The sequence below is a fragment of the Hemiscyllium ocellatum genome, chromosome 46 (genome assembly GCF_020745735.1).
Source record: "Hemiscyllium ocellatum isolate sHemOce1 chromosome 46, sHemOce1.pat.X.cur, whole genome shotgun sequence".
Taxonomy (NCBI): Eukaryota; Metazoa; Chordata; class Chondrichthyes; order Orectolobiformes; family Hemiscylliidae; genus Hemiscyllium; species Hemiscyllium ocellatum.
The window spans coordinates 6453652-6516792 of record NC_083446.1 but is presented as its reverse complement, the minus strand read 5'-3'; the positions used below and the strand labels follow the sequence as shown (position 1 = coordinate 6516792).

Sequence of the window (63141 nt, the reverse complement as noted above, 5' to 3'; positions counted from 1 at the left end):
GATCTGTTTCCATTCTGTATGACCCAATGACGCTGTAAAGTCAGAAATGGGGGTGTTCGCCAATGATTGTAATATTCAGCACCATTTGTAACTCCTCAGATACTGAAGTAGTACATGTTCAACTGCAACGTGATCTGGTTAATATCCAGACTTGGGCTAACAAATGGCAAGTAACAATTGTACCGCACAAATGCCAGGCAATGACAATCTCCAAAAGGAGACAATCTCATTCCCAACCCCTTGACATTCAATGGTGTTACCATCACTGAACTCACTGGACTAGCCACATCAACACAGTATCTCCAAGAGCAGGTCAGAGGCTGCATTGAGTAACTCACTTCCTGTCTCCCCAAAGCCTGTCCATCACCCACAGGGCATGAGTCAGAAGTGTGATGGAATATTCCTCATTTGCTCTGGATGGGGGCAGCTCCAACAGCGTTCAAGAAGCTTGACACCATCCAAGGGAAAGCAGTCTGCTTCATTGGCATCCACTCTCTCCACCACTGACACTCAACAGCCGTGTGTACTAGCGAGAAGATATACTACAGAAATTCACCAAAAATCCTTAGATCTGCACCTTCCAAGCCTTGGATCACTTCCATCTAGAAAGACAGGGGTAGCAGATACATGCACTCAGCTGCAAGTTCCTCTCCGAGCCACTCATCATCCTGACCATCACCATTCCTTCTCTGTTGCTGGGTCAAAATCTCAGAACTCCCTCCTCCAAAACCGACAGCACGTGGATCACAGCAGTTTAAGAAGGCAGCTCACCAGCACCTTCTCAAGGGCAATAGGTTCGGAGAATAAATGTTGGCGCAGCCAGTGATGCTAGGCATCCCATGTATGAAAAGAAAATGATAGTAGTCTGAGGATAAATCATGCATCAAGGATGGATATACTTCATGGATTAGTTTATTTAAAATAGTAAAAAGCATTTTAAGTTACGAAGCAGATATTGCAGCAAACCAAATGGTTAGCACTGCTGTCTCACAGCACCAGCGTCCCAGGTTCGATTCCAGCCTCGGGCGACTGTATGGAGTTTGCACATTCTCCCTGTGTCTGTGTGGGTTTCATCCGGGTGCTCCAGTTTCCTCCCACAATCCAAAGATGTGCAGGTCAGGGTGATTCGGCCGTACTAAATTGCCCGTAGTGTTAGGTGCATTACTCAGAGGGGAATGGGTCAGGGTGGGTTACTCTTCAGAGGGTCGGTGTGGACTGTTTCCGCACTATAGGGAATCTAATCGAAAATAAAATCTAATCTAACTGCGTTCTCTGCAGCATGCAGACACACAGCCAGGCATAGTCACAACACTGTGTACACGCAACACATGGAGTCCTGAAATTCTCTTAAATTGAAGATATACATACTACATTGTGCACTGGCTTAAGTCCCTAGGCTGAATGTTATATCACACATTGTACACCAAGGGCCAACTGGTTAAGGTGTGTGAGTTGTACAGACTGTTATCCAGAGTTCCTCTCTGCTCTGTGCTGATTCACAGTCCTCATCGAATCAGGACAAACAGGAGGAGACCATTTGGCCATAGAACATAGAACACTACAGCGCAGTAAAGGCCCTTTGGCCCTCGATGTTGTGCTGACCTGTGAAACCACTCTGAAACCCATTTAACCTATACTATTCCACTCTCATGCATAGGCCTATCCAATGACCATTTAAATACCCTTAACGTTGGCAAGTCTACTACTGTTGCAGACAGAGCCCCTACTACTATCTGAGTAAAGAAACTATCTCCGACATCTGTCCTATATCTATCACCCCTCAATTTAAAGCTATGTCTCCTCATGCTAGCCATCACCATCTGAGGATAAAGGCTCTCACTGTCCACCCTATCAAACCCTCTGATTATCTTATGTGTCTCAATTAAGTCACCTCTCAATCTTCTCTCTAACAAAAACAGATTCAAGTCCCTCTTAAGACCTTCCCTCCAGACCAGATAACATCCTAATAAATCTCCTCTGCACCCTTTCCAAAGCTCCCACATCCTTCCAAAATGTGGTGACCAGAACTGTACGCAATACTCCATATGCGGCTGCACCAGAGTTTTGTACAGCTGCAGCATTACCTCATGGTTCCGAAACTCAATCCCTCTACTAATAAAAGCTAACACATCGAATGCCTTCTTAACAACCCTATCAACCTGGGTGGCAATTTTCAAAGATCTATGTACATGGACACCGAGGTCTCTCTGCTCATCTACACTATCAAGAATCTTACCATTAGCCCTCTTTATTCCTGTAACCTTTCCAAAGTGAATCACCTCCCTCTTTTCTGCATTAAACTCCATTTGCCACCTCTCAGCTCAGCTCTGCAGCTTATCTATGTCCCTCTGTAACCTACTACATTCTTTGGCACTATCCACAACTCTACCGAGTCTATGCTGGTTCTCTGTTGTTAAAAAAAATCTTTTTTTTTCAGTCCAGTCAAAGACTGTGGGCTCTCTCACACCACGCACAGCTGGGCACATAAATCAGGCTGACAGCCCCAGTGCAGAAGGAACACTGCCCTACCTCAGCTAATTTCAGCCGAGTCAAACAAATTCCTCTTGGCAGATGCACAACATCCTTAAGTGCTGTTTTGTAGACATGGAACAAGGAGTTTTGCCCAGTGTCCCTTCATCCTTCGCAACTAACCTCCACTTAAAAAAATCACTGGTCTTTATTGCTTTCCTGAATGTGGATGCCTTACTGAGTGCAGACTAGTGGCTGTGTTTACAGCAGTAACTACAAAGCACTTTGGGACGCTCTGAGATTATGCAAGGGGCTATAGGAACGCAAATTGTTACTCAATCCTTATCTTCAAGGATAAACCTAGAGACTAAATGCCAGCTTATCCTTGGAATGTATCTGAATTCAGCTGGAGCATGACGCCCATAAATTTACCCTTTCCACTGGGTACAATCGAAAGAGATGAGGTTTTATTTTGATTTTTGTTAGACTGCACTGGTTAGGCATTACAAAGCCAGAACGTTCTAACTCAAAAGCAAGGATTTTGTTATTGGATTGGAAAGGATTTGCAGAAATAGTAATTATTATTTTATTTTTAAAAACTGCTTTTCGAAGGAAAATAATTACAAATGCATTGCAGTCATTTTCCTTCTGTTCACCCCACCCCCGGCTTTGTTCAGACACCACACCCCCTGGCTCCGATGGATATCTGATCACTGCAAGTAAAATTAGAATGTGATTCACTCTTGTGTGTCATACACCCAGGCCGAGCCTGAGACAGCAGCCTCAGAAACTCTCAGAGCTATGCATCTGCCAGGTCCCCTGCACCTTCTGTGCCTGTTGTGGTGCATTTTACAGCCTGTGCATTCTGGAGCAGAGGATCGCCTGAACGATGGTAAGGATGGTATCCGGGCTGACCACTTTCTTCTCTGGGTCTGACCTAAGGGGAGTTTTGTTTTAAGGTTTCTGGACAATGCAGAGGTTAATAGCTTTGCTTGTATCCTTGTTTAACCCTTTTCAGTGCTGACTAACTATTGTAGGAATGTGTGTTGTTAGTTCCACTTGCTTGACTCTAACTTAGAAGGTTGCAGGTTCATGTCCTTTGCTCCAAGGACTCAAAGACAAGATCTAGACTGACTCTCCCAATGTAATACCCCTCAAGGGCTGCTGCAGTATTAAATTTGCCAAACATAAACCAATGCTCCATCCACTCTCTTGAAGGGTGGTTGAAAAGCTGTTTAGCACACTGCTCAGACCTTTGAGCGTAGGAGTTAGGAAGTCATGCTGAGGTTGTGCAGGATGTCGGGGAGGCATCTTCTGGAGGAGAAAGTGAGGACTGCAGATGCTGGAGTATCAGAGCTGAAAATGTGTTGCTGGAAAAGCGCAGCAGGTCAGGCAGCATCCAAGGAACAGGAGATTCGACGTTTCGGGCATAAGCCCTTCTTCAGGAATGAGAAGGGCTTATGCCCGAAACGTCAACTCTCCTGCTCCTTGGATGCTGCCTGACCTGCTGCGCTTTTCCAACAACACATTTTCAGAGGCATCTTCTGGAGTACTGTACGCAGTTCTGATCGCCCTATTATGGGAAGGATATTCTTAAACTGGAGAGGGTTCAGAAGAGATTTACCAGGACGTTACCAGAAATAGAGAGTATGAGGGGAGGCTGGATAGGCTGGGACCTTTTTCAGTGGAGTGTTAGGGAGGTTCGGGGTGACCTTATAGACGTTTATAAAATGTCGAGGGGCATAGATAAGGTGAATAGCGAAGATCTTTTACATGGGGTGGGGAATTTCAAGACTAGAGGACATATTTTTAAGGTGTGAGGAGAAAGATTTTAAAAGGACTTGAGGAGCAACGTTTTTACCCAGCAAGTGGTCTGTGTATGAAATGAACTTCCAGAGGATGTGGGTACAATTATGACATTCAAAAGACATTTGGATGAGTACATCGATAAGAAAGATTTGAAGAGATAAAGGCTAGTGCAACCAGATGGGACTAGTTTAGTTTGGGACTATTTGAGGAAGGGTCACTCAACCCAAAACATTAACTCTGATTTCTCTCCACAGATGCTGCCAGACCTGCTGAGCTTTTCCAGAAATTTCAGTTTTGTTTTTGGTTTACAGCATCCACAGTTCTTTTGGCTTTTAGTTTGGGATTATGGTGGGCATGGACTGGATGGATTGAAGGATCTGTTTCCATGCTGTGTGACTCTAAGTGCACAGCCATTACTTTGGAAAAGATCTGGGGAGTTTACCAACCCCTCCTTGTCATGGCTAAATTGAATTCCTCAAGTAGCATCTAAAAGATTATCTAGTGATAGCCCGCTTATAGGAGCTTCCATGAGAAAATTCTAACATTTATAACAGTGACTATACCTTAGATTTAGTTGCCTTAAAGCATTTAATGACTTTGTTGGGGGGAGGGGGGTTCCAGCTCCTGGTGATGACATAGCACTCCCCACTGGACAGTAAATGTGCAATGAGTGAGAGCAGGAGTAAGCAATAGGTACCAATGAATGCCCTAAAGTCAAACAATCAACCAACATTCAACACACATACCTGAAGCTCACCAACCTGTGAGACATGGTAGCCGTCCGTCTCTACCCTAAGAGATGTTGGAAAGTAGCAAGCGAGACTTTTGTAGGCCTCAATAATGTTGCCTTGCTTCAGACCAAATTAGTTTAACTCTCATCACTTGCAGACAGATAGCCACACCTTTCATTCATTTGATATAGCGTATCGATGGATATATATAAATATCCTCTTACACCCTCTGAAGCAGTGACACATGGATGAGCCAACAGATAGGAAGGGTAATCTTTTGCATTTCATGCAATGGAATAGGACACCTACAGTGTGAAAACAGGCTGTTCGGCCCATTGAGTCCACTCAAAGACCATCCCACACCTTTATCTTACCCCAAGCATTTCCCATGGCTAACCCAGCTAGTCTGCACATCCCTGGGCACTATGGGGCAATTTAGCATGGCCATTCCACCCTAACCTGCACATCCCTGGGCACTATGGGCAATTTAGCACGGCCAATCCACCCTAACCTGCACATCCCTGGGCACTATGGGACAATTTAGCACGGCCAATCCACCCTAACCTGCACATCCCTGGGCACTATGGGACAATTTAGCACTGCCAATCCCCCCTAACCTGCACACCATTGGACTTACACTTTGGATTATGCTTACAGGAACTTTTCTTCTCTTGCAGTGGTCCTGTTTGACTCTTGGCACAGCAATAAATTGTTGAAACGTAATACCAAGGTAAGCAACGATCCTCTTGCTCCATTGTTCTGTCCCTGCTTTGAACAATTTTTCATCATATTCACCACAAAAAATAATTATCACAACTTACATCTCCCTCCTCTGGAATAATAATTAGATGCAGGGTAAATGAGAAGGGGAAGACAGCCAACGTTTTCAGGACAGGGACAGGATGGCGTAAGATACAGAGTAAAACTCTCTGTACACTGTCAACGTCAAATACCCCTGGGACAAGGACAGCATGGGGTTAGATACAGAGTAAAGCTCCCTTTACACTGTTCCCATCAAATACTCCCAGGACAGGGGCAGTACGGGAATAGGTACAGAGTAAATCTCTCTGTAGATGGCCCCATCAAACACTCTCAGGACAGGGATAGCAAGGGGTTAGATAAAGAGTAAAGCTTCCTCTACACTGTCCCCCCATCAAACACTCCCAGGACAGGGACAGCACGGGGTTAGATACAGATTAAAGCTCCCTCTACACTGTCCCCCCATCAAACACTCCCCAGGACAGGGACAGCACTGGGTTAGATACAGAGTAAAGCTCCCTCTACACTGTCCCCCATCAAATACTCACAGGCCAGGGACAGTACAGTTTTAGATACAGAGTAAAGCTCCCCCTACACTGTCCCCCATCAAACACTCCAGGACAGGGACAGCACGGGGTTAGATACAGAGTAAAGCTCCCTCTACACTGTCCCCCATCAAACACTCCCAGGACGGGGACAGTACAGGGTTATACACAGAGTAAAGCTCCCTTTATGTGATCATAAGAATGTGTGCTCATCTCTTCCTTGGACCTCTATGAATGTGACTGTTTATTCTAGTCGCTGTCCTGTATTTTGCACCCACAGTGGTCACATGGCAGTTTTACCCTGGAGATTAATTCGCCCCACCTGGTGTACCAATGCTGCCCGATGGACCCTGAACTCCAGATGACATCACAGGTTTTGTGGACCGGTCCAGTCTCTGCCGGGGATGCTCGCCACCTCTTTCTGGACCTGACCTTTACCCTCTTGAGCTGCCAATTCCCGGGCGACTGTAGGGAGGACTTCAGTGTGTACTTCTTTCAGTCAGACAACGATTACGCCAGACCCAGAATCCAGGAATCCGTCAGGATCCGTATCAAGGGCGAGAAGCACTTTCCCCCAGAATACCTGGATGGGCCCATCGACTGGGAGAAGCTGAGAAGGACACTCAACACCGTCACAGGGGAGAGCCTGGGTCCCGTGAGTCGCTCAGTCTTCCAGCTGGGCTTTGATTATATTGGCCCCTGCCTCCTCCTCAGCTCCTTCAGGGTGTACTACAAGAAATGCCCAACGAGCCTTCACAACCTGGCCGTGTTTCCTGAAACTACACACAGTGGCGAGCTGATCCCTGGCCAATGTGTGGAGAACTCGGTACAAGTGGGGCCACTGCAGCGTCGTTGTGGCACGGACGGTGTCTGGGGACCCTCTGCTGGTCACTGCATCTGCAGAGAGGGTCACCAAGCTAAAGACGATGTCTGTGAAGGTAAAGGCTATCTTACTCATTGGTTCCGACACCACCCTGGAGTACTAGGAGAACGTGAGGAACTGCAGATACTGGGGATCAGAGTTGAGAGTGTGGTGCTGGAAAAGCACAGCCGGTCAGGCAGCATCCAAGGAACAGGAGAATCAACTCTTTGGGCATAATCGCTTCATGAAGGGCTTATGCCCGAAACATCGATTCTCCTGCTCCTCGGATGCTGCCTGACCGGCTGTGCATTTCCAGCACCACACTCACCACCTAGTAGTACATACGTACAGAAACATAGAGTCATACAGCATGGAAACAGACCTTTCAGTCCAACCAATCCGTGCCAACCATAATCCCAAAGTAAACTAGTCCCACCTGCCTGGTCCTGGCCATTATCCCTCCAAACCCCTTCCTGTTCATGTACTTATCCAGGCGCCTTTTGAAAATTGTAACTGTATTCACATCCACCACTTCCATAGGAAGTTCATTCCACACACGGACCACCCTCTGTGTAAAAAGGTTGCCCCTCAGGTCTTTTTAAAATCTCTCTCACCTTAAAAATGTGCCCCGGTCTTGAAATTCTGCTATCTTTGGGAATGGACAACTACCATTTACTCTATCTGTACCCTTCATTATTTTACAAACTTCTTTAATGTCACCTCTCAACCTCCTATGTTCCAGTGAAAAAAAGTCCCAGTGTTTCTTTATAATTCAAACCTTCCGTACCTTTAGATTTGATAATAGATGCTATTGTTAAACTGCCAGACCATTGAATAAATCTTAGCAACTGTGGGAGAGGGAATACATTTCAACAAACACCCCCTCACCCCAAATTCCCAAACTTTTCCCTGTGGCATTGACCCCATTTTGAGCATCGAGGCTTGGTAATGATCATAACCATTTCTTTTCGTTCCCTCGTGGGATGTGGATGTCACTCGCTGGGCCCAGCATTCATTGCCCAGCCCTTGAGAAGGTGGTGATGAGCTGCCATCTTGAACAATTACCATCTTGTCCATTCGGTGTACAGACGCCCACAATGACGTTGCAGGTGTTCCAGGATCATGGCCTCAGAGTGTGGAGAGCTGTGAACATTGTACGGGAAGGGTTCCTGGTTTGCCGAGAGGTTACAGACAAAAAAACCGCAGATGCTGGAATCCAAAATAGACAGGCAAGAGGCTGGAAGAACACAGCAAGGCAGGCAGCATCAGGAGGGACAGGCAGGAGGCTGGGGGAACACAGCAAGGCAGGCAGCATCAGGAGGGACAGGCAGGAGGCTGGGAGAACACTCTCAGGCGATTGTCTGCGTGGAGTTTGCACATTCTCCCCGTGTTTGCATGGGGTTTCCTCCCACAGTCTAAAGATGTGCAGGTTATAGAACATAGAAAAATACAGCGCAGTATAGGCCCTTCGGCCCTCAATGTTGCGCCGATCCAAGCCCACCAAACCTACACTAGCCCACTTTCCTCCATATGCCTATCCAATGCCCGTTTAAATGCCCATAAAGAGGGAGAGTCCACCACTGTTACTGGCAGGGCATTCCATGAACTCACGACTCACTGAGTAAAGAATCTACCCCTAACATCAGTCCTATACCTACCACCCCTTAATTTAAAGCTATGCCCCCTCTTAATATCTGACTCCTCGTAATAGATGGTGAATTGGCTGTGCTAAATTTCCCCATTGTGTCCAGGGATGTTGCAGGCTAGGTGGATTAGCCATGGGGAAATGCAGGGCTGCAGCAATGGGGTGGGTGTTTTTCAGAGGATTGGTGTGGACTTGATGGGCCAAATGGCCTTCTTCCACACTTATAGGGATTCTACGATTATCGTCTTTGGTATTGTTGGCGTCTTGCGTTGCCCTGAATGGCTGTCCCTTTTCTCTCCAGGACAGCGCTGACAATACTCCCAAGAGTAACTTCATGAGCGATTATAAGAAATTCCCATAAATCTGAGGGTCCCACCAGTGACCGGAGGCAATTGTCTCAGAACCCCATCACACACCAGACCAGCAATGATCCTCTGTGCAAGGCATAGTCAGAGTGAATTGAGATGGTTTGCTTTTGAAGCAATTTGTTTCGGAACAATTTGAATTATGGCTTCACATCCCTGGAAATTCGGTGACAAATTAATTCCTGTCCGCAGAAGTGGGAGAGGCAATAGAGTGACGCAGTGGCAAAGTCTGTGGTTAGCGGCAGATTGCTGGCTAATCAACCAGCTCTGTGACTGGGGTTTTAAAAAATATTTAAACAGCATGAAACCCAGCTGAAATAACTCTCACTGCAAGGAACTTAACCAACGCAGGATGGGCTATGCATACACAAGTCTGAAACCACAGAATAGAACCCAAATGGAGCTAGTGTGAAACAGCATCCTCCCTTACGCAGAGGCCATTATCTTTCCACTTGAAGCTTAACCCCCGCAAGATTATTTTTGGCTGTCCACACGGAGTCATAGAGTTTTGCAATGGGGAAACAGACCCTTTTGTCCAACTTGTCCATGCCAAACAGATATCCTAAACTTATCTCGTGCCATTTATCGGTATTTGACCCATATCCCTCGAACCCTTCCCTTTTCACGTACCCATCCAGATGCCTATTAAATGTTATAAGGTCCATCACTTCCTCTGGCAGGTCATTCCATACACACACCACCCACTACATGAAAAGGTTGGCCCTCAGGTCCCTATTTAACCTTTCCACTCTCACCTTAAACCTATGCCCTGTAATTTGGGACTTCCTTATCTTGGGAAAAGATCTTGGCTATTCATCCTATCCATGATTGTATAAACCTGTATAAGGTCACCCCTCAACCTCTGGCAGTGATTTTATAAACCTCTATAACCACAGCTACTGATTCTCCATGGAAAACAGCCCCAGCCTATTCAGAACCTCCCTATAGCTCAAACCCTCCAACTTGTAAATCTTTTCTGAACCCTTCTAAGTTTAACAACATCTTTCCTATCATAGGGAGCCCAGTATTGAATGCAATATTCTAAAACAGGCCTAACCAATTTTTGTACAGCTGCAATATGACATTCCAAGTCCTATGCTCAGTGTTCTGACCAATGAAGGCAAACATGCCAAATGCCTTCTTCACTACCCTGTCTACCTGTGATTCCACTTTAAGGGAACTGTGCAGATCTGCCCCTAGGTCTCTTTCTACGGCAACTCTCCTCAAGGCCCTACCATTACATGTACAAGTTCTGCTCTGATTTGCCGTACCAAAATGTAACACCTCACACTTATCTAAATTAAACTCCATCTGCCACTCCTCAGCCCATTGGCCCATCTGATCAAGGTTCCGTTGTACTCTGAGGTAACCTTCATCACACTCCTGAGGGAGGGTTTATGCCCGAAATATCGATCCTCCTGCTCCTCGGATGCTGCATGACCTGATGTGCTCTTCCAGCTCCAAACATTTCAACTCTGATCTCCAGCATCTGCCGTCCACACTTTCTCTCAGTCACTGTCCACCACGCCACCAATTCTGGTGTCATCTGCAAACTTGCTAAGCGCACCTACTGTATTCACATCCGAAACATTTGCATAGACGACAAATGCAATGTCCCCAGCACCAATCCGTGCAGCACGCCGCTGTGCACAGGCTCCCAGTTCAGATCTGCAACAGTTCCAGAACAAAGGGCTCAGTTCACATTTTCTCATGCTTTGAAGATGGAAAGTTTGGGTAGTTAGACACCGCTCTCTCACATTAACAGAGGCCTTGAGGTGGAATTCTCTGCTGACTGTCAATGGCCAGTGTGTGGGATGCAGTTGCTTGGGAAATCCAGTTTCAGTAATCCCACACAGAAAAACCACAGGCTTGGAGTTGGAAATGGAATATTTGTCATACAGAATAGATGTCGGGACATTGGCATTGTGGATGGATATTTAATCTGCAAGGTGTCCCTGTCCTGGGAGCGTTGACAGCAACAGTGTAGAGAGAGCTTTACTCTGTATCTAACCCCCGTGCTGTCCCTGTCCTGGGAGTGTTTGATGGGGGACAGTGTAGAGAGAGCTTTACTCTGTATCTAACCCCCGTGCTGTCCCTGTCCTGGAAATGTTTGATGAGGGACAGTGTAGAGGGAGCTTTGCTCTGTATCTAACCCCCGTGCTGTCCCTGTCCTGGGAGTGTTTGATGGGGGACAGTGTAGAGAGAGCTTTACTCTGTATCTAACCCCATGCTGTCCCTGTCCTGGAAGTGTTTGATGAGGGACAGTGTAGAGGGAGCTTTGCTCTGTATCTAACCCCATGATGTTCCTGTCCTGGGAGTGTTTGATGAGGGACAGTGTAGAGGGAGCTTTACTCTGTATCTAACCCCATGCTGTCCCTGTCCTGGGAGTGTTTGATGAGGGACAGTGTAGAGGGAGCTTTACTCTGTATCTAACCCCATGCTGTCCTTGTCTTGGGAGTGTTTGATGGGGGACAGTGTAGAGGGAGCTTTACTCTGTATCTAACCCCGTGCTGTTCCTGTCCTGGGAGTGTTTGATGGGGGACAGTGTAGAGGGAGCTTTACTCTCTATCTAACCCCATGCTGTCGCTGTCCTGGGAGTGTTTGATTGGGGACAGTGTAGAGAGAGCTTTACCCTGTATCTAACCCCATGCTGTCCCTCTCCTTGGGAGTGTTTGATGGGGGACAGTGTAGAGGGAGCTTTACTCTGTATCTAACCCCGTGCTGTTCCTGTCCTGGGAGTGTTTGATGGGGACAGTGTAGAAGGAGCTTTACTCTGTATCTAACCCCGTGCTGTCCCTGTCCTGGGCAGTGTTTGATGAGGGACAGTGTAGAGGGAGCTTTACTTTGTATCTAACCCCATGCTGTCCCTGTCCTGGGGAGTGTTTGATGGGGGACAGTGTATAGAGAGCTTTATCCTGTATCTAACCCCATGCTGTCCCTGTCCTGGGAGTGTTTGATGGGGGACAGTATAGAGGGAGCTTTACTCAGTATCTAATCCCATACTGTCCCTGTCCTGGGAGTGTTTGATGGGGGACAGTATAGAGGCAGCTTTCCTCTGTATCTAACCCCGTGCTGTCCCTGTCCTGGGGAGTGTTTGATGGGGACAGTATAGAGGGAGCTTTGCTCTGTATCTAATCCCATGCTGTCCCTGTCCTGGGAGAGTTTGATGGGGGACAGTATAGAGGGAGCTTTACTCTGTATCTAACCCAGTGCTGTCCCTGTCCTGGGAGTGTTTGATTGGGGGACAGTGTAGTGGGAGCTTTACTCTGTATTGTCGCTGTCCTGGGGAGTGTTTGATGGGGGATAGTGTAGAGGGAGCTTTACTCTGTATCTAACCCCGTGTTGTCCCTGTCCTGGGAGTGTTCGATGGGGGACAGTGTAGAGGGAGCTTTACTCTGTATCTAACCCCGTGCTGTTCCTGTCCTGGGAGTGTTTGATGGGGGACAGTGTTGAGGGAGCTTTACTCTGTATCTAACTCCGTGCTGTCCCTGTCCTGGGAGTGTTTGATGGGGGACAGTGTAGAGGGAGCTTTACTCTGTATCTAACTCAGTGCTGTTCCTGTCCTGGGGAGTGTTTGGGATAGTGTTTACCTGGGAATACTTGAAATGGAAAAGTGTCCCATCCTCAGTGTTAACTTTTGACAGACCGATAGAGTGCTTTTTAAAATGCCTTCGAGCTCAGGTCAGGGCGTGTCTTATACACCCACTCAAGCTGCTTTATTCCTGTTAGACATCAGTGAAGAATGTAATTTGTAGTCTCCCTGGTGCCTGCTGTTTGATTCAGTGCAGTATCTGAAACTCTGGGCTTTTCAGATATTGCGTGCATGGTGCGTGTTGAAATAGTGTCGCAATCCTAAATCAGGTTGTTTACCGACAAACCGTGTATATATTGTAGAGTCATAGAGTAATACCGTAATACAGCAAGGAACAAGCCCTTTAGTCCAATCTGGTCCATGTTGATCATAGTGCTCACACAGCTAGTTCCAATTGATAGCATTTGGTCCATATCCCTCTAAAACCCTTCCCATCCATGTACCTAGCCAAATGATTTTTTTTTAAATGTTGCTATTAACTACTTTCTTCGGCAGTCCATTCCATACAAGCACCAGTCTCTGTCTGAAGAAATTGTCCCTCAGGTCCTTCTTAAATCTTTCCCCTCTCGCCTTAAACTTATGCCCTCTAGTTTTCAATTTCCCATCCCTGGGAAAGTAAGACCACATGCATTCACTCTATCTCTGCCCCTCGTGATTGTATACACCTCAATAAAGTTGTCCCTCATTCTCCTCTGTTCCAAGGAATAAAGTCCTATCCTGGCCAACCTCTCCCTCTAACTGAGGCCTGCTAGTCCTGGCAACATCCTCATGAATCTTTGCACATTTTCCAGTTTAACTTTGTCTTTCCTATAACAGGGTGACTAAAACTGTATACAACACTGTTGTGGTTCTGCTCGCCGGGCTGGAAGTTTTTGCTGCAAACGTTTCGTTCCCTGGCTAGGGAACATCATCAGTGCTGTTGGAGCCTCGTGTGAAGCGCTGCTTTGATGTTTCTTCCGGTATTTGTAGGGAACATCATCAGTGCTGTTGGAGCCTCGTGTGAAGCGCTGCTTTGATGTTTCTTCCGGTATTTTGATAAATACCGGAAGAAACATCAAAGCAGCGCTTCACACGAGGCTCCAACAGCACTGATGATGTTCCCTAGCCAGGGAACGAAACGTTTGCAGCAAAAACTTCCAGCCCGGCGAGCAGAACCACAACAACGGATACCCGAGCTACAAATCTTCAATCAGATTTTGTATACAACACTCGCAAGTATGGCCTCACCAATGATTTATACAACTCTTATACTCAATACCTCAATCAATGAAGGCCCAGCATGCTAAATGCCTTCTCCACCACCCTGTCTACGTATACTTTCTTTTAAATTGAATGGACTGACGCAAGATTATCTTTACTTTTAGCTGTACACACTTTCCCTCCCCATTCTGCTGAGTTTACTCACTCTCACTCATTCATTACCTGAATCTGTGGAATCTCTGACAGCCTGCAGTTTTCTCTTATCAACCAAGTCATCAAATCAAAGTTTGGTGCCACGCAAAAATGAGGAGAGACTTTCGTTCTCACAGCTGGGTTGAGGGGGATCATGAAGTGTCAGCTCAATGGGTTGCGCGCTCTAATTGTTGAGCCAGAAGGTTAAGTCCTCGCTCCAGAATGGAGTATATAGGCCAACACTAAGATGGCCGACAAAGATGGCCACCGGCTGGAGAGGTGGCGCCAGTGAGGTTACACTGCTGTGATGAAACCAGAATGCATTCGTACGTGTGAGGATGACACCATCCCATTTCTGAACCCTCCCAGCTACTGACGCAGAAGACAAACCAAAGAAGGTTCACTTGTTGAGACCAGTTATGGAGGGACTGTCTTATGAGGAGAGGTTGAGTAGATTGGGCTTGTATCCGTCAGAATATGGAAGAATGTGAGGTGACCTTAATGAAACATACAAGACTCTTAAAGGACTTGACAGGGCAGATGTGGAGAGCTGGTTTCCCCTTTTGGGAAAGTCTAGACTCAAAGGGTATCATTTCAGACTAAGGCATCACCCAATAAGACAGAGATGAGGAGGAATTTCATCTCTCAGAGGGTAGGGAGTCTGTGGAAATCTTTACCACAGAAGGCTGTCAAAGTTGGGTCATTACATCCATTCAAAGCTGTGATAGACAGATTTTTAATCAGAAAGGGTTAATCGAAAGTTATGGGGGAAATGCAGGAAAGTAGAGTTGAGGGGCATCAGATCAGCTATGATCTGACTGAATCACAAGCAGATGCGATGGGCTTAATGGCCTACTTTAACTTGTATGTTACGGCCCTCCCCATGGATGCTTAAAGCTGGAGGATGGTGCTGAGTCTATCCTAATGCACATATATGGCATCACTGATGCCTAAGGAACCCTTGCCTCACTCACTTGCAGCTCAGCTTGGCTCCCCACTCTCTTCATAGAACATAGAACATAGTACATAGAAAAATACAGCGCAGTACAGGCCCTTCAGCCCTCGATGTTGCGCCGATCCAAGCCCACCTAACCTACACTAGCCCACTATCCTCCATATGCCTATCCAATGCCTGTTTAAATGCCCATAAAGAGGGAGAGTCCACCACTGTTACTGGCAGGGCATTCCATGAACTCACGACTCGCTGAGTAAAGAATCTACCTCTAACATCTGTCCTATACCTACCACCCCTTACTTTAAAGCTATCATCCACTTTCCCATCTCTGTTTTGCTCTCCCACTCCCCACTCTCCTACTCCCCACTCTATTTCCCCCACATTCCCAGCTCTGCACTGCTCTTCCCTGCTCTGATAGGCAGCAATGCCATATATACTACAACTGTACGGGCCGTCAGTGTGCCCTCTGAAGTTGTGGTGGTAATAAACACAGCTTTCCCAGATACCTGGGTACATAATCTACGCTGACATTTCAGTGCAGTACAGAGCAAACACTGCATTGACAGAGGTGCCTTTCCAACCCTCACCATCCTTCCAACCCTGTCCCCATCAGCCCTCTCAGGTGGATGTAAAAATAGTTCCCCTGTTTCTAGTCTCCCTGCCGTAGGAAGGATGTTGTGAAACTTGAAAGGGCTCAGAAAATAGTCACAAGGGTGTTGCCAGGGTTGGAGGGTTTGAGCTATAGGGAGAGGCAGAATGGGCTGGGGCTGTTTTCCCTGACGCGTCATAGGCTGAGGGGTGACCTTATAGAGGTTTATAAAATCGTGAGGAGGCAAGGAGCCAAGGTCTTTCTCTCAGACTAGAGGGCTTAGGTTTAAGGTGAGTGGGGAAAGATTTGAAAGGGACCCGAGGGACAATTGTTTCACTCAGAGGGTGGTGTGTGTATGGAATGAGCTGCCAGAGGAAGTGGTGGAGGCTGGTACAATGACAGCATTTAAAAAGCACCTGGATGGGTATATGAATAGGAAGGGTTGAGAGGGATATGGGCCTTGATCAGTTTAGAATATGATTAGATTAGATTACTTACAGGGTGGAAACAGGCCCAATAAGTCCACACTGACCCTCTGAAGCGCAACCCACCCATTCCCCCTACATTTGCCCAACATTACGGGCAATTTAGCATGGCCAATTCACCTAACCTGCACATCTTTTGTGACTGTGGGAGGAAACCGGAGCACCCAACCGGAGAATGTGCAAACTCCACACGGTAAGTCGCCTGAGTCGGGAATTGAACCCAGGTCTCTGGTACTGTGAGGCAGCAGTGCCAACCACTGTGCCACCGTGCCGCCCACTGGTCGGCGTGAACGAGTTGGATTGAAGGGTCAGTTTCTGTGTTGTATGACTCGATGAATCTACGGCTATTTTGAAAAACAAAAGCGAATCCTCGCAGTTTCTTAGCTTGAATTTAACCCTTAAACAGTACCTGGATCAAACTGGTTGGTCATTCACCACATCCAGTTTTGTGGGATCTTGTTGTGCACAAGTTGGCAGCCATGTTTCTATATATTAGCACAATGACATCACTTCCAAAACAGTATTTAATTGGCTATAAAACACCTGGTACAGCCCAAATCTATGAAAGGCGCTATATAACAGTTAAATCTTTCCTCATTATTCTATATATGAATACGCAAGAGCAAACATCCACACCATATGAAAGCAAAGTACTGCAGATGTATGATTTGAAATGAAAACAGAAAGCACTGGGGAAACTCAGTGGATCTGGTAGCAGCTGTAGGAGGTGAAACAGAGTTAATGTTTCAAGTCCGATAGGAGGTGGCACTTGCCTTACAACACTGGGGACCCAGGTTTGATTCCACCCTCGGGTTACTGTGCGTGTGGAGTTCTTCCCTGTGCCTGCGTGGGATTCCTCCGGGTGCTTCGGTTTCCTCCCACAGTCCAAAGATGTGCAGATTAGAGTGGATTGGCCGTGGGAAATTGCCCATTGTGTCCAGGGGTGTGCGGGAGGTGAGTTAGCCATGTGAAATGCAGGGTTACAGGGATAGGGTGAGGGATGGGTCTGGGTGAGGTACTGTTCGCAGGACCGGTGTGGACAGGATGGGCTGAATGGCCTGCTTCCACACTGTAGGCATTCTATAACAGGGTAGGCTCAAGGAGCTGAATGGTGTATTTCTGTTCCTATTTCTTTCACTTAGACAGTAACTATTGATTTCTTTGCAGTGGTGCGGTAAAGGTGTGGAACTGTGACTGTGACTCTCTTTATAAACCTTCACAATCTCACTAACAGAGTGTAAGAGGTTGCTTCTTACGTTATCTTTGTGGTGAGGACTGTATTTCAACACAAAGTAGTCACCAGCCCAGACGTGTTCTCATTGAGAAACCGAGACTGATAGTAATGTGGAATTCTGCGTGCAATCTCAACTGGAGTCTGCATTTAATCATCAGCTTTATAACATTCAAAGCTTCACAGAACCAATTCTATCCCAATGCTGTCCCTATACATGAGGAAGTCTTTGAAACTAATCATTTCTGTCCCTCCAAGCTGCTGTGTTGCTCCTCTGCTGCCAGAGTCAGTTGAGCTGCTGCAGGGAATCCTGATGGGGGGTGGTGATAAGATGGAGGCTGTGGTACTGAAGGGAGCCAGCAACGTAGGCAGGGCAAGGGATGAGGTCTGGCCAAGCACTAGATTAAAAAGCAGGACCTCAAAGGTTGCAATCAGAGGTTTTGATTAGCACCACATCCACAAGCATCCACTCCCTCCACCCCGACGCTCAGTAGCAGCAGTGTGTACCATCTACAAGATGCAGGAATTCACCAGAGTTCCTCAGATAGGCACCTTCCAAACCCACGACCACTTCCATCTAGAAGGACAAGACCTGCAGAGACATGGGAACACGGCCACCTTCTGGTTCCCCTCCAAGCCACTGATTTGGAAAAATATCGGCCGCTCCTTCACTGTTGCTGGGTCACAATCTGGAATTCCCTCCCTAAGGGTATTGGGGGTCAACTCTCATCACATGGACTGCAGCAGTTCAAGAAGGCAGCTCACCCCCCCCCCCACCTTCTCAAGGGTCAAGTAGGGATGGGGGCCTAGCCAGTGATGCCCACAATTGAATAAGAAAACAGAACCTGTCAGGATTACTCCCCATGCCAAAGGCTTGCAGATACAGAAATAGGAGAATGCAGCAGATGGCTGCACAGTGTTGATGCAGGAGGGAGGGCTTTAGATTCCTGGATCACTGGGAATATTTCTGAAGAAGGTGAGACCTCTACAATCAGGACAATTGGGAGTAGTTCACAGCCCTGACTTATACCTTGTAGATGGTGGACAGTCAGGAGGTGAGTTACTTGCTGCAGGAATCCTAGCCTCTGACCTGCTCTTGTAGTGACAGTATTTATATTCTTAGATAGGATTGCTGCCTCTCAGTGACGGAAATCCAAGTTTCGACAGTATTTCTTTATAACCCACACCTCTGTCACTGGAAGTTAGTTTTATGGCCATTTCAGTGTCTCCCCTTGGGAAAAACATTAAAACAAGGGCCTTGTCCACGTGAATGTTAAAGAGACAATATCGAATCCAGCCAAATCATGGCTAACAAAGTCTCACACCAGGGACTCGAACACAAAAACGTAATCTTGACTGACATTCCCCAGTGCCAGAGTGCACTGAGGTACAACTGAGATCCCTTTTCACTCTCAGGGGGCCATGGAAAGTTCCATGAGGCTATTTGAAGAAAGACCAATAGAATTCTCCCCCCCTGCTGTGTCCAGGCTAATATTGATCGCTCGATCAACAGAAAAATGCAGACTATCCAGTTGTTAACATTTTGCTGTTTGAGGGAGTTCGCTGGCAACATAATAATCTGAGGACTTGTAAAGTACTTCTGAAGTGTGTTGGGACATCTTGAGGTCAGGAAAGGTGCTATATAAATTCAAGTGTTGTTTTTTCAACAGTCCAGAACTGATTTTTTTTTACCTGCTTACCGTTTATTGATTTATTCTGTCCCTCCCACAGCCTGTAAAATAGGATATTACAAGGACACACCAGGACACGGCGACTGCACCAAATGCCCCGCCAACAGTCATTCCGATATTGAGGCCTCTGTCTCCTGCCCATGTTTAAGTGGTTACAACAGGACTGAGGCACACCCTCCGTCGGCTGCTTGCACTGCCAACGGTAAGAAGCGCTACAGCGAAAATTGTCAGTGTTCGTGCGAAATAGGAGATATACACTGAAGTACTTTCTCCATGGGTAGAAAGTAAACCTGGAAAACATTGGAAGCTGCATATATCATGGAGGGGCGGGTGGAGCCATTCTGTGCTTCAATGTACTACTGTTACAGCTGCTATAATTCACTGATTTATCTCTGCAGTTATTGCCAAATACTCTTTGATACATTTAACCATCAAAATCACATGTCAGCCATGGATCAATGCGCAGTGCTTCCATCTTCTCAGCCACAAGTTTGTAAATTCAAGTCTCAGCCAAGGAAATTTTATGCAATGTTTAGGTTGACACCCCAGTGCAGTACTGAGGGAGTGCTGTACAACAGGAGGTGTCCCAATGCAGTACTGAGGGAGTGCTGTACAACAGGAGGTGTCCCAATGCAGTACTGAGGGAGTGCTGTACAACAGGAGGTGTCCCAATGCAGTACTGAGGGAGTGCTGTACAACAGGAGGTGATCCAGTGCAGTACTGAGGGAGTGCTGTACAGCAGGAGGTGCCCCAGTGCAGAACTGAGGGAGTGCTATACAACAGGAGGTGTCCCAATGCAGTACTGAGGGAGTGCTATACAACAGGAGGTGTTCCAATGCAGTACTGAGGGAGTGCTATACAACAGGAGGTGTCCCAATGCAGTACTGAGGGAGTGCTGTACAACAGGAGGTGTCCCAATGCAGTACTGAGGGAGTGCTGTACAGCAGGAGGTGCCCCAGTGCAGAACTGAGGGAGTGCTGTACAACAAGAGGTGTTCCAATGCAGTACTGAGGGAGTGCTATACAACAGGAGGTGTCCCAATGCAGTACTGAGGGAGTGCTATACAACAGGAGGTGTCCCAATGCAGTACTGCGGGAGTAAAAAATGAGGTCTGCAGATGCTGGAGATCACAGCTGCAAATGTGTTGCTGGTCAAAGCACAGCAGGTTAGGCAGCATCTCAGGAATAGAGAATTCGACGTTTCGAGCATAAGCCCTTCATCAGGAATAAGAGAGAGAGAGCCCAGCAGGCTGAGATAAAAGGTAGGGAGGAGGGACTAGGGGGAGGGGCGATGGAGGTGGGATAGGTGGAAGGAGGTCAAGGTGAGGGTGATAGGCCGGAGTGGGGTGGGGGCGGAGAGGTCAGGAAGAGGATTGCAGGTTAGGAGGGCGGTGCTGAGTTGAGGGAACCGACTGAGACAAGGTGGGGGGAGGGGAAATGAGGAAACTGGAGAAATATGAATTCATACCTTGTGGTTGGAGGGTTCCCAGGCGGAAGATGAGGTGCTCCTCCTCCAGCCGTCGTGTAGTTGTGTTCTGCCGGTGGAGGAGTCCAAGGACCTGCATGTCCTCGGTGGAGTGGGAGGGGGAGTTAAAGTGTTGAGCCACGGGGTGATTGGGTTGGTTGGTTCGGGCGGCCCAGAGGTGTTCTCTGAAGCGTTCCGCAAGTAAGCGGCCTGTCTCACCAATATAGAGGAGGCCACATCGGGTGCAGCGGATGCAATAGATGATGTGTGTGGAGGTACAGGTGAACTTGTGACGGATATGGAAGGATCCCTTGGGGCCTTGGAGGGAAGTGAGTGTGGAGGTGTGGGCGCAAGTTTACAGGTGAACTTGTGACGGATATGGAAGGATCCTTTACAGGTGAACTTGTGACGGATATGGAAGGATCCTTTACAGGTGAACTTGTGACGGATATGGAAGGATCCTTTACAGGTGAACTGTGCTGTTCAGCAGGAGGTGCCCCAATGCAGTACTGAGGGAGTGCTGTACAGCAGGAGGTGCCCCAGTGCAGTACTGAGGGAGTACTATACAGCAGGAGGTGTCCCAATGCAGTACTGAGGGAGTGCTGTACAACAGGAGGTGTTCCAATGCAGTACTGAGGGAGTGCTATACAACAGGAGGGGTCCCAATGCAGTACTGAGGGAGTGCTGTACAACAGGAGGGGTCCCAATGCAGTACTGAGGGAGTGCTGTACAACAGGAGGTGTCCCAATGCAGTACTGAGGGAGTGCTGTACAACAGGAGGTGTCCCAATGCAGTACTGAGGGAGTGCTATACAGCAGGAGGTGTCCCAGTGCAGTACTGAGGAAGTGCGATTGAACAGGAGGTGTTCCAATGCAGTACTGAGGGAGAGCTGTACAACAGGAGGTGTCCCAATGCAGTACTGAGGGAGTGCTGCACAGCAGGAGGTGTCCCAATGCAGTACTGAGGGAGTGCTGTACAGCAGGAGGTGCACCAGTGCAGTACTGAGGGAGTGCTATACAGCAGGAGGTGCCCCAGTGCAGTACTGAGGGAGAGCTGTACAACAGGAGGTGTCCCAGTGCAGTACTGAGGGAGTGCTATACAGCAGGAGGTGCCCCAGTGCAGTACTGAGGGAGTGCTGTACAACAAGAGGTGTTCCAATGCAGTACTGAGGGAGTGCTATACAACAGGAGGCGTCCCAATGCAGTACTGAGGGAGTGCTGTACAGCAGGAGGTGTCCCAATGCAGTACTGAGGGGGTGCTGTACAGCAGGAGGTGTCCCAATGCAGTACTGAGGGAGTGCTGTACAAAAGGAGGTGTCCCAATGCAGTACTGAGGGAATGTTGTACAACAGGAGGTGTCCCAGTGCAGTACTGAGGGAGTGCTGTACAACAGGAGGTGTTCCAATGCAGTACTGAGGGAGTGCTGTACAACAGGAGGTGTTCCAATGCAGTACTGAGGGAGTGCTGTACAGCAGGAGGTGCCCCAGTGCAGTACTGAGGGAGTGCTATACAGCAGGAGGTGCCCCAGTGCAGTACTGAGGGAGTGCTGTACAACAGGAGGTGTCCCAATGCAGTACTGAGGGAGTGCTGTACAGCAGGAGGTGCCCCAGTGCAGTACTGAGGGAGTGCTGTACAACAGGAGGTGTCCCAATGCAGTACTGAGGGAGTGCTGTACAGCAGGAGGTGTTCCAGTGCAGTACTGAGGGAGTGCTATACAGCAGGAGGTGCCCCAGTGCAGTACTGAGGGAATGCTGTACAACAGGAGGTGTCCCAATGCAGTACTGAGGGAATGCTGTACAAAAGGAGGTGTTCCAATGCAGTACTGAGGGAGTGCTGTACAACAGGAGGTGTCCCAATGCAGTACTGAGTGAGTGCTATACAGCAGGAGGTGTCCCAATGCAGTACTGAGGGAGTGCTGTACAACAGGAGGTGTTCCAATGCAGTACTGAGGGAGTGCTGTACAACAGGAGGTGTTCCAATGCAGTACTGAGGGAATGCTATACAGCAGGAGGGGTCCCAATGCAGTACTGCGGGAGTGCTGTACAACAGGAGGTGCCCCAATGCAGTACTGAGGGAGTGCTGTACAACAGGAGGTGTCCCAATGCAGTACTGACGGAGTGCTGTACAACAGTAGGTGTTCTAATGCAGTACTGAGGGAGTGCTGTACAGCAGGAGGTGCTGTTCTGCAGAGGCGATATCAAATGGAAACCCATCTCAACTGGATATAGGCATTCAATGTCCTTTTTCAATGAAAAACAGGACCTGAGGGCTCACAACTGAAATGACTAAAATTTATTACCCGGTCATTATCATACTGCTGTTTGTGGCTGCATGCTATGTGCAATTTGGCAGCTATATTTCAAAGGTTACTACACATCCAAAGTCCTTGATGGGTTGTAATGTAGTTTGGGAAGTGTTGATTTTCTTTATTGTTCCAAATCTTTATTTGTTTTTAACTTGGGAACACTGGTAGGTCTGGTCCGATGCTAGGGCTCCCTTGGGATCATAGTTGTACTGTGCGATATCGCAAATTAATGCATTAACATGTTTTCACGAGTGACCTTGACCACTTTTTTAAACAATGGTGACAGTCCATCTATCTGCGGAGGTTTTAGAGTTTCAAACTAATGGTGTTGTTCAGTCACATCAGTCGGTGATATCAACCCTTCCACCTGCATATACACAGGAGGGTAAATAGGGTCCTAGTGGAGGAACCCAAGGTCTCCTGCAGCCATTGGGTGGATCCCTGAGTCAGTAAACCTATTGTTTGATGTGACAATGGACGATAATATCACACATCTGTGTTTTTCTGTATCTATGGGACAAATTGAGTGTATGGTGAAGGTAATACAAATCTCTCGACTGAACAGCAGATCCCTAAAGTAAAAGCTCATCAAGTGGACCTTATGTAGATTACTGCACTGATAGCAGGGAGGCAACGGCCTGGTGGTATTATCGCTGGAATATCAATCTAGATAATCTTTCTATGGCAGATGGTGAAATTTGAAATCAATAAAAATCTGGAATTAAAAATCGCCGTGAAACCATTGTTGAAAAACTCGTCTGGTTCACTAATGTCCTAAAGGGAAGGGAATCCCAGCAATGTGTTGGCTCAGATATGGCCTCGTAAGTTGCTTAGTTCAATGGTACTTGGGGATGGGCACAAATTATAGAATCCCTACAGTGCAGGACGAAGCCATTCATCCCTTTGAGTCTGCACTGTTCCTCCAAAAGGCATCTCACCCACCTTCCCTCCATTTCCAGCAGCCAACTCACCTAGTCTTCACATCCCCTGGACACTATGGAGTGCACACTAACCTACACATCTTTGGACTGTGGGAGGAAACTGGATCACCCACACAGATAGAGTCATAGAGATGTACAGCATGGAAACGGATCCTTTGGTCCAACCCGTCCATGCCGACCAGATATCCCAACCCAATCCAGTCCCACCTGCCAGCACCTGGCCCATATCCCTCCAAACCCTTCCTATTATATACCCATCCAAATGTCTCTTAAATGTTGCAATTGTACCAGCCTCCACCACTCCCTCTGGCAGCTCATTACATACACATACCACCCTCTGCGTGAAAAAGCTGCCCCTTAGGTCTCTTTTATATTTTTCCCCTCTCACCCTAAACCTATGCCCTCTAGTTCTGGACTCCCTGACCCCAGGAAAAAGACTTTGCCTATTTACCGTATCCATGCCCCTCATAATTTTGTAAACCTCTGTAAGGTCACCTCTCAGCCTCCGATGCTTCAGGGAAAACAGCCCCAGCCTGTTCAGCCTCTCCCTGTAGCTCAAATTCTCCAACCCTGGCAACATCCTTGTCAATCTTTTCTGAACTCTTTCAAGTTTCACAACTTCTTTCCGATAGGAAGGAGACCAGAATTGCACGCATTCCAACAGTGGCCTAACCAATGTCCTGTACAGCCACATCATGACCTCCCAACTCCTGTACTCAATACTCTCATAAAGGAAAGCACACCAAATGCCTTTTTCACTATCCTATCTACCTGCGACTCCAAAGAGCTATGGACCTGCACTCCAGGTATCTTTGTTCTGCAACACTCCCTAGAACCTTACTATTAAGTTTATAGTCCTGCTAAGATTTGCTTTCCCAAAAAATGAAAACTCTAGACAGTTGCACAAGACTGGGGTTGAACCAATGCTGTGAGGCAGCAGCACTAACCACTGAGCCACTCTGCTGATAATACCCACATCCCAGGAAAAAGTAAAGAAAGAGAAATCTCTGCACAGTATATAAGTTCCTTGCGGGTTATTACCTAACCATATTAAATGTAGACAATGATTGGTGGCTAGCTCATTGGAACAGGTGAAAGACGTGGTCATTGCATTACTGAAGGCAGTTATCTCACTTGTTAACATCCTCACTAACAATTTTTCTGTTTGTATCACACAGAGATTGAGAATCAAGACCTCACCACCAAAACTGCTGTACCAACTATTCACAATGGAGATCTACAGACAGGAGTCTTACTGGCAGCATTTGGAGGTGCACTGCTGGTGATAGTGCTGTTCATCGGCTTATTTGTCAGTTGGAGAATGAAAATGAAGGACAAGTAAGAATTAAATCCTGTCTGAGGAACAGACACATCAGGCAATTACAATCACCGTAACACTCTAATCCGAGTTACCCGAGACCCCTTAAAGTAACACTGATATTCCACTGATCAAACCCACATCATTTACTGTAACACTCTCTGATGTACCCCACACCCCTCACTGTAACACTCTCTGATATACCCCACACCCCTCACTGTAACATTCTCTGATATACCCCACATCCCTCACTGTCACACACTCTGGTATACCCCACACCCCTCACTGTAACATCTCTGATATACCCCACACCCCTCACTGTAACATTCTCTGATATACCCCACATCCCTCACTGTAACACACTCTGGTATACCCCACACACCTCACTGTAACACTCTATGATATACACCACAACCCTCACTGTAACACACTCTGATATACCCCACACCCCTCCCTGTAACACTCTCTGATATACCCCACACCCCACACTGTAACACACTCTGATATAGCCCACATCCCTCATTGTAACACTCTGATATACCCCACACCCCTCACTGTAACACTCTCTGATATACCCACACCCCTCACTGTAACACACTCTGATGTACCCCACACCACTCACTGTAACACTCTCCGATGTACCCATACCCCTCACTGTAACACTCTCCGACATACCCCACACCCCTCACTGTAACACACTCTGATATACCCCACACCCTTCACTGTAACACTTGCTGATATACCCCACACCCTTCACTGTAACACACTCTGATATACCCCACACCCCTCACTGTAACACTCTCTGATATAGCCCACACCTCTCACTGTAACACATTCTGATATACCCCACACCTCTCACTGTAACACTCTCCGATATACCCATACCCCTCACTGTAACACTCTCTGATATACCCCACACCCCTCACTGTAACACACTCTGATATACCCCACACCCTTCACTGTAACACTCTCTGATATACCCCACACCCTTCACTGTAACACACTCTGATATACCCCACACCCCTCACTGTAACACTCTCTGATATAGCCCACACCTCTCACTGTAACATACTCTGATATACCCCACAACCATCACTGTATCACTCTCGTATATACCCCATACCCCTCACTGTAACACACTCTGATATACCCACACCCCTCACTGTAACACACTCTGATATACCCCACACCCCTCACTGTAACACACTCTGATATACCCACACTCCTCACTGTAACACACACTGATATAGCCCACACCCCTTACTGTAACACATTCTGATATACCCACACCCCTCACTGTAACGCACTCTGATATACCCCACACCCCTCACTGTAACACACTCTGATTTACCCACACCCCTCACCGTCACACACTCTGATATACCCCACACCCCTCACTGCAACACTCTCCAATATACCCCTCACTGTAACACACTCTGATATACCCACGCCCCTCACTGTAACACTCTCTGATATACCCACGCCCCTCACTGTAACACTCTCTGATATACCCAACACCCCTCACTGTAACACTCTCTGATATACCCACGCCCCTCACTGTAATACTCTCTGATATACCCCACGCCCCTCACTGTAACACTCTCTGATATACCCCACACCCCTCACTGTAACACTCTCTAATATACCGCACACCCCTCACTGTATCACTCTCGTATATACCCCATACCCCTCACTGTAACACACTCTGATATACCCACACCCCTCACTGTAATGCACTCTGATATACCCCACACTCCTCACTGTAACACTCTCTGATATACTGCACACCCCTCACTGTAACACTCTCTGATATATCCCACACCCCTCACTGTAACACACTCTGATATACCCACGCCCCTCACTGTAACACACTCTGATTTACCCACCCCCCTCACTGTCACACACTCTGATATACCCCACACCCCTCACTGCAACACTCTCCAATATACCCCTCACTGTAACACACTCTGATATACCCACGCCCCTCACTGTAACACTCTCTGATATACCCAACACCCCTCACTGTAACACTCTCTGATATACCCACGCCCCTCACTGTAACACTCTCTGATATACCCCACGCCCCTCACTGTAACACTCTCTGATATACCCCACACCCCTCACTGTAACACTCTCTGATATACCCCACACCCCTCACTGTAACACACTCTGATATACCCACGCCCCTCACTGTAACACTCTCTGATATACCCACGCCCCTCACTGTAACACTCTCTGATATACCCCACACCCCTCACTGTAACACTCTCTGATATACCGCACACCACTCACTGTATCACTCTCGTATATACCCCATACCCCTCACTGTAACACACTCTGATATACCCACACCCCTCACTGTAACACACTCTGATATACCCCACACCCCTCACTGTAACACACTCTGATATACCCACACTCCTCACTGTAACACACACTGATATAGCCCACACCCCTTACTGTAACACACTCTGATATACCCACACCCCTCACTGTAACACACTCTGATATACCCACACCCCTCACTGTAACGCACTCTGATATACCCCACACCCCTCACTGTAACACTCTCTGATATACCCACGCCCCTCACTGTAACACTCTCTGATATACCCCACACCCCTCACTGTAACACACTCTGATATACCCACACTCCTCACTGTAACACACACTGATATAGCCCACACCCCTCACTGTAACACACTCTGATATACCCACACCCCTCACTGTAACACACTCTGATATACCCACACTCCTCACTGTAACGCACTCTGATATACCCCACACCCCTCACTGTAACACTCTCTGATATACCCACGCCCCTCACTGTAACACTCTCTGATATACCCACGCCCCTCACTGTAACACTCTCTGATATACCCACACCCCTCACTGTAACACTCTCTGATATACCCACACCCCTCACTGTAACACACTCTGATATACTCACACCCCTCACTGTAACACTCTCTGATATACCGCACACCCCTCACTGTAACATTCTCTGATATACCCCACACCCCTCACTGTAACACACTCTGATATACCCACGCCCCTCACTGTAACACTCTCTGATATACCCACGCCCACACAAAGCAGAGGAGATAAATAGGAACATCGAAAATAGAAGTATGAATAGGCCATTTTGCCCATTGAACCTCCTCAACTGGACCGTTAGCTGATTCTCCTCCTCAATGCCATTATATCCCGACCCCTTGATATCTTTAATATAGAAATCTATTGATCTGTATCCTGAATGTATTCAATGACTGAGCCTGCACCACCCTAAGAGGTAGAAAATTCCAAAGACTCTCCACCCTCTCAGTGAAGAAATTACTTTGTATTTCAATCCTAAAACTTTTTACTATGAAACAGTGCCCCCAGTTCTAGATTCCACCCCATCGAGCCCGTGCAGAAGCATTGATAGGTAGATAGACACAATTAAAGTGAAACCAGATGAATGGTGTGGCGGATCTAAAGAGGTGATTTGGACAAGTTGCGTGCACGGGAAAATAACATGAATACGTGTGCAGTTATTCACTTTGGAAGGAAAACAGAATGGCTGAGTATTACTTAAATGATGATAGATTGGGAAATTTTATATAGAAAGGAACCCACTGGGTGTCCTTTTACACTAAAAGCAAGAATGCTGGTGCAGCAAGCAGTTAAGAATGCAAATGATATGTTGGCCTTTGTTGCAAGAGAATTTGAGTGCAAGAGCAGGGGTATCTTGCTGCAGCTGTACAGAGCTGAAAATGTGTTGCTGGAAAAGCGCAGCAGGTCAGGCAGCATCCAAGGAACAGGAAATTCAACGTTTTGGGCATAAGCCCTTCTTCAGGAAACGTCGAATCTCCTGTTCCTTGGATGCTGCCTGACCTGCTGCGCTTTTCCAGCAACACATTTTCAGCTCTGATCTCCAGCATCTGCAGACCTCACTTTCTCCTGCAGCTGTACAGAGCCTTGATGAGACCAGACTTAGAGTATTTTGTGCAGCTTTAGTCTCCTTACCTCAGAAGAAGTGTAGTTCTGAGGGAGGGAGTACAGTAAATGCTCATCTTTGTGATGGCAGGGTTGTCATGCGAGGAGAGACTGGGTCAGCCAGGCCTGTATGCCCTGGAGTTTGGAAGGGAAAGGTGATTGATTGCATTGAACAAAGAATTCTGACAGGCTGGAGAGATTGGATGCAGGGCTGGGGGGTTTAGAATAAGATGACTCAGTCTCAGGATGTAGAAGGGGACATTTAGCACAGCGATGAGAAGAAATGTCCTCACTGAGAAGCTGATGAACCTATGGAATGCTCCACCACGTGAGGCTGTTGGGGGCCAAGTCACTGCGTATACTTAAAAAAGAAATACATTTCTAAACACTGACTGGGCATGGGGGAAGCACAGCAGGGTGGTATTGCAATTGGGCATCAGCTATGATCATACCAATGGCAAAGTGGGCTCGATCTATCAACAGGCTGCTCCTGTTCGCTACATCTCAGATAAACACATGAACAAAAAAGGAATTGGAAAGAGTCATTATTGGGTTAGAAACCAATGGGTGAGAAGAAGAGAGAAATTTAAATGGAGCATGACACCGACATGAGAGGTTGGGTTGAATGGCTTGTATCTGTGCTGTTGACTCAATGTAATGTGGGTAACTTCTATTACACATGTAGACCATAAAAATTTATAGTGGAAAAAGTTGACTTAAAATATGGGACTGAAAATGTGTTGCTGGAAAAGCGCAGCAGGTCAGGCAGCATCCAAGGAACAGCAAATTCGACGTTTCGGGCATAAGCCCTTCATCATTACGCCCGAAACGTTGAATTTCCTGTTCCTTGGATGCTGCCTGACCTGCTGCGCTTTTCCAGCAACACATTTTTAGCTCTGATACTCCAGCATCTGCAGACCTCACTTTCTCCTTAAAATACGGGACACCAACTTAACAGCAGAAAGTATGTTCTTCTGGGCAGCAAGTGTAAGTGACCATAAGGTTTTAACTTGTCTTGGATAGATTTCTCTGAACAATTCATTTCCTAGGTGCATAACAGGAACCAAATCGCAGCTGGTCCCACTCAACACAGGAAGATCCTACAGGAAGGAAACTGAAGAGGGCCGATGTAAGTTATTGGATTGGCCACGGTTCAGTTTGCATGTTCTTCTGTACAAGTATTCAGGTAGGCAGGAATCACAGCAAGACAGGCTGGTGAAGAAGGCTTTTGGCATGGAGCTTTGATCAGTCAGAACATTGAGTGCTTTTAGATTAGATTAGATTACTTACAGTGTGGAAACAGGCCCTTCGGCCCAACAAGTCCACACCGACCCGCCGAAGCGCACCCACCCAGACCCATTCCCCTACATTTACCCCTGCACCTAACACTACGGGCAATTTAGCTTGGCCAATTCACCTAACGTGCCCATCTTTAGACTGTGGGAGGAAACTGGAGCACCCGGAGGAAATCCCACGCAGACACGGGGAGAATGTGCAACGTCCACACAGTCAGTTGCCTGAGGCGGGAATTGAACCCAGGTCTCTGGCGCTGTGAGGCAGCAGTGCTAACTACTGTGCCACCATGTTGAAGATGGGATGTCTTGTTGCAGCTGTACAAGACATTGGTGAGGCCACTTGCGAGCAGTTCTGGGCGCCCTGCTGTAGAAAGAATATTATTAAACCAGAAACAGCACAGAAAAGGTTGACTGGGATGCTACCTAGACTAGGAGGTTATAGTTATAAGAAGAGGCTGGGATTCTTTTCCCTGGTGCAGAGGAGACTGAGGGGTGACCTTATAGAGGTATATAAAATCATGAGGGGCATAGAAATGGTAGTTAACCAACAGCTTTTCCCAATGGTGGGGGTGACCAAAACTAGAGGGCATGGGTTTAAGGTGAGAGGAGAGAGATACAAAAGGGTCCAGAGGGGCAATTCTTTCACACAGAGGGTGGTGAGTGTCTGGAACGGGCTGCCAGAGGTAGTGGTGGAGGTGAGTACAGTTTTGTCATTTAAGAAACATTCGGACAGGTCCATGGATGGGACGGGTCTGGAGGGATATGGACCAAATGCAGGCAAGTGAGACTAGTTTAATTGAGAAAACTGGATGTCTTGGGTAGTTTGAGCCAAAGGGTTTGTTTCCGTGCTGTTAACTTCTATGACTCTATGACTTTAAGTACTCCTTTCCTTCCTTCTTTCTTCCTGGTCTCAGTGCTTCTCTGCCACCCCTCTTTCTCCACCCTTGTCCCTGTTCTCTCTTTCTCTCTGACACGCTCACACTTCTTTGCCGTATGCTGCCTCCTCTGATCATATCTTGCTTTTTTTCTTTCTAGGGCAGCATCTCGGTATCAGTGACTCCCTGAAGCTGAACCTGAAGAAGGTGATGGTGGAAAGGAGCTCTCTGTCCCTGGGTCAAATCCTTGGCGAAGGTATGTGGCAGTAGGAGAGAGGCCTTGCATTTATCGAGCACCTTTCTCAACAAAAGGCACGGCAGCTAACAAGGTACTTCTGAAGCGTCGTCACTGGTCGAAATGCTGAAACCTGGCAGCCTATTTCAGACATCGCAAGCTCCCACAAACAACAATCAGACAAATTGCGTCAGTGAAGTGTTTGAGGGATAAATATTGACCAGAACTCTCCTGTACGTTTATGACGAGTAACTGTGGGATCTCTTCTGTCTGACTGAGAAGGCAGCTGGACCTCAAGTTATCAAGCACAAAAGACATAAACTGAGAGTGTCAACATCGATTAGGTCCTCATGTCTCTGAAGTGTGACATTTTCAAAATGTATTGTTTCATGGGATTCATTGTCCAAACCTAATTGCCTTTGGACTATGTAGTTAGCCCATTTCAGAGTCAAGCATATCACTGAGGATCTGGAGTCATGTGTAGGCAAGGACTGCAGATTTCCCACCCTTATAGAATTCCAGGAATCATGTTCAAATTCCACCAGCTGCCATGGGTGAGATTTGAACCCATGTCCTGGGTGGATTACTAGTCCATGGACGTCAACATGGTGCCACAGCTCTCTTCCTGCTCACAGCGTTTCCAGCCCAGAGGCAAAAGATGCTACCCACTCTGTCCGCAGCTGACCCCTAAGGCAATACATGCATATGCTGTGTTCAGATTACAAAGGTTGCATCCGTGATAAGCAGCACGTATGTGAATGATGGTCCACGGACTGAGGAAGGTTTGCTGTACATCTCCAAAAAGACAAAGGCTCTTTGACCTCTGTTTCTGAAATGCCCATTGCCGTCTCTTCTGCTTCATGCCCTTACCTTTGTGTTTCTCATCAATTCGGTGTCTGGTTTCATTTCCTCCCATCTTTTCCTGGTGGCATTGTACGACAGCTCGATGAGCACTTAAATCCTCCCAGGACTTCTGTGTCTGTGCCTCCACTGATCGTGAGGGTGCCACAACAGTGCAACTTAATTCTGTTGCTACTTGTCAAGTGCTTTTCGTCACTGGGAAAAGATCAGGTGCAGGAACTCTGGTTTCCTCCCCACTCCCACCACTGTCAAATATTTGTCTCTCTTCTCCCTATCAACAAAATAACACTCCAAATGCTCATTCCCCTTCAAGTACAGTCTTACCTGAGAGTGGCTAACTTGGTACAGGCTATCCAGGTGTGCAGGGGTCAGTACCATGCTAGGCAGAGAGTCAGCAATTGGCAGCAAAGTTTTTCAGTTTAGTTCAGAGGATGATATTGTTCGCGGCGGCTGGAACAGTATTGGTGTGCTGACCCTTCTGTCTCTTATCCCTGGTATTTAGGTGAATTTGGCTCAGTGTACCAGGCAATACTCAAGCAATCCACGGGCATCAACCAGAACGTCGCTGTTAAGACAATGAAACGTAAGTTAGAAACCTGTGGAGTCAGATCTTGAAGAATTTAAGACATGTCGCAGTGGGTTAAGATAACTGGTGAAAAGGTAATTGGTCCTGAAGTCTTCAAGCGATGGGACATTTGATCTGTTGAGATTGTATATGTGGAGGGAAAGATTTGATCCTTTGGAATCTATGGGATGTGCAATGAACAAGAAGTGGCTTGGATTCTCGATGGTAGCAGTGAATGGGAATGGAATTCACCCAGTTGGAATCCTATGTGAGTGAATAGGAAAGAGGTTGATCCATTGGGATGTTGTCTGGTGGGAGTGAGTGGGAAGGGGGTTAGTCCATTGGGATTCTAAGCAGTGGGAGTGAATGGGAACGGCGTTAATTTGTTGGGATTCTGTGTGGTGGGAGTGAATGGAAAAAGGTTGATCTGTTGGGATTCTGAACAGTGCGAGTCGATGGTAAGGGTGTTGGTCGGCTGGGATTCTGTGTCGTGGAAATGAATAGGAAGAGGGTTAGTCAGTTGGATTCTCTGCAGTGGGAGGAAACAGGAAGGAATTTGATGAAGGGAGGAATTTGATCTGAAGGTTTAAGAATACTACACAAAATGCATTGAACAACATTAAATGTATTGACTTACATTCTAGTAGCATATTGTTCTAAAGCAAAACATTGCCTCATTTCAACACTGTCTATTCTCTTGTGTTGTAGTGTTGTCATGGATGTGATAAAAAACGTCCTGCTTCATTAGAGAATGAATTTGAGATATTTTCTATCAACCTGCTCAGATATGTTATGCCCACCCCCCAAAGCTGGTGGGTCATAAATCGAGGCCTTCTGTCTCTGAGGAAGGGACCGTACCATTGAATTGAATTTATTGTCACGTGTACCGAGGCACAGTGAAAAGCTTTGTGTTGCAAGCAATACAGGCAGATCACAGAGTTAAGTAAATAATAGGTAAACAGCAGCAAAAACAAAAACACAGGTACATGCGAATGTTAAGGGTTTGTGAGTCCATTCAGTATTCTAACAACAGTAGGGTAGAAACTGTTTCGAAACCGGCTGCTGGTGTATGTGTTCAGGCTTCTGTACCTTCTCCCCAAGGGTAGAGGTTGTAGATAAACATTGCCAGGGTGGGATGGACCTTTGAGAACGCTGGTGGCCTTCCCTTGACAGAGGGCGTGCATTGTTATGTAAATAGTGGAAGAATATTGAAGATGTGAAAGTAGTCACTCAAGTAGAAGGCTGGTAAAAAAGGCATACGGCATGCCTTTATTGGTCAGAGAATTGAGTATAAGAGTCCGCATCTAATATTGCAGCTTGATAAAATTTTGGTGAGTTCACACTTAGAGTATTGCGTTCAATTCTGCTCATCACATTACAGGAAGGATGTGGAGGTTTTGGACAGGGTGCAGAGAGGATCAGTGGGTGTGAGCTATAAGGAGAGGGCTAGAGAAACTTGGTTTGTTTTCTTTGGAGTGGCAGAGGCTGGGGGGGATAGAAGTCAATAAAATTAGGAGATGCATAGATAGGGTTGATGGTCAGAATCTTTTTCGCAGAGTTGAAATGTTTAATATTAGGGGGTATACATTTAAGGCGAGAGGGGGAGTGTTCAAAGGAGATGTGAGGGGGAAAGTTTTTTTACATGACTTGTTTTCACAAAGCTGTCAGTTAAACAACCAGCATAAGACCATTCGGCTCTCGGAGCCAACTGAGCTGCAGGATAGCAAAGGGATGGAAATAATCAGGCTCACATCTACACAAAGAAGTTGTTTATTCAGTGAATCTTTGAGCTTTGAAGGAAGCCATTAAACCAGGACATGAATAGAGGAGGATGATTGATGTACACAAGTCAGGCGTCAACTGTTACGTTCACCACATTATTATGTCATTAAAGTGAAGAGAAACTGCGAGGCAGCCCAGATATAGGGCTCAGTGGCAGTATCTCTACCTCTAGACCAGGAGAGTGGGGATTCAAGTCCTTCTTGTTCCAGGGGTGTGTAAGAGCATCTCTAAACAGGATGATCAGGAAAATAGCTAGGAGCACAGCAAATTCTTGTGGTGTAGTGGTATTGCCCCTATCCTTGAGCCAGGAGACCTGGGTTCAAGTCCCACCTGTTCCAGAGGTATGTAATAACATCTCTGAACAGATTGATATTGAAAATATCTTGTAGTGCAATAGCCCAGAAGGTCTGGGTTCAAATCCCGCTATGGGATGTTGTTGGTTACAGGGATAGATCTGTTATAACAAGTTTATATAAAAAAAATCCCTGAAAAGGTTGATTAGGAAAATATCTATTCTGAGGAACTTGTGGCAGTGATGGTGTCCTTACCCTGGGCTAGAAGGCCCATGTTCAAGTCCCACCTGCTCCAGAAATGCATCATAAGATATTCGATTGAACCTGGAAGGGCAGCACGGTGGCACAGTGGTTAGCACTGCTGCCTCACAGCGCCAGGGACCTGGGTTCAATTCCCGCCTCAGGCGACTGACTGTGTGGAGTTTGCACATTCTCCCCGTGTCTGCGTGGGTTTCCTCCGGGTGCTCCGGTTTCCTCCCACAGTCCAAAGATGTGCGGGTCAGGTGAATTGGCCGTGCTAAATTGCCTGTAGTGTTAGGTAAGGGGTATATGTAGGGGTATGGGTGGGTTGCGCTTCGGCGGGTCAGTGTGGACTTGTTGGGCCGAAGGGCCTGTTTCCACACTGTAAGTCTAATCTAATCTAATCTGCATGGCAGATTTCCCAGGACCATGGGAGGTCACAGGTCAGAGTCAGCACAGGAGTTTATTTTGTCATGTTTACAAATTGATGTCCGACATAAAATGAGATGTGAAGCAGTTACTTTTGAGAATATATATGATCTGCTTTGTCAGTGTTGCAGTCTTTAAGCTGCTCACAATGCTTCATGTGAGCGCAGACTGGGCATGTGCAGACGCAATGATCTCATGACCCAAACAATAACTTTGCATGAACCAGTGATGCAGCTGCTTGTATAGGGCGAAGATCACATGTTGTGACACACCTCTGGGGTAAGTGGGACTTGAACTGGGACCCTCTATGCTAGAGATAGGGACACTGCCACTGCCCACAAGACCACTGAAGGCCACTGGGAATCTGACCCATGTTCATTGAAAGGTTCATACTGGTGCAGCTTTTAGGAGGGTAAGACACAGAGAACTACAAGTTTTTCAGAAAACCTTCAGAAGCAGGGCGGGTTTTTGTCAAGGTTCATCCCAAGCAGTTCCGTGACACAGGACTCTCTGCTCTATGGTCTGTTCCCTGGGACACACAGCAAGACAAATGTCGACTGGATGACCATCAACTTAGTCAAAGATGCTCTTTTCTATGCCCAAAACTTGTTGGTTTTCCAGAGCAAGGAGTTGACCTCGACTGAGAGTGCAGACTGGCACATTCCAAGGTCCAGGGCTACGTGCTGATGTATGCACTGATGCTTGGGACAGCTGCCACCAAGGTTTAGTGGGGAAGCCTGCTGTCCAAGGTCTTCCTGCTGAAGTTAATTGGGTGTCCGTTCAGCTATCGGACCCTCCCAGTTCCTCAAATGTATGTAAATATAGTCTTGTATGTGTAAGAGATGTCAAACGCCAATGTTTATTGGTTTTCTTGTTATGTATAGAACCGAACTGCATTTGTGAAAAATTACGAAGGGAGTAAATATTCGAAACTTAAAAAAAAGAAAACCTTTGACAGTATAGAGGGCTGTTGTAGGGTGCAGCGGGACATTAACAGGATGCAGAGATGGGCTGAGAGGTGGCAGATGGAGTTCAACCTGGATAAATGCAAGGTGATGTATTTTGGAAGGTCTAATTTGAAAGCTGAGTACAGGATTAAGGATAGGATTCTTGGCAGTGTGGAGGAACAGAGGGATCTTGGTGTGCAGGTACATAGATCCCTTAAAATGGCCACTCAGGGTTGTTAAGAAAGCATATGGTGTTTTGGCTTTCATTAACAGGGGGATTGAGTTAAGAGTCGTGAAATCTTATTGCAGCTCTACAAAACTTTGGCTAGACCATCTTGGAATACTGCGTCTAGTTCTGGTCGTCCTATTAGAGGAAAGATGTGGTGCTTTGGAGAGGGTTCAGAGGAGGTTTACCAGGATGCTGCCTGGACTGGAGGGCTTATCTTATGAAGAGAGGTTGACTGAGCTCGGACTTTCTTCATTGGAGAAAAGGAGGAGGAGAGGGGACCTAATTGAGGTATTCAAGATAATGAGAGGCATAGATAGAGTCAATAGCCAGAGACTATTTCCCAGGGCAGAAATGGCTAACACGAGGGGTCATAGTTTTAAGCTGGTTGGAGGAAAGTATAGAGGGGATGTCAGAGGCAGGTTCTTTACACAGAGAGTTGTGAGAGCATGGAATGCGTTGCCAGCAGCAGTTGTGGAAGCAAGGTCATTGGGGACATTTAAGAGACTACTGGACATGCATATGGTCACAGAAATTTGAGGGTACATACATGAGGATCAATGGTCGGCACAACATCATGGGCTGAAGGGCCTGTTCTGTGCTGTGCTGTTCTATGTTCTATGTTCAGAAGCAGTGAGGTTGCTGCACCAGACGGTGCCAGATTAGCCAGGTAGAAGCTGCACAGGCAGTGCTTGCAACACCAAGGTCTGGAATGAGCTGTGTGACTGAGAAGTCGTTAAACTCTATCCATAAGAAAGAGATGTCTGGCGCTCCCTTTTACCACAGGCTTTTGAAATGACCAACCTGGCCTGAGAATGAGTCAAGACCACAATTAACATTCTATTGCAATGCATCTTTCATGGGATTACATTGTTTTGAAATCTTTTCGTTCTCTTTCAGAGGGACTTGATTCAAAGCCAGAGCTGGAATCCTTTTTAAGGGAAGCAGAATTGATGCAAGGCTTCGACCATCCAAATGTCCTCAGACTTATCGGTACAAAGCATGGAGTTTGCCAATGACATGTGTTTTCACTGAGACATTCCTGCTTCCTAATACAAATCTGCCTTGTTTTGCTGGTGATCAAGGATAGGAAGGGGGTCTGCGATAAATCCCAGTGTAGGCCACAATCAGGAAGGGCTTCTACTGAGGCTCAGAGCCACATTTATCAGCCAGAGACTGTTATAGGAGCCAATTCAGAGATCATTCAAAGGCCATACTTTGAGTAGAGTTGTTTTCACCAGGTAGGCTACGTCCTTTGTCTCTCTTACTGGAAGAATTACTTGCATAGAAATTAAACATAAAGCTTTATTTTAAAACAAAAAAATTGTGCTACTAGCAAGGCCAGAGTTTTGACGAATGAAAAATTAAACTCGTCACTAAATGAAAAAATGCTTCATCACCACCGCAGCAATCTTTGGGTAAAAATCTTGCTGTTAGGGAGTTCCGGGATTTTGACTTGACAATATTGGAGGACATAGTTTCAAGAGTGTGGTGCTGAAAAAGCACAGCAGGTCGGGCAGCATCCAAGGAGCAGGAAAATTGACATTTCGGGCAAAAACCCTTCATCAGGAAGGAGGCTGGGAGCCTCGGGGGTGAAGAGATAAATGGGAGGGGTTGGGGCTGGGGAGAAGAGAGCTGAGAGTGCAATAGGAGGGTGGAGGTGGGGGTATAGGTGATAGGTCAGAGGGAAGGGTGGACCGGATAGGTAGGAAGGAAGATGGACAGGTGGGATGGGTCATGAGGGCAGTACTGAGCTGGAAGGTTGGAACTGGGATAAGGTGGGGGGAGGGGGAAATGAGGAAGCTGGTGAAGTCCACATTGATGCCCTGGGGTTGAAGTGTTCCGAGGTGAAAGATGAGGCATTCTTCCTCCAGGCATTGGGTGATAAGGGAGTGACGATGCAGGAGGTCCAAGACCTGCATGTCCTCGGCAGAGCAGGAGGGGGAGTTGAAGTGTTCGGCCACGGGGCAGTCAGGTTGATTGGTGCGGGTGTCCCGGAGGTGTTCTCTGAAGCACTCTGTGAGTTGACGTTCTGTCTCCCCAGAGTAGAGGAGACCACATTGGGACCAATGGATACAGTAAAGTACAGTAACGGATACATGTGTGGAAACTTTGATGGATGTGGAAGGCTCCTTTGGGGCTTTGGATGGAGGTGAGGGAGGAGGTGTTGGTGCAGGTTTTGCAATTCCTGCGGTGGCAGGAGAAGGTACCAGGAAGGGAGGGAGGGTTGTCAGGGTTCGTGGACCTGATGAGATTGTCGCGGAGGGAACGATCTTCACGGAAAGTGGATAATGGTTGGAGATGGAAATTACTCCCTGGTGGTGGGATCCGTTTGTAGGTGGCGGAAATGTCAGAGGATGATGTGATGCATACGGAGGTTGGTGGAGTGGAAGGTGAGGACCGGGGGGGGTTCTGTTGTGCTAATGTGTGCATCTGGCTTGGAGGGGAATTTGGAAATGATGACAGTTGCTTGAATGTCACGTTCTTGTTCACCTACCTGGCTGCAGCTTTGGGAGGTGCTGTCATTTAGTTCTAATTTTGGTCTCCTGCATGTGCAGAATAATTTTCTCCATGTTTACCTTATATTAAAGGTAGAATAGAGTATTTGTAACAAGTTTCAATTGATGAATGATGTCTGGGGATGAGCATTTGTGGTTAGAGATGAGATAGGATCAAATGACTAGATCCCATTTGTCTATTAACTGGGAAAAAGAGCATCCAGGATATGGTATAACCTTTGAAAGGTACTTGGATGAGCAATTGAAATCCCATAACATTCAAAGCTCTGCGCCTAGTGCTAGGAGATGGGTCAAGTGTAGATTTAAACAGTTTTGGCCGCCTCCCCCACCCCATACTGTCTGATTCTGTGGGAGCAAGCTTTTAAGCTAAAGTAGATTTCGGCTTTATAGAGTTCAAAATCTTAACAAAATGAATGAGAAAGAAAACAAATTTTTTGATTTTAGAATCATGGAATCATAAAGCACAGATAGAGGCCATTTGGCCCATTATGCCTTTGCTAGATCCATGAAAGAGTTGAATATTAGTCTTACTTCCCTGCCCTTGTCTAATAGCCTTACAGTGTTTTCTTCTTAAGATCTATCTCGTGGCTTTTTGGAAATTCTCCTTGGATGCTGCCTCACCTGCTGTGCTTTTCGAGCAGCACACTTTTCGACTCTGATCTCCAGGCATCTGCAGTCCTCATTTTCTCCTGCCTTAAGTCTGTGACAATAGATTATTGATCCCGCAGCCAATGGGACGATTTATCCTTGGTCACCCTGATCAAAACTGTTCCTGATTAAATCTCCACTTAGACTTGGGAGGCAATGCTTCAGTTACACAGGGCATTTGGTGGGATCACATTCAGAGTGCTGTGTACAGTACTGGTCACCTTATATAAAGAGGGGTGTTAATGTGTTGGAAGCAGTTCAGAGAAGGTTTACCAGAGTAATACCTGGCTTTTCTTCTGAGGACAGGTTTGACAGACTTGTGTCTGCTGAGGTAAGAACAGTAGAAGGTGACTTGATTGAAACATATCCAATCCAGAGGGGCGGATGTGGAGAGTGTGTTTCCTGTTGTGGGAGAATCGAAAAATAGGGTCACTGTTTAAAAATAAAGGGTCAGCCATTCTCAAAAGGAAGTCATTGTATATTTTTAAGGCAGAGGAAGATAGATTCTTGATAAGTGAGGGAGTTAAGGATTATGAGAGTTAGCAGAAATATAAGGTAATCATGACTAGATTAGATTCCCTACAGTGTGGAAACAGGCCCTTCAGCCCAACAAATCCACATCAACCCTCCGAAGAGTAACCCACCCAGACCCATTCCCAAACATTTACCCCTGACTAATGTACCCAAAACAATGGGCAATTGAGCATGGCCAATCCACCCTAACCTGCACATCTTTGAATTGTGGGAGGAAACCAATGTAGACAATGTGCAAACCCCACAAAAACAATCACCTGAGTCAGGACTTGAACCCAGGTCCTGGTACTGTGAGGCTGCAGTGTTAACCACTGAGCCACCATGCCACCCTAACAGGTCAGCACCATCTTCCTGAATGGTGGAGTAGGGGCGAGGGGCCAAGTGGCCTACTCCTGCTCTTAATTCACATGTACATATAAACAGAACCATGCTTGTGTCTCTACATGTAATTGAGATCTTGGTACACCATTCAGCATTGTATACATTGCTTCTAAGCACTTAGAGTCATCGAGTCATACAGCACGGAAACTAGTTGGTCCAACTAGTTGTGCTGACCGTAATCCCAAACTAAAGTAGTCCCATCTGCCTGTGCTTGGCTCAAATCCCTTGAAACGTTTCATATTCATGAACCTATCCAAACGTCTTTTAAACATTGTAACCCCATCCACATCCATCACTCCCTCTGGAAATTCATTCCACACACGAACCACAGTCTGTGTAAAAGAAGTTGCCCCTCATGTCTGTTTCGAATCTTTCTCCTCTCACCTTAAAAATATGTCTCCTAGTCTTGAAATGCTCCACCCTCGGGAAAAGACACCTACTATTCACCTTATCTACAGCCCTCATTGTTTTATAAACTCTATCACGTCACCACTCAACTTCACTAGAGCTTTGATATGTTTCCTACAGCTTCATGCCCTGAGTTGGCCACAATACTCCAGCTGAGGTTAAACCAGTGATTTATAAAGGTTCAGCATAACTTCCTCACTTTCTGTACACCTTGATCAATAAAGCGTAAATATCATCAATTATTCTCTGTTCCTGTTGGGAACGCTCAGTGGTTGTGGGTTGACATTGGTTATTTCTCTATTTTCCATAGGGATATCACTCGAAGTTTGCTCTGCAGGGCAAATACCAATGCCGATGGTCATCCTTCCTTTCATGCCTCACGGAGACCTCCGCAGCTTTCTCCTCAACTCAAGGCACAGAAAAAACCCTGTGGTAACTGGATCTAATTCACATTAATCCATTGGAACCCATAGCAACAGCCCATGAGGCCACTGGTAGTCAGCTCCTACCTTTTATTATGTGTGGTTCATTGCTCCATTTCTTTCCAGGCCTCTGTTCAGGTCTTGGACACTGTGGGGTGTGAGTTAGCCACCGCTCCCTCGGTTTTTCTGGATCACAGAGACAAGGGACTATTGCTAGGTCATCCTGCTGCTGGTCTTCTGTTGGGACAGAACTGTCGCACCTATCCTCCGGGAGTCTGTCCAGTCTCCAACAACAGCTTGTGTTTATATTGCACTTCTAAACATGTAAAATATATCAGGGTGCTTCCTTAAAGAAATTATGTGAAACAAATGACTGAGTTACGTGCTGCAGAATTCCTGACTTCTGAGCTGCTGTTTTAGCCTGGCACTTAACGTGGTGCAAAAGGTACATTCCTCTTGTCGACCCAAACCTGGATATCGTCCAGGTCTTGCTGCATTTGGACACAGGCTGTTTCAGTATCTGAATAGTTATGAATGGTACTGAACATTGTGCAGTCAGCAGCGAATATCCCCACTTCTGACCTAATGGTGGAGGGAAGGTCATTGATGGAGCAGGTTTTGCATTGTTTTTGCCTGAGGAACTCCTGCAGAGATGACTGACCTCCAACAACCACAGCCACCTTCCTTTGTGCTATTTATGACTCAAACCAAACCCCCTGTCCCTCATCCCATTGGCATTAGTTTTGCTTGGGCTCTTGAGGACAAACGAGGCTTTGACGTCAAGTGCAGTCACTCTCACCTCACCTCTGAAGGTCAACTATTTTGTCCATGTTTGAACCAAGGCTATAATAAGGTCAGAAGGTTAGTGACCCTAGTAAAACTCAAACTGAGCATTAGTGAATAGGTTATTGCTAAGCAAAAGCTACTTAGGAGCACTGTTGATGACCCCCTTCCATCACTTTACTGAGGATCAAGAGTAGACTGATTGGCTGATAATTTCCAGTTTGGATTTGTCCTGCATTTTATATACAGGACCTACCTGGACAATTTTCCACGTTGTCGGCTAGATGCCAGTGTTGTAGCTTGACTAGGGGTCCGGCAAGTTCTGGAGCACAGCGTTATTGTCAGCTCTTATAACTTATAACAAGGGATGAACCAAATTGGCTGAAGATTGGAAACGGACTCTAAAGAAGATTGAATAGGATCATCCTGTGGTGGATGTTTTAGCTATATCTCTCACACTAATGTGCTCGGCTCCCCCATCCTAGAGGATGGAGATATTCAGAGATTGCATAACTTCTTTTGAAAGCTATGAGAACACCGAACACTGGTTGCTGGGTAAAATCTGGAAAAATGGTTTTGCAAGTTACCTACAGCAAATGGGCTGCAATGGTTCAAGGAAGCAGCTCATTACCACCTAGGGACAACTAGGGATGGGCCAGTTGGTGCTCACATCCCATGAATGAATGTTTAAAAATGGGCTATTGGTTGATGTGTAGGGATGAGTATAGAGGCTGAATGGAATGAAGGGATCTCTACAGAGTCAAAGAGAAATTACGTTGTGATTTATATAGGACCTTTGATTATCTCGGGTACCCCACAGAGATCTGTAGCCACTTACTTTGAAGTTTAGGTGCCATTTTGTCCTGTGGGAAATGTAGCAGCCAATTTGCATGCAGCAAGGCCTCATGAACAACAGATTGAAGGTGAAGCATTGACCAGGATAGCAGTCAAAACTCCTTAGCTGTTCTTCAAATACAATGGCACTTTTCTGGTTCGTCTGAGAAGTCAGATGGAAACTTGAGTTTAAAATTTCATTTAGAATCTCAAATAGTGCAGCGTTCCCTCAGTACTGCACTGGGAATGCTGGCTTGGATTAAGTGTTCAGGTTTCTAGGTTGGCAGCTGTATCCCAAAGTGTTCTGATTCGAAGACGAGATGGTGCTAACGCATTGCTGAAATCATGGCCGAATATTGGAAATGTTTCGACGTGCTTGACATTAAGGCAATATCTCTTTCTTTTCCTAGTACATACCTCTGCAGATCATCCTGAAGTTCATGATTGACATTGCCTCAGGGATGGAGTATTTGAGTAACCAAGGCTTTCTACACAGAGACCTGGCAGCTCGGAATTGCATGTGAGTGGTGTTTAGCCCTTAGGTGGCTTGGGTTTGTCATTCAGGGTTTGTGATTATCTTCTTTGGCAGCTCATTTAGCTCCCTTTTTAATAACCCACCACCATTTGGCTATTTAATTGCCCGGGATGGAACAAAGCCATACACACCATTATGACCTTTCATTTGATTCTTGGACTCCGCGATGATTTAGATGGTCACATCAAAAACACTGACAGGAGCATTAAAATAGTCTTAGCACCCGAACTGGGTCAGGCATGGCATTAAATGAAAAACATGGGCTAGGCTCGTCTGGTGCAGTAGTAGTGTCCCTACCTCTGAGCCAGGAGGCATGGGTTCATATTCCCACCTGCTCTAGAGGTCGTAACATCTCTGAACAGGTTGATTCGAAAATACCAAAAAAATGATCATACGTTGATACCCAGTGAATCCCTTTGGAAAGTGACCGTGTATCGTCGTGAGGTGAGGAGTGGGCATGGTCAAGCGGGATACAGAGTAGAGCTCCCTCCACACTGTACCCATTAAACACTCCCCAGGACAGGGACAGCATGTGTTTAGATAGAGTAAAGCTTCTTCTACACTGTTCCCATCAAATGTTCCCAGGACAGTTACAGTACATGTTAGATACAAGGTACATCTCCCTTTACACTGTCCCCGTTGAACACTCTCAGGACAGTTACACTACAGGGTTAAATACAGAGTAAACCTTCCTCTACACTGCCCCCATCAAACGCACCAGGATAGTTATAGTACAGAGTTAGATACAGTCTCCCCATCAAACACTCCCGGGACCAGGACAGTACGGGGTTAGATACAGAGTAAATCTCTCTCTACACTGTCCCCCATCAAACACTCCCCAGGACAGGGACAGCATAGGGTTAGATACAGAATAAAGCTCTGTCTACACCCTGTTGAATACTCCCAGGAGAGGTACAACACACGGTTAGACACAATGTAAAGCTCCATTTACACTTTCACCATCAAACTCTCCCAGGACAGTTTATAGCACAGAGTTAGACATGGAATAATGTTCCTTCAAATCTGCTCAAACAGCAGCCTTGGAGAACAGCTTTCTACACTGTGTCAGTTTGAGGTGATTTCTATTCACTCACGCCAACTAGTCTATGACGTCCCCGCGCGAGACTGTTTAATGCTGAATTAGGGTGGGTTGTCACTGCTGGGATTGTACTCAGGAATCGCAGGACTGAAACACTTGAGACAACCTCTGAAGGACTTTGGCACAGCAGGCTGGGTAGCACTGGAAATGAGAACTGAAAGCATTCTGGTTGATGACATGGATAGTCTCCTCTCTCTAACTCTAATTCCTTTTGCACAGGCTGTGTGACAGTATGCGGGTTCGCGTTGCTGATTTCGGCTTGTCTAAAAAGATCTACGCCAGTAATTACTATCGCCAGAAGGCAGTCTCAAAGATGCCTGTGAAATGGATGGCTATTGAGAGCATGGCAGAGTCGATCTACACAACAAAAAGTGATGTGGTACGCCACGTTTTTGTATTTAGCTGCCGGAGGTATGAATGAAGGGAGACCAGGAATCATTTTCAGGGGTTGGCAGAGAACTGAGCATAGCTTCTGATCCTCTCCTTGCCTTATTGGTGCTGGAGATGCTCCACAGAAGGTTGTTAAGGCAAAGATAGATTTTGGAACAGTAGAAGAATTCAGGGTTGTGGCGAGTGGGCGGGTAGGTGGAGCTGAATCCACAGGAAGATCAGCCACGGTCCTCTTGAATGGCGGAGCAGGCTCAAGGGGCCGGATGGCCTACTCCTGATCCTATTTCTTATGTTCTCTTATTCTTTGATCTGAAGCAGTGAGTACCATCCAATGAAGTATGTCACAGGCAAACCCCAATTCCATTCCCTTCCACCAGATAGCTATGTGAACCAGAGTGTCACAGAATAGAGGGAGTCACCGTTGAATACCAATCCCATCGCCTCCCGACCAGATGGTCTGAGACAAGATGCATTCCAAAGTGGTCATTGGATGAGGAACAGAAACCCTGCCTAATCTGTTAAGTTTGGAGGTGCTGGTGTTGGACTGGGCTGGACAGAGTGAAAAATCACACAACACCAGGTTATAGCCCAATATGTTTATTTGGAAACACTAGCTTTCAAAGCACTGCTCCTTCCTCAGGTGGTTGTGGAGAAGACCATAAGACACAGAATTCATAGCCACAGTAGTGTCATGGAGGTGTAATAATGATACATTAAACAATTTTAGACTCAGTCTTTCATCTTTTAGAATGGGATATGCTGGTTTCTGTTCTTTAAAGTGTAAATCTCAGAATGTAAAATTGGAGCAGCACGGTGGCTCAGTGGTTAGCACTGCTGCCTCACAGCACCAGGGGCCCAAGTTTGATTCCAGCCTCAGTCGCCTGTCTGTGTTTGCACATTCTCCCCGTGTCTGCGTGGGTTTTCTCTGGGTGCTTTGGTTTCCTCCCACAGTCCAAAGATATGTGCAGGTTAGGTGAATTAGCCGTGCTAAATGGCACATAGCATTCAGGGATGTGTAGGTTAGGTACATTAGTCAGGGGTAAATGTAGGATAGTAGGTAGGGAAATGGGTCTAGGTGGGTTACTCTTCAGAGGGGTCAGTGTGGACTTGTTGGGCCGAAATGCACATTTCCATACTGTAGGGATTCAATTATTCAACTTCTTTAAAATTACATTCTCAAGATATCTGTAGCTTTACTAATAGTAGGTGCCATCTCAGCTTAGACAATGCATTAAGGTGTGAGGTCTGTCTGTGTCCCTATGTTGAGTCAGATTGGTTATATTTCTAAAGCAGGGTTTACAGAATCTTACATGGATCCATGCAGGTTTTGAGCAAAATAAAATGTAATTCTGCGAAAACAATTTTACCCCATAAACTTACATGTGTGCGCATGTAGGAGAGACAGAGTGAGTGTGTGCATATGGGTGTGAGTGCATGTGTTGGAGTGTGTGTGTACAGTATATGTGTGTGTAAGCTTGGTTAAGTGTGTGTGAAAGTGATGGGGTATATGCCTGTGAGATGGTGCAGGTGTGGGTGTGAGTGCAGGCAGTATATGTTTGTACATATGAGAGGGGTTCTGCGTGGGTCTGCAAGTTTATAGTGTGTATGAGAGAGTGTATAGTACAATGGAGTCACCTGTAATGTGACATGAACCCATGGTCCCGGTTGAGGCCATTCCCATGGGTACTGAACTTGGCTATCAGCCTCCTCTCAGCCACTCTGCATTGTTGCTTGTCCCGAAGTCCACCTTGGAGAATGGTCACCCGAAGGTCTGTGGTCGAATGTCCCGGACCGCTGAAGTGTTCTCCAATTGGGAGGGAACACTCCGGCCTGGTGATAACTGTGCGGTGCCCATTCATCTGTTGTCGTAGCGGCTGCTTGGTCTCGCCAATGTAACATGCCTCAGGGCATCCTTGCCTGCAGCGTATGAGATAGACAACGTTGGCTGAGTCACACGGGTACTCACTGCGTACATGGTGTCCCCATGTGTAATGGATACTAAAGACAACAACACTGTACAACCCTGTCATGGCAACCACTGCAAGACATGTCAGAGCATCGACACAGATACCATGGGTGCAACAACCAGGTATCCCAATCTGATCTAGTCCCATTTACCAGCATTTGGCCCATATCCCTCTAAACTCTTCCTATTTATATACACATCCAGATGCCTTTTAAGTGTTGTCATTGTACCAGCCCCCACTATCTTCTCTGACAGTTCATTCCATACATGCTCCACCCTCTGCATGAAAAAGTTAACCCTCAGGTCCTTTTTAAATCTTTCCCCTCACTCCTTAAACTTTTGTCCTCTAGTTTTGGACTCCCCTAACCTGGTGAAAAGACTTTGGTTATTCACCTTCCCCTTTATTTTATAAACCTCCATAAGATTAGATTACTTACAGTGTGGAAACAGGCCCTTCGGCCCAACAAGTCCACACCGACCCGCCGAAGCACAACCCACCCATGCCCCTACATTTACCCTTTACCTAACACTACGGGCAATTTTAGCATGGCCAATTCACCTATCCTGCACATCTTTGGACTGTGGGAGGAAACCAGAGCACCCGGAGGAAACCCACGCAAACATGGGGAGAACGTGCAAACTCCACACAGTCAGTCACCTGAGGCAGGAATTGAACCCGGATCTCTGGCGCTGTGAGGTAGCAGTGCTAACCACTGTGCCACCGTGCCGCCCACTAAGGTCAGCCCTGAGTCTCCGACCCTCCAGGGAAAACAGCCATAGGCTATTGAGCCTCTCCATATAGTTCAAACCCTCCAACCCTGTAACATCCTTGTAAGTTTTTTCTGCGCCCTCTCAAGTTTAACAACATACTTCCTATAGCAGGGAGACCAGAACTGCGTGCAGTCATTTCACTGAAGAATATGTCAAGGCATGTTCCTTAATGCTTAGTCAAATAAGTAGGCTTTAAACAGCATCACAAAGGAGGCAAAATAAGCAAAAAGTCAGAGGTTTTGAAAGGAATTGCAGATCTTAAAGCTTAGCTGAGTGAAGGCAGAGCTGCCGAATTTGGGGAAGAGAAAATCAGGACTCATAGCAGGCACAGCTGGAGAAAGTCAGAGGGTAAAAGGGGCCAAAATAGTATCGATAATTAGAGACACTTAATATCATGGAGGGATTCAAGCACATTTGATAATCATTTTATGTTTTGTATACGAGCAGAACAGAAGCTAGTGTAGATCAAAGAGCACAGGTTTGCATTGGTGAGACTGTGCCTGGAAGACTGGGGCATAGTACTGGTCACCGTCCTTACGGAGGTGAAAATGTGTTGCTGGAAAAGCGCAGCAGGTCAGGCAGCATCCAAGGAGCAGGAGACTCGACGTTTCGGGCATAAGCCCTTCTTCAGGGCTTTCAGCTCTGATCTCCAGCATCTGCAGACCTCACTTTCTCCTCGAAGACCGTCCTTATGGAAACATGTTAATGTATTGGAAGCAACTTCAAAGTATTTGACAGTACAGAAACAAACCTTTGGGTCCAATGAGTCAGCACTGACCCTCTAATGAGTATCAGAACCACCCCAAATCTGTCACCCCGTGGTTAATCCACATAATCTTGCATACCCCTGGACATTACGGGGACAATTTAGTACGGCTAATCCAGCTAACCTGCACATCCTCTAGGCTAATACCTGGAGTATGCGGATTGCCTTCTAAGGAAAGGCTTAGACAGGCTACACCTGCATCCTCCGGACATTAGAAGCGTCAGAGGTGACTGAATTGAAATATAAAAGGTCTTGAGGGGACTTGACTGGATCGAAATAGAGAAGATGTTTCCTCTTATAATGTCATAGACTGGTACAGCATGGAAACAGACCATTTGGTCCAACTCGTCATGTTGACCAGATATCCTAATTTAATCTAGTCCCATTTGCCAGCATTTGGCTTATATCCCTCTAAATCCATCCTATCCATGTACGTCTTGTGGGAGAATATTCCATCCTTGAAAGCCAGTGGATACAGAATATTTAAATATTTCTGATGCATACGTAGATAGGTTTTATTGCTGCTCAAGGTGATGAGAGATTATTGGGAGTATGCAGGAATGTAGGGTTAACATTAAAACCGGATCAACCATGCTCCGGTGGCTCAGTGGTTAGCACTGCTGTATCACAGCACTAGAGACCCAGGTTCAATTCCACCCTCGGCTGACTGTTTTTGTAGAGTTTGCACGTTACCCCATGTCTGCATGGGTTTATTCTGAATGCTTTGGTTTCCTCCCATAGTCCAAAGATGTGCAGGTTAGGGTGGATTGGCCGTGCTAAATTGTCCCATAGTGCCCAGGGATGTGCAGGTTAGGGTGGATTGGCCGTGCTAAATTGTCCCATAGTGCCCAGGGATGTGCAGGTTAGGGTGGATTGGCCGTGCTAAATTGTCCCATAGTGTCCCAGGGATGTGCAGGTTAGGGTGGATTGGCCGTGCTAAATTGTCCCATAGTGTCCCAGGGATGTGCAGGTTAGGGTGGATTGGCCGTGCTAAATTGTCCCATAGTGCCCAGGGATGTGCAGGTTAGGGTGGATTGGCTATGCTAAATTGTCCCATAGTGCCCAGGCATGTGCAGGTTAGGGTGGATTGGCCATGCTAAATTGTCCCATAGTGCCCAGGGACGTGCAGGTTAGGGTGGATTGGCCTTGCTAAATTGTCCCATAGTGCCCAGGGACGTGCAGGTTAGGGTGGATTGGCCGTGCTAAATTGTCCCATAGTGCCCAGGGACGTGCAGGTTAGGGTGGATTGGCCGTGCTAAATTGTCCCATAGTGTCCCAGGGATGTGCAGGTTAGGGTGGATTGGCCGTGCTAAATTGTCGCATAGTGCCCAGGGATGTGCAGGTTAGGGTGGATTGGCCATGCTAAATTGTCCCATAGTGCCCAGGGATGTGCAAGTTAAGGTGGATTGGCCGTGCTAAATTGCCAGGCAGCATCCCAGGAGCAGGAAAATCGACATTTCGGGCCAGAGCCATTCATCAGGAATGAAGCTGGGAACCTCGGGGGCGGAGAAATATATTGTCCCACAGTGTTCAGGGATGAGCAGGTTAGGGTCGATTAGCCGTGCTGAATTGCCCTGTCGTGTCCAGGGATGTGTAGGCTTGGTGGATTAGCCATGGGAAATGCAGGGTTACAGGATAGAATAGGGATGCTGTCTGGAGGGTTAATGGACTGAAAGGCCTGCTTCCACACTGTAGGGACTCCATGATTTTATTAAATGGCGGAGCAGCCTTGAAGGGCTGAGTGGCCTACCTTTGTTCCTTGTTTGCATGTATGTTTGAGTGACGGGTGAGTGGGACTTGTTGCGAGCTGGAATACAATGTCAGCAGAAATCCAGATGAGTTGAAATATACAGAGGGTGGGTTTGCAGATGGGAAAATGGCTGGAAGCGTGTTAGAGTGGGCAAGTCCGGAGGCCACTGCAATGGCACTGAACCGACACCTGCTCCCTATTCACAGTGGTCCTTCGGAGTGACGATGTGGGAGATTGTGACTCAGGGGAAGACACCTTATCCTGGCATACAAAACCACGAGGTTTATGACTACCTACATGAGGGGAACCGACTGAAGCAACCACCTGATTGTCTCGACAAATTGTAAGTGCCAGGATCTTCTCTTCTTCATTCTGCCTCTGAATCAGAAAAGTATCGAAGCATAATACCAGGGTTGAGGGAGTTCAGTTCCGCGAAGGGACTGGGGAAAATGGTCTTCTGCCTTCAAGCAGCGAAGATCAACAGGAGAGCCCTCAAAATGTGACAGAGTAAATAAGTAGACTTGGGTTTCATGATTCTTCCAAAAGACATCTCCAGAATTCTCTTAGTACCGGATAGGAGAATAAGTCTTAAATTATGTCAAAGTCCTGGAAGGAGGGTTCAAACTGCTAAACTTCATACAACCAGAGGTTGGAGGCTACCAACTGATGAGATAGCAGGATTCCAGTGCAGCCAGTCTCAAAAAGCATGCTAGCTTTCTCCCTGAGACAACGCGAAACTCATTCTCGGACTTGTCCGCACAATTTAGGCTGATGTTTGAGTGGAGTACTGAGGAACCATTGCAGTCTTGGAGGTACCTTTCTTCAGGTGAGAATGTTAACCCTTTGAGGTAGATGTTAAAGATTGTGGTGTTACTTTTTTAAAATGCTAGGCCAGCATTTAGTGTCCATCCCTACTTGCAGACGGTAATTGAGAGTCAACCATATTGCTGTGGGTCTAGAGTCACATGGAGGCCAGACGGGGTAAGGATGGCAGATTTCCTTCTCTAAAGGACATCAGTGAGCAAGATGGGTTTTTACCCAACAATGGATTAAATTAGATTACTTACAGTGTGGAAACAGGCCCTTCGGCTCAACAAGTCCACACCGACCCGCCGAAGCGCAACCCACCCATACCCCTAACCTAACACTACGGGCAATTTAGCATGGCCAATTCACCTGACCCGCACATCTTTGGACTGTGGGAGGAAACCGGAGCACCCGGAGGAAACCCACACAGACAGGGGGAGAACGTGCAAACTCCACACAGTCAGTCACCTGAGGCGGGAATTGAACCCGGGTCTCTGGCGCTGTGAGGCAGCAGTGCTAACCACTGTGCCACCGTGCCGCCCTAATGGATTAATGGTCATCATTAGACTCTTAATACCAGATGTTTTTAATTGAATTCAAATTCCAACATCTGCTATAGTGAGGTCCTCAGAACATTACCAGGGTCTCTGGATTAATAGTCTTGCCATAATATCACTCGGCCATCATTCCCCTATAAGAGGCAATGACCTACTGGTATCTTGAAGAGCAAGAAGTTTTTTTGTCTGCATTGCTCTCGACTAACACCATAGATAGACAGATTTACCAGTGATCCATCTGACGACTGTTTGCTATATGTACCGGGACACGAGGAGGCCATTTGGCCCCTCAAGCCTGTCTGACCATTGAATCTCAAATCCATTTACCCAGATTAGTTGCATTGCCTGACATCCTGACTCAATAACGAGCTATCCACCTCGGTTTTGAAATTTTCAATTCATCTCCAACGTCAAGAGCTTATTTCTGAGTGAATCTTTGGGAGACAGTGGAATCGAGGTAATGAACGAGTAATTCAGAGACCCCCCAAGGTTCTAGGGACATGTATTCATAATTTAAATTGTATTAATAAAGTTTTGAATTAAAATTTAGACTCAGTGATGGTGCCTGTGAAATTATGATTGTCGTAATAACCCATCTGGTTCACCAATATCATTTCGGAACGTAGATCCATCATCCTTACCAAGTCTAGCCTAAATGTGACTCTAGATTCATAACAATGTGGTTGACTTTTACCTGTCCTCTGAAATAGCTGTGCAAGCCATTTAACTCAAGGACAGTTAGGGACCTGGTACATGGATGACATCGCCATTTTTTGTTCGGATCTACTGGCAGTGCCCAGACTCATGAACACCTGTGACCAGTTCAAACTTGCCTCAGGAGCAAGGTAAATTGAAGCAATACCGAGGCCATGATCTCTGGGAACTTGGCTGATTGATCCTTTACCCCTTCACTGTCAGGTGCTGGGAATGTGGTTCGGAGGGGCTGGGGCACGTGCCGAAACTTGGGATGGGCATATCGCCAAGGTGAGGCAGAAACTGGGCTTATGGGAGCACAGCTTCCACTCCCTGCAGGTAAAAACCAGGTGTGAGGTACTCTTGGTATTGGTGTACGTGGCACAGGTCTGGTCCATTCCCCGAGCCTGCACCACTGCAGCCACCTGAGTCATCTTCCACACATCATCTGGAAGTCAAAAATGGACCATGTCTAAGCTCTGGATAAGAAGGATGTATCCAATGCTACCCTCACCCTGATAGCCACCTTTGTGTGCAGCTGCATCAAGCTGTGTGTAAACCCTTGGTACGCAAACACCAAATATCACTACGTACTGAGCTTCTACCTGTCCCCAGTGTTACAGAAAATAGGTCTGGCCTTGTTGCTGCAGAACACTCCACGTAGTTAGACCATTCCAGATCACCCCTGTCCATTGTGGAAAAGTTTGCAAAGGAAAGCACTTTTGATCTCCAGTCCATCATGTAAGTATATAGTTGAGATCCTAGGGGAAAAGGAGAGAGTAGATCCTGTTGGGAGTTTCCCTGAGCAGACTGTCAAAGTCATTTAGCAGACTGCCCCATTGCCAGGACTTTCCGACAAGCACCAAGACGTAGCTCGGCTGGTGGTGAGGAGGGCACTGCCCATCAGGTCCTTCATGTAGGCTTGGACTCTCTCCACCACCACATGTTGCCCTCAAAGCAGCTGGGTGGGGCAAAAGATGGTCACCTATCTCCTTGACTGTGCAAAGAAGGTTGGCAGAGATATGCACTAGCATTTATAGAGGTTAGTCCTGAGTAACTCTGTGCTGTGCTGTACGGGCTGTTCCCCAGAATGCACACCGATACAACATCAACTGTGCATGGAGGGCCGTTACCTTACTGAATGGTGCACTTTAGTCTGCCCGAAACTTGTTGGCCTTCCAGTGTAGACAGTTAGCCTCAACTGACTGTTGCAGACTGGCACATTCCAAGGTCCAAGATTATGTGCTTAAGGACATATCATCTAAGGTATTTTTGACCAAGTATAATGAAGGTTGGTTAAGTACTCAAACCCCCTCAATGCCTCAAAATGAATGTAAATAGTCGCCCGCATGTGTAGAAAGTGCCTCTGTTTCGCAACTGCAGGGAAGTTCTGAGGAATGTCAAAGTCTGTTTTTCTGCAGACTGTACGGAACAGTTTTAGGGCTCTTTATATGTGCTGACAGATAATTATTTCCTAAATGCGTGTATGTTTTTGCAATTTAAAAAATGGATGGGTAACAATTGTTGGCCACACCCCTTTAAAAGAGAAAGGGAAAACATTTCAGGTTTACATGCCCGTTTGACTGAAGAAGTGCTTCCCAACAACACCGTAAACAAATAAAAGTCACTAGCTGCCAATTTGATTTGATTTATTATTGTCACGTGTACTGAGGTACAGTGAAAAGTGTTGCACATGTGCTTTATAGGCAGATCATCGTATACAAGTGCATCAGCGTAACAGAATGGAGTGCAGGATAGTGTTACAGTTGCCCAGAAAATGCAGAGAGAAACAGAGAGATCAACATTAACATTAAAGGGGTCCATTCAAAAATCTGATAACAGCAGGGAAGAAGCTGTTCTTGAATCTGTTCTGTTTTTATTATTGATTCACAGGATGAGGGCATCGCTGCATAGACCAGCAATTATTGCCCATCTCTAATTTCCCATCTTCTTCTCTTTGTGAATGTAAACAAACACTTACATCTTCTGCCCAACTGAAAAGGGTGGAAGAGAGTATAAGCAGGGATGGGAGGGGTCTTTGATTATGTTAGTTGCTTTACCAAGACAGCAGGCTGTATAGATGAAGCCAACGGATGGGAGGCTGGTTTTCATGATGGAAGTCTGATAGACACTACTGACATCAAAGTGTTGATGACAACAAGTGGCCTCTTTGCTGATAACAGTCTTCTCTTCCCAGGTACCACCTCATGTTCAGCTGCTGGTTCCTGAATCCAGGACAGCGACCAACCTTTGCTGAGCTCAGATCACTTCTCCAGGAGCTTCTGTCCACCTTGCCCATCCTCGAGGACCAGGGTGAGGTCTACTACACAAACACTGGGGCACATGGAGCGGCAGACCAAACAACAAGCAGGGCTGAGGTCTGGGATGACGAAACAAGAAACTTCTATGTAGTGGTGCTGGATGATGACATGGACACTGGCAGCGACTGCGAAAGGACATTGGAGACTTAGGGTGAAGGTTGAATTATCGGATGAGAACACAATATTGATTAGATTGTGGAAGGAACTGAAGGGTTGAGCTGGCCTCATGAGTTATTGAGCAAAATTAACAATACTTGATTTAATCATGCAAACCTTCAGTGCATCATTCGGACAAAATCCCTTCACAGTTACTCCTGGTGCAATTAATTTCCTGCAGTGTTAGTTGCTTTAATACGAGGCATCAGGAGGATAGTTTGCTCAACATTGAAGGCGCCTGGATAGACTAGGCTATTTTCCTTGGAGCAGAGAGGACAAGGAAGGCCGTGATTGAGATGTATAAAATATTGAAGGGCACTGACAGGATAGACTGGAAGAAACTTTTCCTCATGGTGGATGAATCAACGTCGAAGGGGCACAGATTTAATGTAAGGGAAAGGAGGTTTAGAGGGAATGTGAGGAAGATAATTTTCACCCAGAGGGTGGTGGGAATCTGGAACACACAGCCTGTGAGGATGGTAGAGGCAGAGACCCTCATAATATTCTAGAAGTATTTAGATGTGCACTTGTGATCCCAAGACATACAAGGCTATGGGTCAAGAGCTGGAAAACGTGATTTGAATAGTTACATGCTTCTTCTTGATCAGCACAGACTCAATGGGCCCAAGGGTCTTTTCTTGTGCTCTAGAACTCTGCCTCCATTGGTGCTATATCTAAATGAGCTTGAGATCTCCTGGGATGTTCAGGCACTATCTTGGATGATCGACCCAGACCGTCCGAAAACAGGTGCTAATATTCGATGCAACAGGAAGTAGGGTCCCAATGATCTTGCGTCCATGGCTTACATGTCTATATATTCTCCCAAGCAATCCATCAGTAAAAAGGTAATACATAACTTGAAAGCTCATGTTAAAATCTCTTAGTTGAGTGATGCAGGGGGATATACGTGCTGCTGTGGGAAGAGATCAGTTGGATGGGTAAGGTCCATTAAAGTGTCATATAGACAGATTTTGGGAAAAGATTAAGTGGTTGTATAGAATCCATAATAGGGTAAGGTTTATAATGAGCTGCAGTAGGAGATTAAGCGGGTGGACAGTGACCATGATAAAGTAGAGTTTACGTCCCACTTCCAGGCACAAGCAGCAGGAGGCGATGTGAAGCCAGAATTTACTCTCCTCCTGAGTCTGGGGAACCTGAGGTTAATCTAGGGTCCATTACTGCTGCTTGAGCAAGGATTGACTTGTTGAGCAGAATCTGAGAGAAAGTGAGGACTGCAGATGCTGGAGATCAGAGCTGAAAATGTGTTGCTGGCAAAGCGCAGCAGGTCAGGCAGCATCCAAGGAGCAGGAGAATCGACGTTTCGGGCCCTCCTGAAGAAGGGCTCATGCCCGAAACGTCGAGTCTCCTGCTCTTTGGATGCTGCCTGACCTGCTGTGCTTTTCCAGCTAGAATCTGAGAGAGCCATACTCAGCTTCCATGGTCTTTATTCCACTCTCTCTCTAATACCATGCAATTCCCCCACCACCACCACCCCCAGCGTGGAGAAAGTGTAAACCGCTACCTCGTCATAGAGTCATTCGGCATGGAAACAGACCCTCCAGTGCAACCAGTCAATTTTGGGTGCATGCATTACACGTTTTGGGGTGGGGGGTTGGGGAAAGAAATAGGAGAAAGCAAAGTACTGCAGATGCTGGCATGTGACCACAGACAATGCAAGAAACACTCAACAGACCAGGTGTTTGCAGACAAAGGTTCAAATTGTTTCAGTGTAATGACTTAACTGTTCAATGATGATAAAATGTGCCACTGTAATACATATTAATCTCACTAGGTGGTGCTGGTGCAGCAGAAATGCACAATCTGACACTATGGAATCACACCACTCTGAAGGAAGCTCATTCAATTACCACACTCCTGCCTTGCAACTCTTTTTCATTACTCATCCAATTCCTTGATTTCTTCTTCTGCCACCCTTTCAGCTAGTGCATCACATCTCTGGAGTTTGCTGTATGAAGAACAAATTTTCTTAATTCTCCCAAACTCTCACTCTAGTCCTTTTTGCCAAAGACCGTAAGATTGTGATAAATTCCTGGGGTTGGGGGGAGTGCTGTTACAGATTTGTGTTAAACAGAGCTTCAAGATAGGCAGGGAGGCCCCCTACGCAATCTAGTTTGTTCTATGTTTAAAAAAAATGCAAACAGAGTGATTGTAAATCGGTGAAAAATAACTATTTTTCAAATTGTTCACACTTTACAATGTACTGACCTTGAACAATAAAAGGCATTGAAAGACATTGAGAATCTGATCTGGAAAAGTTCACTTTTCTTTTTCTACTTAGTGTGCTCTGTTCAGACAAGTACAGTATGGTCTGCTACGTCATCAATATGTTTTTCATGTCTCTTAAGTTTGTGTTCCCAGATTTCTGACCATTCCACCAACAATTGGAAATATTGTCTCTTTACTTACTCTATCAAAACAAGTATGGCAGCTGTGGTTTTGAATGCAATAAATTTGGAATAAAAAACTACTATCCCATGGAATTATAACATGGGAAAAACCCACCTGGCCCATTAATGTTGTTCAAGGTACAAAATCTGCTATTCTTACCTGGTCTAGTCTACAAGGTTGTTGACCCCAGAAAACATTGAGGAGCTCAACAAGGGGTCACGCAGATTGGAGAATCATGTAATGCTCTTTTTGAGTCTCCAGTGGACTGGTGGGAAATGGAAAAAGGGAACATCAAGAGGTTCGTCATCCTCAAAGGTGTTCAGAAGGCAAGGGGGGAGACAGGGAAATCTGTCCAAACTCCAGGAAAGTATGCAGAACTCGCTCCTGCTGCAGACGATGCAGGTCGATGTCACGGAGGACGTCAAGGAGGTGAAGGGCCAGCAAGCCTTGCTCTCTGCCTTGGAGACCTCCAAGATAATCTTCCAGTCCAGAGTCTGCTCCATGGAGCAGAATGAGACGTGTTCACGTTTCTTCTTCCAGAAGGTGCACAAAGAGAGCTCCGTGTTCAGCAGCCTGAAGCAAGAAGATGCTCAGTAAAGTCACCTCAGTCTGACATCATGAGGATCAGCAAATCCTTTTATGCCAGTCTGTATGACTCAAAGCCAACTGGCAGCACAGCCTCCCAGTTGTTCCTGTCCTCTATCACGGACGTCTCAGACGACAGCACGCGGGAGAGGCTGGACCAACCGCTTTCTCTGGATGAGCCAACCAAGGCCCTCGCATCCTTTTAAATACTTTGTGCCACACTGACAACCATCCAAGAGGTTAAAGTGAAATGGACAATGACTTCATATGGAGGAGAAAGACAGAGGGGAGTTATGGCTTTGTGCTGTAGAGTCACACAAAGTTACAGCCATTTATGTGGAGTTTCTCATCTTACACAACGCATTAACAGTAAGACCAATGCAACCCTCTGCTGATAGGTTTTTAAGCTTACTGATTAGAAATACAAATTTATTCTGGTGTTAAGTCTTTAATAGCATTTCTGGATATTTTCTTAAGAACAAGTAATGCTGAATTAGTTGCACTGTAGAAGAGCAATAGCGTTCTCCTCTGTATCTTGGACCAATATAATCAGCATCACTAAAAAGATCAATTTGGTGATTAGCACATTGCTGTTTGTGCGAACTTGCTGAATGTAAATTCACCACTACATGTCAGCTTCATTCACTGAAAAGAAGACTCTGCCCTCACATGTGTCCGTTCAATTGTCAATTAGAATCTAACTTCGCAGTTATTGTGGATGGAACATTCCTTGGTCTAAAATACTCTTTTTTTCATTCTGACATGGGAAGTGCATGTTGCTGGCAAGATGAGTATTTGTTAGCCATCCCTAATTGCCCTTGAATTGAATGACCCTCTAGGCCATTTCAGAGGGCAGTTAAGATTAGATTCCCTACAGTGTGGAAACAGGCCCTTCGGCCCACCCAGTCCAGACCAACCCTCTGGAGAGTAACCCACCAGACCCATTTCCCTCTGACTAATGCCCCTAACGCTATGGGCAATTTAGCACGGTCAATTCACCTAACCTGCACATTTTTGGACTGTGGGAGGAAACCAGAGCAGACACAGGGAGAATGTGCAAACTCCACACACACACACAGTCACCCAAGGCTGGAATCGAACCTGGGACCCTGATGCTGTGAGGCTGCAGTGCTAACCACTGTGCCGCCATGCCACCCTTAAGTGTCAATCACATTGGTATAGGTCATATGCCAGGTAAAGACAGTGGATTGCCTTTCTGAAGGGAATCATGACAAAACACACGGTTGCCATTAGGAAAACTTTTATTTTTAATTTCAGATTTTAGTCAATTTAAATTTTCCCATCTGCTATGGTGGGATTTCAAAACCATGACTCCAGGGCATCAGCCTGGACCTCTAGATTACCAGTCCACAGTGACAATACCACTACCTCGCCACATTTTCACATGGTGGACTGCACACTTTCAAATTAGCCACTGTAGAGGTCTTGAAGATGTCCTTAAGTTACAGATGTGTTGTAGTTTCTAACCTTCGCCTCAGTCAAAACAATCCATTTATCAAAACAGTAAAATAAGCCCCACGATTTCCTCTTGACAGACAAACCCATTTACGCTTACACAGTAATAGCTGTCGGAATTAAAGTGACACCAAGGAGCATTGCCCCAGTGTGTAAAACAATCATTAGCTCCTGGTTGTTATTATTTGTTGGCTTTAATCCAAAATATCTCAGCTGGAGCTGTCAGGAGCAATGGCTGTTAAATCTTTGGTTCAGTTTCCCTCTATGTGGGTCACTGCATCAAGATGGCATATGTCTGTGCAAATGTCTATGCATGAGTGATTGTACATATAAGTTGAACTAATGTGTACTAAAACCAAATAAATGTATTAGGCTGCTGAAGTTTCTTTGTCCTTTCTCTCCTCTTGTTAGGCTACTGGCCATGCCCTGTTATCTCACGCAGGCATGCAGAGTCCATAGCTCAGTATCAAGACATTTCGCCCAACAGGCCAATGCTGGTGTTGAATTTGACCTTGAGTTTACGTACTGGATACCTGATACCAGATTTTCCGCCCAGAGCCATTCCTCAATTTATGTTCATGGTTCAGCACGTGGCAAAATCTCAGAGGGACTCGCTGGCACAGTGTTGACGTCATGACTTTTCGTCCTGATCAAATTGTCAGCACCCTTCAACAACAGTCCACAATAGATGGGCTGTTCACAGGAGGACTGGGTTCACAAGAGGCCCAGGCTCACAGGAGCACTGCTTTGCCCTCATCAATTTTCTTGGTTACTTTCTCAAGAATGTTTGTAAAACACAAATCCCCCCAACCATGCTGACTATCTTTAATCATTCCTTGCCTCTCCAAATGCATATAAATCCTATAATTTGCAATCACTTCCAACAACACCCCACCAAAGTCAGACTCACAGGTCTATAGTTCCCAGGCTTCTCCTTACATCCCTTCTTAAACAAGGGCACAGCATCAACCACTCTCCAGTCATCCAGCACCTCACCCATAGTTACAGATGATACAAATATTTTTGCAAGAGGCCCCACAATCACCTCCCTAACTTCCCACAACTTCCTGAGGTACACTCGACAGGGTCACCTTTATGTTTACTGGCACTTCCTCTTCTGTAATACACTTCTTGAACAAAAAGAAACCCCATCATTAGCTATCCTCCATTTTGTGCCTTTATTTCAGATATCCTACATCCGCAGCACATTCCACGTTTCCTTGGCATCTTTCTTGGCGTGCTTTGCGACCGCTCTGACAGGGCGACTTAAGCTGTTGTCGGAGCCACTCACACTGTGATATCCATGTGTTTAAAAATAGCAAATGGAGAGCATAATGCCAAGCTTTCAGGGAATGCATCCTAAATTATTCATCAATCTGTCCAATTCCTGCCTCACTCTAGTGATTTACTATGTGCTATTAAGATCCTATTTGGGGAAAGGACGCTGCATATTTTATTCTGGTGAACAGCGTAATTATCATGCTTCAAAGAAGAAGGTGGTTTATTTGATGAAGTCAGGATCATCATAGTGGGGGTCCGATAGGGAGAATAATTCACTGGAATATTTTCAGAAATCACAAAATGAATGGTGGAACAACAGCATAGAAAATAATAGAGCAAAAGAAAGAATTTCTCCTTAAACACTCATTTGTTCCAACAATGACATGGATGTGTGAACCATTTACATGACACATTGCAGTAAGTCACCCAGTCTCTTTTGACATTTGATAAAAAGTCTCTGTTTCTCCATTAGCTCAGAATGTGAGGAAAATATCCCTGCTCCTTGGAAAGTACCTTGGGATTTTGTTTTAGGTTCATATACAAGAGTGATGTGGAATAGATTTAAGATCTCATCCATTGAAAGCACCTCCCAACTGAAGCACTCTCTTATTACTGCATTGCATTGTCAACGTGGATAATGTACCCAGGTCTTTGGAGTGGACAGGGCTACCACGCAGCCAAGACTGACACACACTAATTAATCTCTGGAGCAAGTCTCAGTTCCTGACTATTTTGGGTCGCAGGTGGACCAAAATTAATTTCCTCCCTATTGTACATAGGGAATTCTGGCATATGTTGAAATAGGTCACATTTTAAATCAAAGTAAACTGCAGATTTTAGTGACAATCCATAATTTTGGTTTTGCTTGTTTGTAACAGCTGGGAGAAATGGAGGGAATGACAGTGGGGCACGAATGGGGCCCCTTGGATATCATTCCCTGCTTTCGGGAGAATGTCCGCAACCAGTTAGGTAGGAAAGGTCTATGGCAGGATGGGGGAGAGGGGCTGCAACAGTGGGGGAATTGGGGGGTGGGGCGGGTAGCTGGAGGTGGACAGATACTGCAACTGGATTGAGGAGGTGATGATCGGGGAGGAAAGAGAGAGAAGTAGTGGAAGATTGGGGATTTGAACAGGTTGGTGATCAGTGTTGAGGTTGGATGGAAAGGTAAGCAGTCCCTCTCCTGTTCCAACATTATAATCCTCATAAAGGCACCCACTTGGTGGAGCTACAGCTTCCACGTTTCTTTCACTGTCAACATTCCTTGAAGGCATTTGTATCATCTGATCAGTTTTGAACAAAGTTCTGGTCTGAAACATCCAATTCCTAGTGTGCAGTTACAACCAGGAGCAGGGGATTTGGTCCCTTGAGGCTCCTTCACCATTCAATAAGATCACAGCTGCTCTGATAACTCTACATTCCCAACTCCCTGAAAACATTCCATCCCCTTGCTTATTAAGAATCCATCTATTGCTGTGTTAAAAATATTCAAGGACTCCACTACCACAGCCTTTCGAAGAAGAAACTTCTGAACACTTGCAATCCTCTGAGAAAAACATTCACCTCAACTCTGTCTTAAATGGGCAATCCCTTGTCATTAAACTGTGATTGTCCCACAAAGGAAACATTGTCTTCACATCCAGCCTGTGAATCTACTTGGTATCCTATATGTTCCAATCAAATCACCTTTGGCTTTTCTAAACTCTAGCAGGCATAAGCCTAGAGTCGAGAAGTATGGCACTGGAAAAGCATAGCAGGTCACGCATTAGGAAGGGTTTATGCCCGAAACGTCAATTTTCCTGTTCCTCGGATGCTGCCTGACCTGCTGTGCTTTTCCAGTGCCACACCTTTTGGCCCTGATCTCCAGCATCTGCATCCTCACCTTCTCCAGGTATAAGCCTAGCCTGTCCAACCTATCCTTGTAAGACAATCCCCCCCCCATTCCAGCTATTAGTTTATAAACCATTAAACTCAGGACTCTAGGTGTGGAATCACCAATGTCCTGAATAGCAAGTGTATAACTCTCCCACTTTTGTATTCAATTCTCCACACAACAACATAATTCTAACTTTCCTAATCAACCTTTTGCAATTCATACATGAGGGAACCCCGGGGATAGCCATACATCAGTAATCAAATTTAAATCAGGGTGTGACAGAGCAAGTGGAAATCTGATTTAA

At 46.3% G+C, this 63141-nt stretch overlaps 1 protein-coding gene across 1 annotated transcript; it reads left to right on the top strand.

Annotated features, from left to right (window-relative positions):
- Nucleotides 1-3240: 3240 nt before the first annotated feature.
- Nucleotides 3241-57474, top strand: LOC132836332 (receptor tyrosine-protein kinase erbB-4-like). Its single transcript, XM_060855776.1, has 14 exons — nucleotides 3241-3361; nucleotides 5687-5739; nucleotides 6594-7251; nucleotides 19161-19322; nucleotides 25008-25167; nucleotides 30175-30254; nucleotides 31456-31551; nucleotides 32894-32974; nucleotides 37774-37866; nucleotides 41674-41795; nucleotides 43813-43922; nucleotides 45256-45415; nucleotides 50886-51022; nucleotides 54934-57474. The coding sequence occupies exons 1-14, from the start codon at nucleotides 3271-3273 to the stop codon at nucleotides 55205-55207; spliced, it is 2277 nt and encodes a 758-aa protein (XP_060711759.1). The 5' UTR covers nucleotides 3241-3270; the 3' UTR covers nucleotides 55208-57474.
- Nucleotides 57475-63141: the final 5667 nt, after the last annotated feature.

Coding starts and splice junctions, on each gene's coding strand:
- LOC132836332 (XM_060855776.1), top strand. CDS start 3,271: ATGCATCTGCCAGGTCCCCTGCACCTTCTGTGCCTGTTGTGGTGCATT. Junction 32,975..37,773: donor CGCTGTTAAGACAATGAAAC/GTAAGTTAGAAA, acceptor GTTCTCTTTCAG/AGGGACTTGATTCAAAGCCA. Junction 37,867..41,673: donor AAATGTCCTCAGACTTATCG/GTACAAAGCATG, acceptor TATTTTCCATAG/GGATATCACTCGAAGTTTGC.